The sequence below is a fragment of the Pleurodeles waltl genome, chromosome 1_1, assembly GCF_031143425.1.
Source record: "Pleurodeles waltl isolate 20211129_DDA chromosome 1_1, aPleWal1.hap1.20221129, whole genome shotgun sequence".
Classification (NCBI taxonomy): Eukaryota; Metazoa; Chordata; class Amphibia; order Caudata; family Salamandridae; genus Pleurodeles; species Pleurodeles waltl.
Genome location: NC_090436.1, coordinates 108,602,089 through 108,674,177, shown reverse-complemented (window position 1 = coordinate 108,674,177; position 72,089 = coordinate 108,602,089).

The following is a 72,089-nucleotide window of genomic DNA, read 5'->3' as shown; positions in this document are numbered from 1 at the left end:
TAGGGCCAGGTGTGAGGCTTCCCTCCCCCTGCCCTCCCTTCTGGGGTCCTGCACCACCCAACTAGGAGTGGCCCCCTCAGAAGACAACATGGTATGGGCACTGTTAGCAGTAGCCCCTTCCTCCAGGTCAGGGGGGACACCCTGAACCTGGTCTTCCAGTCCAGGGTCTATACCCTCAGACTGGACCACTGCCTGGCAACCCAGGACTTCCTGGGGGGCATACCTACCCCCCACCAGGTCAGAGTTTACCCTCTGTACCTGGTCATCCAACCCAGAGTCACCACCCTGCGGTTGAACCACTGCCTGGCACACCAGGACTTCCTTGGGAGCACACCTACCCCCCATTAGGTCAGAGTTTACCCCCTGAACCTGATCATTCAACCCAGAGTCACCACCCTGCAGTTGAACCACTGCCTGGCGCACCAGGACGTCCTTGGGAGCACACCTACCCCCCATCAGGTCAGAGTTTACCCCCTGAACCTGATCATTCAACCCAGAGTCACCATCCTGCAGTTGAACCATTGCCTGGCACACCAGGACTTCTAGGGGGGCACACTTACCCACCTTAAGGGACACACCGTCCCCAAGGGCCACACAAGAGTCTGACTGGCGCAGGTCTCCTGACCTCTGCCCATCTGACAGAGTCTGGATTCCCCCAACCCAAAAATGGTCTCACCAAGGTCATTCATGGGGGCTCTGCTCTCAGAGCTGACCCCTGACCCTCCAGGTTCTCCACTGGGGTCCGCAACCCCCTCTCAACCCTCTGTCTGGACTTCTGCACCCCCTCACTAGGAGTGGTACTGCCAGACACCTGAACTGGTGGGACGCTGGCTACAGCCGCCCCCCCAAGTTCTCCTGACACTGTGGGGTCTCCCTCAACAGATGGCCCTATGGTACAGGCTAGGCTCCCCTCCTGGTGTTCCCTCATGGAACCCTCCAGGACCTGGGACCGGATCTCGGGCACCTTGGGTCTCAACCCATCCCCATTCCCTCTCCTCTGAGACTGGACATGGGGTCCCTCACCCATCCCACTACACTAGGACCTACCTAGGACACTACAATCCTTCCCTACCTCACCTGGTTGGGAACTACCTAGACCACTCCTCTCAGGAGCACCCCCAAATGCCTCTTCAGACTCTCTGGTACTCACCCAAGAGTCTGCCTCCAGTGTAAGGTCCCTGGGGTCAGAGAACTCACACTCCACCTGGTGTTGGCATAGCTCTGGAAAATAAGGACTAGACATATGCTCTCCAGCAATTACATCCCTCAGCTCCTCACATGAATTAACCAAAGTACCCTTCACCCAATCATCCAGTGACTCTGCTTTGAAAAAGCACCCCACATCACCCTCCTGAGACTGGTGAGACAGTACCTGACTGTCCCTGACACTCAACCCACACTCTTCTGGGATGTCTTCACACTCCATAACCAGGACTTCTACCTGGGGGGAACCCCTCTCCCTGTCACTCTCACCTAGAGTCAGTAGAGTGTCCCTCCCACCAGTAGGAATATGACTCCCCATGCCAGTTCCCCAATCCACCTCAGGGACCCTGTGCATCACTGGAGCTACCTCATACCCCTGAACCTCCTGGTGTGTGTTAACTCCCTCCTTCAAGTAGGGCACCACATCTCTGGGCATGTGCACTTCTTCAGCAGCACTAGATATAAAATTGTTGCTGCCACCATTCCAGCTGGACTCAGCCCTTATGACTTCCAGCTCCTTCATTTTTAGCTCATAAGCCCAAATCCTCTTTTTGATCTCTAAGTCCCTCCTCCTTTCTTCCAACTCCTTCCCCCTTTGCATCCTCAACTCCTTGAACCTCAACCAGTGAGCCTTCTCTGCCTGTCTGTCCTGTAACTCTTCAGGAGTCAGACCCTTGGATGACACCCTGCTACCCCTCTTGGGGACCCTCCCCCCAGGCGTAACAGGTACCTCCACTACACCACTGTGTATCCTCTGCACTTCCCCACCCACATTCTCCTCCTCTGTGTGCCCTCCAGCCTCCTTGACTGTCTCCCAGGCCCTCTGTGCCTTTTGCAGCTCCCCCTCCCTGGTGGAGCTCTCAGTGGGACAGTCAAGATCTTTAAGGAACTGTTTCAATTGAGCAACTGAGTACTCCTTCAGTTTCTCTATTTTAAACACAGCTCCAGCTGTTGCATCTCCAGATTGAGACATGATGGTCACAAGTGCAAAGTTCCAAAGGCAGAAAATAAGCTCCCAATGAAGTAAAAAGAATCCGTCAAGGGATCAGCACAATCATGGAAGTAGAACAAAAAGAAGTCCTTAAGAGAAAAAGTAAAAGATCACCAAACAAGTAGTATGTGGTCACGTAGTGGTCTGAACTCAAACAGTAGAGTACACTTAATCACTGTATGTCAAGTACAAATACAAGTCCAAATCCCAACCGCTGATCACCAATGTTAGAAATGGGGTCTTTGGTTGACAGTCAGGTTACCCCCTGTTCAAGCAAGGACCCTCACTCTAGTCAGGGTAAAAGAGAATCACCCTCAGCTAACCCCTGCTTACCCCCTTGGTAGCTTGGCAGAGCAGTAGGCTTAACTTCAGAGCGCTAGGTGTAAAGTATTTGTACCAACACACACAGTAACTTAATGAAAACACTACAAAATGACACAACACCGGTTTAGAAAAATAGGAAATATTTATCTAAACAAAACAAGACCAAAACGACAAACATCCGACATACACAAGTCAAGTTATGAATTTTTAAAGATTAAACTCAAAAATAGAGCTTAGAAACAAAAATGCTTCGATGAGATGTTAACACGGCGTCGTGACGGAGTCGTTCCCAACAAGCCGACACCAGCGGCGCCAGACACAGAGTCGTGTAGACCCCCAAGTACAGTACCTTAGGTGAAGAGTGAAAACAAGCTGATGCGCGAAGTCGGGGATCGCGGCGTCTGTGCGAAACGTTGAATCCACGAGCTTCGAGCGGCGTCGGTCACGACGTGGTGCGACGACTTCCACGGAGTCGCGGACTTCAGCGGGGCTGCAGCGGCGTCCGGCCTGCGAAGAGCATCGCATTCCAGCGGAGGTCACGGCGTCGGGTGCAGGCGGCGTCACCGGATTCAGCAGCGGCGTCGGTCCGGAGTCGTCCGAAGTCGATTTCCTTGGATTTCCACCAGCTTTCCTTTCAAGGGCCCCGGGACTGGATAGGGCACCACTTGTCAGAGCAGGAGTCTCTCCAGAGACTCCAGGTGCTGGCAGAGAGAAGTCTTTGCTGTCCCTGAGACTTCAAACAACAGGAGGCAAGCTCTAAATCAAGCCCTTGGAGATTTCTTCACAAGTTGGAAGGCACACAAAGTCCAGTCTTTGCCCTCTTACTCTGGCAGAAGCAGCACTGCAGGAAAGCTCCACAAAGCACAGTCACAGGCAGGGCAGCACTACTTCCTCAGCTATCAGCTCTTCTCCAGGCAGAGGTTCCTCTTGGTTCCAGAAGTGTTTCTCAAGTCTGTAGATTTGGGTGCCCTTCTTATACCCATTTTAGTCTTTGAAGTCCCCTTTCTTCAAAGGGGACTCACACCTACTTGTGAAATCCTGCCTTGCCCAGGCAAGGCCTCAGACACACACCAGGGGGTTTAAGTCTGCATTGTCAGAGGCAGACACAGTCCTTTCAGATGAGAGTGACCACTCCACCCCTCCCTCCTAGCAGAGATGGCTAATCAGGAAATGCAGGATACACCCCAGCTCCCTTTGTGTCACTGTCTAGTGTGAGGTGAAAAGCAACCCAACTGTCAAACTGACCCAGACAGGGAATCCACAAACACGGTAGAGTCACAGAATGGTTTAAGCAAGAAAATGCTCACTTTCTAAAAGTGGCATTTTCAAACGCACAACCTCAAAATCAACTTTACTAAAAGATGTATTTTTAAATTGTGAGTTCAGGGACCCCAAACTCCACCTGTCCATCTACTCTCTAGGGGAATCTACACTTTAATCATTTCTAAAGGTAGCCCCCATATTATCCTATGAGAGAGACGGGCCTTGCAACAGTGAAAAACGAAGTTGGCAGTATTTCGCTGTCAGGACATATAAACCACATTACTAAATGTCCTACCTTATCCATACACTGCACCCTGCCCTTGGGGCTACCTAGGGCCTACCTTAGGGGTGCCTTACATGTAAGAAAAGGGAAGGTTTAGGCCTGGCAAGTGGGTACACTTGCCAAGTCGACTTTACAGTGTAAAAATACACACACAGACTCTGCAGTGGCAGGTCTGAGACATGATTACAGAGCTACTTATGTGGTTGGCACAACCAGTGCTGCAGGCCCACTAGTAGCATTTGATTTACAGGCCCTGGCACCTCTAGTGCACCTTACTAGGGACTTACTAGTAAATCAAATATGCCAATCACGGATAAACCAATTACATACAATTTACACGGAGAGCATATGCACTTTAGCACTGGTAAAGTGCTCAGAGTTGAAAAGCCAACAGCAACAGGTGAGAAAAAAATAGGAGGCAGGAGGCAAAAAGATTGAGGATGACCCTGCATAAGCAAAAAAGTCCAACAGAACGGTTCCAAATAAAAATAACGTTGAGTAACTGGACGATAACAAGATTTTGAACCCTTGCCAATATGGTTTTCACAAACATATTGGAACTCAGGAGCAGTGGCTAAACCTCAGACTATTTTTGGGTGACTACACAGTGGTGAAACTTGCCCCCATGTATTTAGCGTTCATGGATCTTAGCGTGGAATTTACGGTGTTAGTAAGTCAAGGCTATGGCAAATCTTTAGGAAAGGGGGGTGGGGGAGCCACTTCTACACCTCTTGGCATCCATACATATAAATGTGAGGGCTAGAGTGAGGTTTGGCCAAAGTAGTGATCTCACAAGGGAGATTTACACTGGGCGTGGGATTCAACAGGGATGCAAACTTGCATATTTTGCTGTTTATCCTGTACATAAATAAATTGGGCACTCATTTAATAATATGTATGCAAGATGTTCCCATGGTGCTTAGCAGCCCATGCCCAGTTTTGCCATATGCAGATGATGCAGTTTTGTTGGCACTCACGCCTGGAGCTTTGTGACTGTTAGTATATTTTTTTTTTTTTTATGAAATTCTTGGGCGCCCTTGATTTGGTGACAAATTTTTCTAAATCTTTGGTTATGGCTTGCAGCCCCAAGTGTACTCCATTAACAAGCAATTTGGTAGGAACAAACTGTATTGTTAACACTAACACATATTCCTACCTGGGGGTGGTCTTTAGTTCCACTGGGTAATGGATATCTAACAAAGTTGAGCAGAGAACCAAGCTATCCACAGCGGCTGGTACACTTTTCAGCATGCCATTACCACCCCTCGGGGTCAAGCGTTCACTTCTATGCTACAAATGTATTCCATGCAATGTGTTCCAGTCGCTACTCATGGGGCAGGAGTTTCGGGCATTCTGGATGCTCCAGCAATTCAAATAGAGGAAAAAAAAATTCTGTCAAAAGATCTTATCTGTCCCTCCCTCCACTTCACATTACATTTGTCATAATGAACTGGGGTTTGGCTATATAAGCGACAGCATTCAAATCCTCCCGTTGCTATGGCTTTTGATTTGGAAAAATGAGGAAGGGTCACTAACAAGGGATATTATGAAAGACAGTTTGACATGTGATAAAGGCCTTGTGATAAAGGCCTTAATATCTCATGGTTAGTACTTGTAAAATAATCTTTGGATGCCATTGGCCTAACTCAGGCGTTCAATAATTTTGAAACATGTGCCACAATGGACAGGAAGCAAGTTAAAACAACACTGCAAATTCACGCCCAGGGGAAAAGGTTAAGTGCTGAAACCTTAAGAATATCCATTTCGACTTATTTGTCAGTGAACAATGACAATTCTCTTAGGGACTATCCTTGTACTAGGAGAGGAAGATGGAAATGCTCCTTAATGTTTCAATTTCAGGTAGACACAATGAAATACTCATTTTGTTTCCCGTTAAAATTTCCGCATAATTTAAAATTGCTGGTATATCCATGCAATAAACTTTTTAAACAGTCGATGTTGCAGTTTTTTGTGTTTTTTATCAGAAATATTCTAAAATATTTTCAATGTTTTTAATTAAGTCTAGAAAACTGACACATTGTACCCAGTCATTGCTTTTTTTAAAACAACGTTGTGATAATGAAACATGTTTTTATTTAAGCTTGTTTTTACAGGCTGCTGTAGGTTCTAGATATTCAATGCACTTTGATTAAGCTGTTGTTTTTTAATTGTATGGTCCTAGCCCAGAATCATGTACTGTAGTTATGTCTTAGAAGCACATGACACTTTTAGTGATGGAATCTTGGACGATATATGTATTATGGATAGCTTTGTACTTGTATGGCTGCGTGGCAGCCAAATAAACCTTTTTGAACTTGAACTTGAAATGCCCCCAATAAGGGGAACAACCCATGCCAAAGAGGTTGCTCCATGATATGCAAATCAGATCCCCGGTGTCTAGTGGCTTTCTGCCCCCTTGGGGGCATATTGGCCTAAAAATATCGCTGATCTGCCCCAAAGGAGCAGAAATGGCCAAAATATTGGCTCCACAAAGGGAAGCGACCCTTGCTGAAGAGGTTGCTCCCTAAGAATGCCAAAATACACACGAAACTACAATCCCTGGTGTCTGGGGATTTCTGGCCCCCTTTGAGGCAGATGGGCAAAAAAAAGGTTGATCTGCCCCAAGGGGAGTGGAAATGGCCAAAATATTGTCTCCCCAAAGGGAAGCTACTCTTGCTGAAGAGGGTGCTCCCTAAAAAAGCCAAAAAACACAAGATACTACAATCCCTGATGTCTTGTGGTTTCTGCTCCCAAAAAAAGGCTCAGTGGGGCAGATACGGCCAAAATACTTGCTCCCCAAAGGGGAGCGACCCTTGCAAAGAAGCTGCTCCCTAAGAATGTCAAATTACACAAGGTATTACAATCCCTGGTATTTAGTAGTTTCTGCTCCCTTGGGGGCAGATTGGCCTAAACAAAATCAGAAATAGCCAAAATACTTGCTCCACAAAGAGGAGCCCCTTGCTGAAGGGGCCAATCCCCACAACAATAAGAAACAATCATGCCGAAAAATAAAATTCCTGGTGTCTAGTGGGCATATCTACTGCACGAGCACAGCCCCATGTGTAATCGTAAAGCAGGATTGCACATCAAAGAGGCAGTGGGGAAAGGAAAACCCTTTCCTTTACCCGATGCCTCTTTGGCTGGCCCAAAACCCTCCCCAGAGGAAAATACTTACCAGCGTGCTGATGTCATCAGATTGCCCTCGGGGGTGTTGGGGTGGCAGGGGAAGCGCTTTCGCTGCCATCCCTGGTGGGGGGGGCACACAAAGGCACCCAGGGCTTCCCAATGGGTGGGTTCCAGGATGGCCGGGAGCTGTCTGATGCACATACCCCCTGTGTAGTTGGAAGGCTCCCGGCTGTCTGACACAGCTGAAGTATTAGAGAATAGAAAGAATAGAAACATGACCACACCTCTGCCACCAATAGCCTGGCTGTGGAATTTTTATGCAAAAAACCTGCAAAATAACTCCTTTTGACAGTCTTAAACCCACCTTTTAAATATTAATAATATTAATAAATATTAATAGGTCACCTCTAAGAAGGCGGTAACTGTCCATAAGGCAGGGTGCATAATATTTAAGAGTAGGACATGTACAAATTTAATGTTAATCATCCTTACAGTAACAATGCTCTAAAAGCTACTTCACTGTAGCAGGGTTGGTTGTTCAGTAGGAAAGCACTGGAATACTTTATTAAAGCTAATAAAGCTAACAATGCCTAGGAACCAAGTAAAAATAGGCAAATCTAATTTATTGCTAAAATCAAATTTGTAACACATATTTTACAAGAAGTACCTTTAAAATGTATGCATGAAGCCCCTAGAAGCCCATTTGTCTGAGCGTCCAAATATCACCCAGGTTCTTATTTAGGTATGAATTAGATTCCAGAACTTAAACAAACAAAGACATTGGTATGAGGAGAAGCTGACGTTCACCTGACAGGATGGCCTTAGGGACGTGCCCAGCCCCTTGCATATCTTTAAACAAGGCCTACCCTGTCACTAGCAGATGTAGCTCACACCTGGGCTTGTCTCTCTTTTGTCTAGTTAGCCAGGACCCTATCCCAGTGGAAGAGTACCTGCCCAAAGAACTGTTGTTCAGTGACCACAAGGAAAGTTTTGCTCAGTTCCCTGGTGAGACCTCTAAGGTGGGGGCAGGAACTCTGGTTGTGCCATATTGAAATGAGACAGAGATGACCATTCTGGGTTTGCTTGCAGTAGGACACACCGTAACTTCTGTGAAAAGGGTAGAGTTACCCTGGGTGATGTTTTCCCTATCGGTCAGGGAGGGGTTAGGAGTCACCCCCACCCCAGTTAGTGCGCATTATAAATGTGACACCCCGGGTACATTATTCAGAACATTACTTGCCCTGTAGAAGATAGGCAAATTAGTGCACCTGACTTTGTGATCTGTGAGGAGAACCGTGAGGGCTTGACCTGTCCCCACTTGTACCCAAGAATAAGAAGTAGACTCCAAGGTCTGTTGGTTCACCTCCTGTTTTGGGGTGAGCACTGCCCCCCCAAGTCCTGTTCTTAAGGTCATGGAAACCTTGGCTCGTGCTGATGGCTAGATGGGGGTTGTTGGAAAGTGGTTTATTAGTAGAGGTTGGTAGGTACCCACCACTAGTAATAATGCTACACTCAGAATATAAGGTCCGGTCTCAAAGCATTATTTCATTGCTCAACCCTTAGTAGCTGGCAACGAGCGGGCAGGCTTAACTTAGGTGACAGGTGTGTGAAGCATTTAGAAACACCAATACACTGAATAAGTAAGACACAATAAAAATCCAATGCCAACTTATAAAAACAGGAAATATTTCTATGCTTACAATGACACCAAAAACAACAAACATCCATTGTAGGGAACCAGAGATATGATTTTTTTAAGATTAAAAGTAAAACTAGCGCTTAGAAGCAAATAGCGCTCAAAGGGTTAAAAAAGGTCACTCTGGACTTGGACAAAGTCAAGAGTTCTTGCCACCTGTGATGTAACACTTTAATACATACTTCCAGTAAAAGTCTTAATGGTTCCAACAAGACTGTTCCATCACACTGTGTGAGTGTATTTTATCTTTATTCCATTTTTATCATTATATGTATTGTTACATTTATTACATTGTTTATTTATTTGTATTTATTGCTGCTATGCGCTTTTATGGCTCTTGTAGCCGAAATAAAGTTCCTTTGACTTGACCTTTGACATACTTCTAGTAGTGTTTCTTGAAAGTGGCCCACAACACCAAACCAGGGTTCAGGAAACTCTGAGTTGCTCCTTGGGACTTTGGGATTACAGTTCCCACAATGCACATGGCCAAATCCTTAAAAATCCACTAAATGTCCAGCTGGGCTCTTCTGGTAGAAATTGATACAGGTGCCTCTTGGTAGCTCCTTTATATCTGTCCCTTACAGGGAGTTGAGTCCTGAATCCTTTAGAAGTCATGGAAAGTCCTCTTTTGTGAAGCCCAGAGGGTGCAGCAGGTACAATCCTTGTTAGCGCAGTCTTTCTTGGTGCAGACCAGAGGTTCAGCAGGGCAGTTCTTCTTCTTCTTCTTCTTGTTTCCAGGCAGGGATCTTTGGGCGTCCATAACACCAATCCAAAGGTCTAGAAGCTCTGAGATAATCTTTGGGATGTTGGGAGTATGTGTCCCAGAATGCACCTGGCCAATTCCTTCAAAGGACACTGGAGGCTGTCCAGCTGGGATCTTCCTGATGAAGATGGTGCAGTTGAAGCCCTGTTAATCTGTTGCTATCAGCGACGCCACTTCTTCACTTCTTTAAGCCAGGCAAAGTCCTTAGAGATGTAGTTCCTCAGTGTGCAGCAAGAGCAGCCATGCAGAGTGCAGTCCTTTGAGTTGTGGATCAGGGTTCCAGCAGGGCAATCCTTCTCCTTGTAGTTTCAGGCAGTGATCTGAGTTGCTGGGCAATCCTGCCAGATTTATCCAGTATCTTGGACAAAAAGCAGGGGCACACCACTGACTAATGGGGTGCAGGGTGACACCAAGAAGTATGGCAACTTCCTCCAAAGTGTGTCATCTTCTTGTCCCAGAAAGCACTATTTTTCTGAAATTGAAAATAGAGAATCTTTCTCCTAGAGGTTAAGATCTGGCTAAGCTGTCTCATTGGTGAGGCTAAGTCTCGTTAGTACTCCCCGTCCAGCCCCTCTGCTAATCTAATTACTGCCACTCCCATCTGGCTGGGGTGGTAGGAAGTAGAAGTGTGCCTGTGTCCTGTCCTAATTGTCATTCCCTCTTTGAAGACCTTTGGCTACCCAGCCCCCTTCCTGCCTTTTGCACTGAAGCTTGCAGATCTCCACCCACTAGATATCCCAATTTCTCAATGCAGGCCACTTCACACCTTTGTAAGGCAGCTTGGCTCAGCCTGGCAGAGACTGGCCAATCAGAGGAGAAACTGCTGGAAGGCTGGATTTTGATTAATCAGAAATGCAAATTCTAAGAGTGGCAAGTTGTTGCGTTTATCCTAATTATCATTTCAAGTCCACATATCTTGTTTTTTAGCTCTTTCTTAGCAATAGTTATACTTTAATAAAATATTCCAATGTTAGCATATGAAGCTATTGCACTACAATGGGGGAAACATAATTGGCAGTTTTTCCCTCACCAGGGCATATGAAACATGTTTTATAATGTCCCTACTTACAGTTAGTGGGCACCCTACCCCTGAGGTACCTAGGGGAGACCTTTGGGGTGACATATGTAAAAATAAGGTAGTTTAAGACTTTGGAAGTTCCTTTAAGTCCAAAGTTGAATGTGCATATAAATGTAATTTAAAAGCACCCTGCAAGGCAGGGCTGGCTTTTAAATTGACAGCAGGCCATCTAGCAGTGCATATTTAAATGCATTAAATCTGCTGGACCTCTAAACCTACATGCCCTGCCATATACTAGGGACTCACAAGTAGGTTGTCATGCCAATTATAATTATGCCTAATATACATATACCTTTTAATCAGAGCATAGGCCCTGGGTCTGGTTAGCAGGGCCAAGGGTGCCCTAAGAGTCAGAAAACCAGCATCTAGTGGTCACAAATGGGGACAAAAAGTGGGGTGACACTTCAAAAAGTCCTGGTTTCTCACAAGGATGGAGGGGGACCTGTCACCTACCACATAATAGGCATTGGACCAGTTCATACACAAAGGACTTCACACCAGCCTATTGTGCCCCTAGGCAGTCTGGGACTAGAGCAGTGAGGCAGTAAAGTCCAGATACTTCAGTAGGTGGAAAACTCTAGAAGCTTCTCCCACTTGAAAGGGGGCAGCAGGTATGAACATGTGACCCTCAGACCTACTCTTCAGTACACTCTTGAACCCGTGGACACTACAGAACAAGGAAGGCCTGCTGCTTGATAACTGTCCTGCATGCTAAGAAAGAAACTGTGGCCTGCAACCTTCATCCCAGGCTGAAGTAACTCCAAGGGTCAGCAGCTGACTGAGCTTCTGTTCTGAGGTAAAAGGGTGCAACAAGCTCTAGACACCTGTTTCTAACTGCCCAGCTGGCCTGTTGCAGCTAGACTTACCAGAATATGCAATTGACCTCTCTGGACCTGCAGCTGGGCCTGCCTGAACCCTGCTGGCCTCTGCTGGAGTGAGCTTCTGAGACCCAAGACATGCCTCCCAGGCCATGGACCCTTGGCGTGGCATCAGTTGAGCTCCTCCTTAAAGAAATGGAGAAATCCTGCAGTTTTGGGTTCTTCGTGACCATTAACGGGCCCGTTCATGTCAAAATCTTACCGCCCATGCTGACCACCAATGGGAACCTCTAGCAAAGACCATCTGCGATGCTTGATAGCATCTTCAGGCTATAGTAATGGTTGTCTGCGACGGCTGGCATGCTCTTCGTGATACAGCGTTGACCATTCATGATTCTTTCCCTGCTCCTTGCGACTTTCTCCACTGAGAAAGGGAACTCTTCCCGCTGGACTTTAGAAGTTAACTTTTTTCAGTGGGACAAACCTGGTCCCTATATCTGGTCTCCAATTCATCATGGTAGGCCTGAACTTTTGACTTTCACCCAGCCTCGCATGACCAGATAACCGTGAGTGATGCTTTGAGCTTTTAGGAGCTATACTTACTTTACATCTTTGAAATTGCATTTATGTGGTTCTACTGATTGGATTTTTTCCTTTTGGTGTTAAATAATATATTAAATTGCACTCTATTTTTGAAATTAGGTGTAGGACTTTTCTTAAGTATTTTTTTAATTACTGTTTAAGTGCTGCATAAATACTTTACACATTGCTTCTAAATTAAGTCTTACTGCTTTTGTGCCAATCTACCAAAGGGTTAAGAAGAGGTTAATCTGTTGAATTTTTGTGGTTCACCCTGACAAGGATTGTGGCTTGAAGAGGGTTTCACCCCCCCCAACCAACAACTAATTTCTCAAACCTCCTGTGCTAAACTACTTCTTATAGAGTTCCTCTTTTCCAACAAAATGCTGTTGTCAGTGCTTAGTTTGTAAAAGAATGAATGCTGGTGCCCATAAATAAGCTCAGAAGCCAGTGTCCAGCTCTTTTTAATGTGGGCCACTGAACGTCAAAACAGCATACCCTTAAATTCACCTGGTGTCTCTTTAATCCATTATCAGACAAGACAGTCCCTACCCATTTATCTGACTCTTGCATGTCCCTGCTTTACCAGTTTATGGTGGTTTTTTTTTCAGTTGTCTTCTTCCTCCTTTCTTCTTTGAATGTTTCCCTTTCTTGCTCTCCGGAAATGTCTGATACCAGAAAAACAAGTGCTGGTTCAGAAAAATGAATGCCAGTAGCCCCAACGGCGACCACCGGCTCTACTTAAGTACTGGCTGTAGGTGAAGAACTGTGAGGTTTGTTTTCTGGATAGATACATGACAAGAGGAATTTAGGGTTCATGGCATCGTTATAGGAAAAAAAGCACTCTCAACAGCCTGAACTCTTACTACACACACAAACTAGCCTTCCGATCTGCCTGTGGAACTAAGAGACAGGTCCCAACAAAGCACTGGAAAAAGTGTTTTCCGGAAGCTCTCATTATTCGAAATAAGGTTGAATAAAAGACAATTTACGTTTCTGTGGCAGAGGCAAGATAATACCTTTGCACTCTCCCTGCTTTTTTATTCTGAAAAACCTTTTATCTCTAGAATTGGGGACTGCCACGTCTGTAATAATTTGAGAAGGGTGACACTACCAACTTAAGAAAAACATTCTTGTTAGGTGATAACGCATTTCAATGAGAAACTCGGCTTATTCCCTGATATTTGTGGCACAGACAGCAGGCAAATGCATGTCACGTTCCATCAATAGAAACATACATTTTTATTTAAAGGACCTATTTTTGCATTGACTTCATTTCAGAACAAACTTCATAAAGATCTGCCTCACACAAAACACTTCATCACCTAACTGAGAAACAAACTCCACACTATGGGAGGACAGAAAATCACTAGAGGCAAAACCAACCCCCTGCTGTAAATTCTATACACAGAAAATAAAAGCTTCTCAACTTTCCATTCTCTTATCAATCTTGCAGAGCCTGGAACTCAATCTCAATGTACATTTCCTATCTTTTCTTTGAAACTTTAACTATCTAAACTCCAATTAAATTCCAAAGAATATAGTTCCTTATACCATGTTACTGTTTGTTGATGCATTTTAGGTTTTTATGAAGTGTGGGCTTTTGTAATTTGTAAAAAAAAAGAAAAAGTGAACCTAATAGAAAGCAACAAACGACAGTGGAAAATAGGCCCTCACTCTAGAATAATGCATTATGTTATTACATGTAAAGTACTTTCTTGTTCATGTGGCTAGGTCTAAGCTATATGGCTAACATATTAAATAAATTAAAACGAAATATTCAGTTTATGATAAGCACGGTCATATTGCCTAAATAGTGCCATAGGTGCAACAAATGAACAAAATAAATACTGCACCATTTTTCCTGATCCTGTAAAAAAAAAATCATGGCAAGAAACGCGTTTTTCTCTATTCATGGCCAATAATTTATAAATTATTTCGCCCCACTGCAAAATTTAGCAAATTCTTGTGTTTCTACCACGATGCTTTTGATGTTCTCCATTTTCAGCAGTCTATAAAACGAAAACACTTGAAAATATGAGTAGTATATAAAAGCAGGGCTCCATTAAACCCAGGCACGGTTTCGTTCCTAAAAATGAATTTACAATGAGCAAAAAAAAAGCGTTCATTTAGCTTTGCCTCATATCTTTTTTGCAGCTAGAGAAGGTTTTCTGAGCTCGCAGAATACTCAATCACGTATAATGTAATCGGTCATCGCTGGAAGACGCCCTTGCTCATCCATCACATTCATCATTCCATAAACTTTGTAAAATTAGCTTCAGCTCATTTGCTGAACATCAGTTACCATTTCCGACAGCTGTCTGTTTTAGCATCATAAAATCATCAGTGAAACAGAAATTGTATTGTGGCGTGATTTAGGGCGCCTCTTGCAATTAGGTTCAGACCTTCCATCTGTTTGTCTGCTACAGCCAGTGGCTCCCAATAGGGGCCGGCAGAATTTTGACGCAATGGCTCTTTGATAGAAGGGCGTGTAAAATATCCTTCCATGAAGTCATCAAAGTAGCAAAAACGTTCTCGAATCATCGGTTTGGAACATAATAAGGAGGACAAATATATTCTTAATTGCAATGCTTAGTTAATAAGCGCCGGAGCCCAACTTGGAACCCGCCTTTGGTACTGGCCAGGGTTTCCAAATATCAAGAGGGCCCTGATTCCACCTCATGTGTCTCCTCCGGCACCAAACACTTCCTGTTTCTTTATCTGATTCAGGGAGGTTCTTTTCAGTTCCAACGTTCTCCATTTGTCAGTGTTTTCCTATCTTTTTTCTTCACTCTTTTTTTCCCTTTTTGACTTCCTCTCTTTTCCCATGTGCCAAAGTTTGAAGAAGCAAAATAAGTTCAGTTCCCCAAATATGGGCGCTGGTGTCCAACATCTGTGACCATCTGCACAAATGAAACCCTGCCTTATTAGCTCTTAAAACCCTTCCTGTTTCTTTATCTGATTCAGGGAGGTTCTTTTCAGTTCCAATGTTCTCCATTTGTCAGTGTTTTCCTATCTTTTTTCTTCGCCCTTTTTTTCCTTTTTTGACTTCCTCTCTTTTTCCATGTGCCAAAGTTTGAAGAAGCAAAATAAGTTCAGTTCCCCAAATATGGGCGCTGGTGCTCAGCATCTGTGACCACCTGCACAAATGAAACACTGCCTTATTGGCACTTAAAACATGGATTTCTGCCACATAAGACATACAAAGGTTGGAGTTTGTTTAACTTAAAAACAAAAGACAACTGAAATTGGCCTTATAAGCTTACCAAAACCGTGATTATCGTGAACATTAACGTTTAACAGTTAGATTCTCTTTGTATTCTTTTATATCACACAATATTGTGTGTGAAAAAGTGACGGTAAAGACTAAAAAAAAAAAAGAAATAGTGATATAAAGTCTAGAGATTTCAATTAATTAACATGACAACAGAAAACCTTGCTATATGGCCTCACATTCCCATTAGTGTAGAGTATAGTATTGGTGCTCAATACATTCTGAACATGCCTGTTGTCAAACATGTATTCTGGGACAAGAGAACTTGTACCAACAACTTATAGCTCAAATTAGGAATGGAGCACACCTAAACAAGTGAAAGGGATTACAATTTCTAGTTCAATACATGGAATCCATAATACTGTTAAGAAATTTGATAAATAGTCGTACTGTGAATTAAGAGAAAAAAACAGACCTACGCTGTAAGACAATGGTGTATGATGTATCCGAGACTGTACTATTACAATACTTTTAATACCAAGCATATCTATAAAATGTGCATGTGTACAACAAAAGATTTGTGAAAGACCAACAAAAAATATATAATAAAGCCAAGTCAAAAATAAGCAAGAACACCACACATTTGTCCCAAGACCTATGACTTAGTCACAGCCTCGTATTTTGTGTTTTGGCAATGTCCAAGCCTCATGCTGCAATAAGTTCATCAGTAGCTGTATGAAGTCATAGGTCTTGGGACAAATGTGTGGTGTTCTTGCTTATTTTTGACTTGGCTTTATTATATATTTTTTGTTGGTCTTTCACAAATCTTTTGTTGTACACATGCACATTTTATAGATATGCTTGGTATTAAAAGTATTGTAATAGTACAGTCTCGGATACATCATACACCATTGTCTTACAGCGTAGGTCTGTTTTTTTCTCTTAATTCACAGTACGACTATTTATCAAATTTCTTAACAGTATTATGGATTCCATGTATTGAACTAGAAATTGTAATCCCTTTCACTTGTTTAGGTGTGCTCCATTCCTAATTTGAGCTATAAAGTCTAGAGATTGACTGGGTGAGGGTGAAGGGCGTATACAATTGCGAAATTAAACTCTGCATCACTTGGAGTTAATTGAAATGCCGCATAGAGCAAATATGTAAATGAAATTGGCACAAATGATTTACAACAGATGTTTATTACTACCCAACTCAATGATGCTCATTTTATCAACTTCAGAAAGATAAAAAACTGAGTAATCCTGCTAGAACTCAAACCTGTTTTTCTATGGCCAGAAACAGATCTCGGTATTGGGTGTATTTGTCCACTGAGCCACTAGACACAATCTGAGTGTCACATCTGACCTAATCCCCACCATCAGCAGAGATTCCAGTTCCAGCGGCCTCTTTTTTTGGGTATACTTTGCCCACATTTATTAGAAAATTGTGTGCTTAAACTATGCTGCCCGTGGAACACAGCCTGAGCCTTACATTTGCATGTAACATACATCAAAAATTAACTAAAATATATTCAACATTAGCCTGGTTGAAAAATAATCACCAGAAACGCGAACAATTTCCAATTCTGGGTGTATAGTCTTCTGACACTCTAGGGTCAGGTACAGGGCACCCTCAAGCCTGCAAGGTGGGTGTGTCTGGAGAGCTGATTGAAACAGGTGCAATCAATGGAGAGCAAATTATTTGCCATCAACTGACAGAGGCTCTGTATGGACATTCTGGGGTCACGACCTGTTCTCATGACGTAGAAGAATATTTTCAGATGAGCAGAGAAATGGTGACATTATTCCAAGTTGGGTATTTTTCCTGATCTAGGTATGTTGTCATTATGTTTCTGAGAAGTTGTAACCTGTATCCTCTTGGAGAAAAAGGATCTGCAATGACCTACTTGATCACCTACAACACGCGCTATGATGGTTCATTTCCAATGTATGTTTTCCATTAAGTGATCAGTTGCAAAAACAGAAAGTTGCCTCCTTCATCACCATTGTAAGAACTGCTCTAAGGGACAGATGAATCAAACATTTTTGCGATCGCAAAAATGCGTTTAGGTATGTATCAAATGCAATTTGCGATTTGGCAGCTTGTTACCGAATCGCAACTTGGATTGGCAACTACATACCGATTCGGTATTAGGAAGGAGCGTGTCAAGGGCGTCCCTTCCTAATACCAAATCGCAGAGGTATGTAAGATTGTTTAGTGACCATGAATTTGGTCGCAAAAAAATCGCAGTTACCACCTACTTCAAGTAGGGCGTAACCCATTCGCAAAGGGGAAGGGGTCCCCAAGGGACTCCTTCCCCTTTTTGAATGCATGCCAAAACGTTTTTTAAGAGCAGGCAGTGGTCTCACAGACCACTGCCTGCTCTTAAAAAATGAAAAGAAAACTTTTCATTTTTAATTTTTAAACGCATCTTGTTTTCCTTTAAGGAAAACGGGCTGCATTTAAAAAAAAAAAGATTGCTTTATTGAAAAGCAATCACAGACATGGTGGTCTACTGAGCCCAGCAGGCCACCATCCCTATGATTGTAGCTATTCGCAATGGTTCGCAAATTGCGACCTACTTCATGAATATTGATGAGGAGGTCCATTTGCGAGCCCTTGTGAATCGCAGCATGAAACTCCTGGAGTTTCATACATTGCAATAGCGATTACTTAATTGCAATTTGCTAAAAATTGCAATTAGGTAATCACTATTGTAAAAAATTATACATCTGGCCCTAAATCTCTTACATGGTTCTTTCCAAACCATAACAACAGGTAAACCAGGTACTGAGTTCCTGCTCACTACCTGCAATGCACTCTTTTTCACTATAGTTAAATCCGTTATCCTCTCTACAGTTTTTATCTAGTCCTTTACTCCGAGTTCCGGGGATCTCCATGGGAATGTCATCAATTGAAGGGCCATTTAGACCACTACTCCTGAGCAACTTGATAACTGACAGTATTGTGTTTACAACCACTCTCCTTGCCCACTTTCCTTTCTCCAGATGCTCCAACATTATTCTCAGTCTCCTCTTTGTCAAAACATTGCTTCCATGTGAGTGAAATTGCAATAATTATGAAAAACACAAGAGATGATCTCAGAATTATGATTTGTCTCTCAATGTGCCCTATTACTTATTAATATTTTTAATTGTGCTTATTATTTTATGTATGTCTATATTTATGTATATCTCCCCTCTTTCTGTTTTCTCCATACCCTTTAGTAGCCACTCAGGCTCCTATTGAATTGAAGCCCCAATAACAATTTCACAGTTGTAGTGGATTGAAACTCTTTCGACAGGAAGGGAGGACCCATACAAAAGTGATTAATTTGAAATATATGTGCCAAATTTAAGTAATGCAATTGTGATGCACACCTTATTATATTCACATAATAGTATAACGATTGCCTGAGCACTGAGTATGTTTTGACACCTCACAGAAACATTTTACCATGATTTTTGATTGTTAGGAATTCTAGTTTATTTTATTATTAAACCTATCTTTTACCATAAATCCTTTTTTACTGCAAGGTGTAACTGTGCTCATAGAGACCACTGTTATTCGTATTTCTCTGATACCCTAGGTTCCTCGTAATTTCAGGGTTTTCCCTTGTGCTCGGTTACAGACACAAGATCTCAGTCATCACATTGGTCAGGGCTGGCTATATGTTACATCCACACTCATACCCTTTTGAGTAACTTAACTACTTTTGGCCATTCACAAAATCTGAGGGTAAATTTCCTCAAAAGTGCAAGAGTACATTACACAAGTAAATCACTCAAAAGTGTAACTTACCATTGTGAATAGCCCCTACAGTTTTTGAATAGACCCCAGGCGCTACAATTTGGTGTAAGCATGTAAGTTACAATTTAAGATAAATTTACACTCTGATTCTAAATTACTAATAGGTGTATATCTTTGTGAATGAGGCTCTGCAGGTCTTGCTTTGCAAGTTTTTTATTACAACATATTGCATATTGTAAAAGGTGCATCTTTTTTACCTGTTAATACTTCCATGTTCATGTTGATCTTGCTAGCCCTGATTTGGTATTCTACATTGAATCTAATTCTAAATCATGTGTCATATTATCTTGATATACTGCCAATCACAAACAAGAAGAGACATATCTTTCACTGCCAACCTTCAATAATTTCTAATAATAACTTTACAGTAAGCCACCATATAGCTTGAACAGGCAATAAGGTAGCCAGTGACTGGTTAAAATAAGTGGTGTGTGTATGTGTGTGTGTGTGTGTGTGTGGGTGTGTGTGTGTGTGTGTGTGTGTGAGGAGTAACTTTCGATATCTTAGTGGGGTAGAAAAACAAAGTTGTACACTCACTTCACACTATCAGCCAATTTGTCATAGTAGGCATGTTTGCATGAATGGAATATCAATGAAATGAAGCATAAAGTTCTTTAAGAAGTAGTTTGGGGTGAGTTTACACATCTCACTACTCTCGCTATGCTCATTTAGACATAAAGTTAGGTGTTGTAGTTCATATCTGTTTGTTTTTGTACGCCTTTTCTAGGTTTTTGGTTGTCATGAATTGTTGCTGAAGTTGGGGACTGCTGACATGTTTAATTCATATATTAAATGCAGTATTTCTATGCAAATAAAAAGGATACATTCAGATATTATTTTACTTCTTGGTAAGCCCCACACTGATGCATGTATCTGTGGAACTATTGGTTTACAAATATTTTTCATACTTCACAGATTTACACAGATGTATAGTTTAAATGCATGTTGAGATGGAGTTGTAGGTATTGTCTACATGGAAATACCTATTCATTATGTGCAAGTGGTTTATTATATAAAATACAATTTACCAATGTCGGATTTTTCATGAATTTCACAATGAAATATAAAACTGTAGCTATATATTGGTTGCAAGCTGAATATGCAAGTAGATTTACACATGTAGGTGCACCTATAGTTGGTCAGATGCATGCTTATCACTCAAAAAAACAATAACCCACCTTTGAAAAACAGTCAGAGGTACATGACTTTTTTTGTGGCACTATACACTTCATTTGACCCACTTTTTATGATGTGTGTTGCATGGTGCGGTTGCAGTGACACACAACTAGTTTGGGCATCATTTTCCTGTGCACTGATTTTGAGAAATCTTTAATAAAGGATTATTCAACATTTTTAATGGTCCTTCTAAACAAATATTGTTTTGAAGATCGTGTCATGGATGTTTACCATGTGGAGACTGAAACATTAACAATTTACACACATCAGCCCACATAAAGTAGCAGTATTTCCATTACAATCCTTAGCATTCTTAATCTTAAGATTTTGGCTGTTAGGCTGAGTTGTATTGTTCATCAAATAGTAACTATTGTAAATTCAAATATTTCAGGCACTTGTAGGTCCAATGTTTTGGTTTTTTGTTTAAATGTGTCCTATGTTTGTACTTTGTCTTGCATGGAATGTATATATACATGTTTTTCAGTTTTTATCAAGAACTGTTGATTTACCATTTGGTAGCAGAGAATACTTACCTATCGGTGGGTTTGGATTCTGGCATAAGCATCTCAGAGATTATAGGAATGTTATGATTGGGATGTATTATGTGTAGACTGGCAGCTGAAACTATTCTCCCCTGCCTGGTTGGTCTTGTGTTCTGATCTTCCCTTTGAAGACAGTAAATGTCAAACCCATGTGCCTATGTCTGGATCTTTTTTGCACCTATATTTTTTCTATGCCCTCAAATGATTATTTTTAAATACATGATATTCATCAATTGAGTTGGCTAGATTGGATCCTGAATGACCAATCTATAAGTTATAACAAAAAATTATTTGAAATAGTTCCTTCAGGAGTTTCTTGCTATTCACATTTAAAAAAAATCTTTGTATGCTTTATTTATATTTTGTACATGAAAACAGGCTGATTTTACATACATCAATGCAATGTGAGAGCTCAGAGGTAGCACTTCTGGTAAAGGACAACTATGTGTAGCGCTTTAGCTGATCAATTACATAACACAAAGTGCAGTTTAAAAGTCCCCCCCCAGTTTAGTGCATTAGTTCTCGGATCAACTGCACACCTCTGGTTCAGGATGCCCATCTTGCCAAGGCAAATAGAGCACTAGGATATCTTTTGGCTGGGCAGCCGATTCATGTAGCATTGGGCGAAAGCGAAGATCTGACATAACAACAGGTACAACAGTATAACCTCAGAAACAATAACCATAACTGGAGTCCACTCCCAGCCCCCCCAGCCCCCGCCCTGCCATCCCGCAACCCCGCCTGTCCTGCCCACCTAGGTCTTATAGTGCACAGCTGCGAGGACCCCCTCTAATTTATTCCATTAAGATGCCCCCTTATTAGGGGAGGGCGTGAGTAGGGCAATCTCGTTAGCAGAGGCATTGTAACTGCTCACTACATGCAAGCATTCTAGATGGGTATCGTCAGCACGTCATCTTCCTCCCCTGCTCCCGTGCCAATCTCATGCCCAGGCTCGTACAGCTTGGATAGTAGCACATCTCAGCCAGAGGCCAAAGGGTACTTATGCAGGCCCAGGTTGTCCTCCCTCCAGCAGCGCCACCCCCTCTTCCTCCTCCCATACCATAAACAACCACTTCCACACTTCCGTCAAGGGGGGCTCCGTGGACTTCCATCTCCTGGTAATGAGATATATGGCTGTTTGGAGACCCAGGTCTAGGAATCTCATGGAAACTTTGTGCTTTGTAGCCCCAGGATACAGGCTTCCCATGTGAGCAGTATTGGACGTGACGTGCATTCCGACAGTTGCACCGGCACATCTAGCCAGTAGAGTCCCAGCAAAGGACAGGACCATAACATGTGGAGCAGATCCACATCCACCAATGCACAACGGAGGCAAGCAGCGTCCCCATGATGGAAATACCAGTTGATTTTAGCAGGGTTGAGGTAGGCCCTATGGAAGATATAGAACTGAATAAGATGAAACCGAGAGTTATGAAGAATGTAAGTGTGGCTTTTCAATACAGTGTCCCATTCACTGTCAGAACAGGGTCTCGCCAAGTCACCCTCCAAATTGGACCTCAGTGCGGTGCAGGCATACTCTCTGTGTGTTCGGAGGGCATTAGTTAGCCATCAAAGTAGTAGCTGACCTGCCCCATCACCTGCATATATTGTACCAATAGGTGTGTTGGCGGTTCCTCAGAGATGTCCCCTCAAATCTGGGATAGTGTTGTTATTAGGGAGTTATACAACAGGAACTGCACTATGTCTGTTGCCAGTTCATCAAATAGGATTAGTGCACCGTTGCTACATAGGTCTCCTAGTGTATGCAGTCCAGCTGTATGCCAGGACTCCAACTCTGTTCTGTTTGTGAGCTGCGCACCGTGTGGCATACCCAAAAGAGCCAGCGCCGGTGTGTAAGGAGTGATCGCTCATGTGAGGTGAAGACACCTGTGGTAGCAACGGTGGGCCAAACCCATCAGAAGTGGTTCTGGTACCCCTGTCCATGTGACAGGGTGAAATAACTGTAGCATCACAGGTAGGGCCCAGGGCTGCGCCACAGAGGCTGAGTCAGGCAACTGGAGACCCGAGAGACACCTAGTTGCCCACTGCAGCTGGTAAGCCAGGTAGTATTGTTCAATATTTGGTGCAGTAAAACCACCCAGCTGCAGAGGTGAGTACAGTTTTTCAAGCACCACACTACGTCGGCTCTTATTTCAAATAAACTCCCTAATTCTGAATTCCAAGTCCTCAAAGAATTTAACCAGGATGTAATAGGTTAGGTTGGAGAAATAATATAGCAGTTGTGGGAGGACCACCATCTTCAGGAGAGTGACTCTCCCCATCACTGAGAGCGATAATGTTCGCCAGAAGTTCATTTGGGCACGGATGGATGTTACCACTCGTTTAAGATTACCATCACGGAGGTCTCGCTCCGTATGAAATATGTGAATACCCAGGTATCTGAATGTCCTCGGCTGCCAGGGAATGAGAACATCAGAGAGGCAGCGACCGGATCGGATATCTCAGGACTGGAGGGGAACAAGCACGACTTCGCCCAGTTAACCCACAGCCTAGAGAGCCTGGCAAATGTATGTAGTATTCCTGCGAAAATCGTCGACCTTCTCTTGTACTTTTAAAGTACAAGAGAAGGTCATCAGCTTAGAGTGACACGAAATGTCGGCCGTCTCCCAGCAAGATACCCCAGTCCTCCCCCTCTGGCAGAACTCTGCTGCCAAAGGTTCCATTGCCAGGGAGATCAGAATCGGGGGAAAGGGGCAACCCTGTCAGGTACCTCTGCACTCCTCCATTGGTGGGGAGATAGCCAAGCCGGTCCTGACCCTGAGCTGGGTATATATAAGTTTCACCAGCTGTATGAAACTGGGGTCTAAACAAACACGTCTCAGTACCTCGAACGAATAGGGCCATTCCAGTGAGTCGAAGTACCAGACAGCCCACCCGGGGCCAGTCTTGTGTTGAGTACTTCATGACACTGAATAGATGCCTGATTTTCAAGGAGGTGCTACGCCCCGGCATGAAGCTGTTTTGTTTGGGGTGAATCAACTGAGGGACCAGAGGCACCAGTCATGTCACCAGAATCTTAGCCAGGATCTTATCATCCATGTTGAACCTCGTGAGAGGCCTATAGGAGCCCATCTCTGTCAGGTCCTTGCCCGGCTTGGGAATAGATATCAGTAACGCCTCTTGTTGTGACGCAGTCAGGGTGGCCGCTTCAAGTGCCTCCTCATATAGCCGCGGGAGTAGAGGCGCAATCACAGAGGAAAACATTTTATAGAAGTCCGATGGTAGGCCGTCGGGACCTGGGGTTTTGCCGGCTGCTCAAGCAAGTATACTGTCCTGTATCTCCAGGAGCGCTCAGGGTTCATCCGTCTCCACCTGTTGCTCCTTCGTCAGACAAGGCAGAGGAAGCAGGGAAAAGAGCTCTTCATAGTCCGCCATACCCGCCACAATCGTCGAATGGTATAGGGCAGCATAATAGCGGGTGAGCTCAGCATGGATATCGCCCTGGGTGTAGAGCATGTCTCCCGACGTCAAGCGTAGTTCCATTATAGGTGTGTGGGACTGGTCTTGGCCTATCAGCCAGGCTAGCAGCTTACCCGACTTGTTGGCCGTGGCATGTGTGCAAGCCGAGTGGGCTGAGTAGTTTAGACAGCACAGCCTCTCCACCAAATACGCATTTTTTGCTCGGTGGGTTGACAGTCTGCCAGCTCCAAGTGGGTGCTGGATAGTACTCTGCTCATGTCGTAACAGGGACCTCTCCATCCGGGTTAAATCACTCAATAGTTTCACCTATGTTTCATTGTGTGCCCAGATAGTGCCCTCTAATAAAGACCTCCCATTCAACCAGACCGGACGATGCCGTGCCACCATTGTGTTCCAAATACTCTGTGATTGCTGTGCCCAGTGACGCCTTGAAGGGGCACTCTTCCAACTACTCGGGATGTAGCCGCCATGACGACTGGAAGGGATGCCTCCTAACCCATTCGTAGGAGCTGGGGATTATGATCCAATCAGAGTGAGTGACGCCTAGGCAATCAATCAATCAATCAATTCAGCTTTATTTTGGTAAAAAATACCATAAAAGCACAACTTGCACAAGCACTGTTAATAAATACAAATACAAAAAATAAAAAATAAAAACAACAATAGGGTCCTCTACATAATAAAATGGATCATCCAAATTAGTAATATATATTGTAAATAAAATCTAAAATAGAAATAAAAATATATATATACAAGACCACAAAAATTCAATATTAAAACTAAATAGTAGGAGCAAACCCTCATAAGAGCAGCGAGTAGCTTACCATCAATGCTGTGCCTCACTTTCCAAAATCTATATACATAGGGCATTACTAATGGCTACATTCTTCCATTTAAAAAACAGCTCATTGGTCAGAGCACAGTTATGGACTTAGATGGTATAAATTATACATTGGCAATCAAGGTTTTAGCTCTAATGTGCCAAATTGCTTGCAAGAACTTTGCCAATGTGCATGCCACGGTCCTGTGAGGGCTCGGTTTGCAGATCCTAAGGGCCAAAAGCCAGTCCTTAAGGCCCAAGGATCTGCAGAGTGGAATAATCCAATGAGCCCCCTGCTTGAAATAGGCGGGACAGTGGAATAGGACATGGGTGATGCACCCATTGGTTTTGCATCCAATTGGGCAAGAGTCTATTTGGGCATCAGATTGGTCACATCTGGAAGTGAGAACATGTAACAGTAAAGATCCAATTCTAAAGCTAGTATAAAGTGCTCGTGCTAAGGGTGATACAATAAAATCCATATAGTGCTCAAATTCATAATGGCACTTAACTGATAGAAAACTATCCGTCATGCTAGAGGAAGGAACCAATGCTAGCTTTTCTACTTACAAATGTAGACAGTATGCAGCCTTACGGATGTGCGTAGCATTTTTTGGGAGATGAGATGGATCTGACCAGTAGAGGACAAGCCATAGTTTAATAAAAGTGTTTTTGACGTAACCGCACCACACCATTTTTTTAATGGAAGGGGTGACCAGCAAGGCTCTCAGCCATGTTCTATATGGGACCAGGGTATCCGTAGACCAGATCCTAATCCAGTACAGCAATGGCCTTAGAGCAGCTATGTCTGAGATGAAATGTAGATTCAGATCCATTTGAATGGGCAATGTGGGGGAGATTACAGGGATTTTTAACAAGGTTTTTATGAAGAAATTCTCTGCTCTCTCTAGATCTTTCAGATTGCCATGTCTCCATAGTCTGCACTATATAAAGCCCCTCCTCTGACTTGGCTTTTATATATTTCCATCGCAGGAGTGATGGGAATCTGGGGGATCTACCAGCAAATCTCAAGATACCCCCTGCCTTTTGTTTCAAACCCATAATGCACTTCAACAGTTGGGCTAGCCATTTGTGTGAGTTCTCCAATCTAACTCCTAAGTAGTCAAAGTCGGAAACTCTTTCTAGTGTTTTGCCATCCAACAGTATCTTTTTCCTCACTTTGTGTTTTACATCACCAAAAACCATATATTTGGTTTTAGTGGCATTTATTTGTAAACCGTACTCCCTACAGAATCTCATAAACTTCTCCAGTAGCCTAGCAAGACCAGAGGCAGTTTGCGTTAACAGTAAGATGTCATTAGCAAACAGTAAACATGGGGTCTTTGCCCCACCCCCTTTAGGAGCATCATTAACACAATCAAATAAATGAGGAATACAAGCATTTATAAACAGTAAAAAAGTGCGCAAGACAACGCACATCCCTGCCTCACCCCCTCCTGTATTGGAATCTCTTTTCCCCACCTTATTCTTCCATAGCTCTTGGGACTCCTTCCCTACCTAAAAACTCCCACAGTTTGTGTCGAGGAACTAAATTGAAAGCAGATTTGAGGTCCACCATCTTCCATTTAATCGTAAGGAAGCGAAAGACCTGGTCAACTGTGCTTGTCTTCTGTCTAAAACCCACCTGCAGATGGCTTAGGGCATCCTTTTCCTCTATCCAGTCCTTGAGCCTGCTCAAGACCTGATAGGAAAATACTTTTTGCAAGTTGTCTAACAGACTAATTGGTCTGTAATTACCCGGAACTCACCTGTCTCATTTTTTGTAAATGGGAATGATTATCATTCCTTTTCAAGAACAGGGAAGGTTGCCACCCACCAAAATGGCATTAGACACAGTGTTTACATAGGGGCCCCAGTAGTTAAGGTCAAATTTAAACAGATCAGAAGGTATTCCATTTAATCCAGGCGCCTTTCCCTAAGGGTAAATGGTGTAAACCCACCTACACAGGAAAGGGCACATGCTTTTGCACTGTTTTTACCAATGAAAAGAGCAGACTCCTGACTATACAATTCAGAAAAATGACTGAACCAGTTTTCAGCTGGAATGTGGCAGTCGGGTCTGGGATTCGCGTTCCACCCATTTTGGGCCACCAAAGACCAAAACCGATTTGAATTGCTGTCCTTTGCTGCTGATAATAATTCCTGCTATGTTGTCTCCTCCCAATGAATCTTGCTAGTCTTTGTTACAAATTAGTACTCATATCTTGCAGAGATTATCATGGATCTATCTTTTCGTTTTATTGCTTACAAGAGTCTGCGCTTGGATTCTATACATGCCTTGTTGAACCACCTGTAGTAATTGCATATTTTCTGCTGCTTGTTCCCCCTATTGATTCTAAAAATTAACTCTTTCAAAGAAGAAAAAAATTCTGCATGCGAGGCCATAATCTGGTTAAGTGTATGTGTACAGAGTCTGACAGATGGTTGGTGGGTCAAAACTAAGTCGTGCATTTTCGCCACTAATTCAGTTGAACTTATAAAGGGCTCCCATTTTATGGCACGCTTATTATTTGATAACACTAAGGGAAGTGTACCTTCATATTCTTGTTGTACGTCTCCTTTAGCAAAAAAACGCCCATCAAATGCTACCAAGATGGGAGAGTGGTCACTGTTGTATTGCTTGCCCACACTAAGATCTTTAATAACATGCCAGATCCTGACATCAATAAGCACAAAGTCAAGAAAACTACTGTAAGACCCTCTAAATAATGAAGGTTTTGCTGGAGTTTCTGAGGGAAAGCACCCATTTCCTGGTCGGAGACCGTGTGTTATCATAAAATCAAAGACCTGCAGGGCCCTGATACTAGATTTAGGCTGTTTTCTCGAGGTCGGGAAGGCTGGAATTCTCCTCATAGAGTCCTCTGCCTGCGTTATCTCAGAAAAAAGAAAGTTTGGCTCTAGGGTAACATTAAAGTCTATGGCTACGATAACAAAGTGTGAAGAAAGAAAATTTATCCCAAGAGCATTCAGCAGGCAGCTAGTTTTGAATATTTGACTCGAGGGGCCTGGTCTATTGTGTATATTGACACACAGGAGCAAGGGTCCCTGGTTTAGCTGTATTGAAACTGCCAATATATCTACCGAATCCACATAGATTTCCTTGATTTCACCCACCTCTGAGATTTTTAGCCATGTAATAAGACCCCTACCCGCTCTCCCAGCAGTGGACGGGCTTGCCTCTTTACAGAAGGAGCTATACCCCTTCCTATAGATGTTTGAAATGGCCCAAGTTTCCTGGAATAAACAGTTGCTAAAATTGTCAATAAGCAGCCCCCAATCAACATCATCAAACTTATTTCGTATTCCGGCTACGTTCCATGAAATAAATGCTGGATTAGAAGGCCAAAATCCCATGTGTTCTCTCTGGGGGAACTCCAGGGTGTGGGTTCTAATGGAGCTCCTAGTGGATTCTGCCATATTTAGGTTATTGGCTAGGTCTGGACTCCTAGGAATATTCAATTCTAAGTTTGCTTTGGTTTCTGAATGGAGATTACCCGCAGCAGAGGATAAATTATTGATCCGAGGGGCTGCTGATAAACACAGTCAGTCAATGTCTGAAAGAACATCTGCTTGCATTAACTCCTGTGGGATCTTCTTCTCAGTCTAATTTGCATGCTCCCTCCGAGTGTCCATAGGATGCACCCTTACAAATGCATATTCTGGCTACCTTACTCAAGATGGTGGGTGACCACTTAATCAGAGCAACACTCTCAGGCCAGAAACTTTTGTAGCTAATATTTGAGCCATTTCGTAGGGGATTACGTGCCTTCAGGGATATCAAGCCTTTTACCATCTTGGGGCTAGATAGCATTAGCTTAATAGTATCCCAACACCCTGCCTTCACTGCAAGACGTTTGGCAGATATTATGTATGAATGTACAGTAGAGCTGCATTGTCTAACATACCTTATCCAATGGATGACTTTATTTTTTAACAATAAACTGTCTTCTAGTATGTTGGGAGATAGTTGAGGTACTTTACACATATAAATTGGATAGCCACTGTTATGAGGCTTATCAGAAAGTTGCACGATGGTAGAATCCCAAGCCATTTTCGCACGAAGACAAGATGTTGGTAAGGAACAATTGTAATCCTTGGCCCTGGGGAAGATGATAGAACTGGCATGAAGTGCTCTCTCCCCACGGGAGGGCCTAACAGCAGAAGTGGAACAGCCCTCACTGTTCATATTCTTCTGTTCTGGAGGAGTACGAGTGATGGAGTTCATCCCTTCCTTTTGGGTTGGTGCAGTATCCTTCATCAAAGTAATAGGTCAAAGGATATTAAGTACCTCATCATTATTTGTTTCAACTCCCTCACCTCCTCTTTTATATCAGTAATAAGAGTAACCACTTCCTCCTGGGAGAGCTCTGCAATGGGCTGATGACTAGAAATTTGTGAAGTTGGAATAGGTCTTCTTGATTCAAAGGGTTGGTCAAGGGCCTCCAATGTCAGAAAACGGTTTGAGCAAGGAATATCATGGACAATTACACTGCATGTTGGGGTGCTCTCTAGAATTGGATGTGGGGAACTAATTTCCGTGGCCTTTGCATTCAAACCTTCCCCCTGAGTCGCCGATGCTATCGGGGCGTCTCCTTTACAGACAGAATCTTCCTTACTAGGCAGTCTACTCTTAAAAAAAGGGAGAAAGGGAGCCACTTTTGGGCCCCTTCAGGGGTCGCTTTTCTTTTTTCTTCAGCATAAATTCTACTTCTTCAATCAATGTGTCGATGTCATTAGTTACACAATTTGACAGGTCATGAGAGATTTGATGGCACTTGGAAATTTTCGATAAAACTGCACCCACTACCGGACATCCTTTTGCCTTATGCTTTCCCATCCTCCAGCTGTAAAGCTAACAACAGTTCATCAATACCGTAGCAGAGAGATATCCAGAGGTCAGTTCCTACCATTGGGATCCAAGGGGGTGGCCCAGCCCGACCTCAGTCGGTCTCTGATGGGCACAGACGGCTTTGCCCAGGCGCAGTCTGCGCACGTGCCGTGCAGCAGGAATGCTGGAGCGCTATGAAGCAAGTTAGGTGCGGCTTGCGGGATGCTAACGCCGCCTCCTGGGTTCCAGGGGCAGCAAGTCCATGCGGCAAGGGTCCCGCGCTGCGGGAATGTTAGAGTGCTATGAAGCGTGTTAGGTGTGGCTTCTGGGGTGCTAACACCACCCCCTAGGTTCTTGGGGCAGTGAGTCCACGTGGTAAGGGTCCCGCAGCAAGGGTCCCACGGCAAGGGTCCTGCGCTGCGGGAATGCCGGAGTACTATGAAGCACGTAAGGTGTGGCCTCTGGGCTGCTTTTGCTGCCCCCTGGGTTCCTGGGGCAGCAAGTCCATGCGGCAAGAGTCCCCTAGGCAATCAGTCTGTAGCACTGCGGAGCTCAGGTTAGATGTGCACAATATTGTTTCAAGCCTAACATACAGCTGATGTGGAGCTGAATAAAATGAATAGACTCTGGTCGCAACATTATGCTGGCATCATGGGTCCACAGGACCAACAGCTGCCAATGCTGGAGCCATTCTCTCAGTGATCGCACTGCCGCACCATGAGTGCAGTAGGTAATGATGGGAATGAAGGGTCTAGGTCAAGGTTCAGGACACTATTAAAGTCCCCCCCTGTGAGCCATGGGAAGCCATTCCACTGGCAAAGGGAGCCAGATAGCCTACGAAGAAAAGAAGCCTGATCCACATTCTGCACATAGATGGACCCCCAGGAACAATCCACGACCATCTAGGCGTCCACGCACCAACACATAGCGACCCTCAGCATCAACTTCCCACTCCTCTGCCACAAAAGGAGTGTTCATTTGTATCTAAATAAGGACCCCTGGTGAAGGAGGAGAAATTGGCTGCAAACAACTGCCCTTGCTAGTGCCGCTACAGTTTGGTAATCCCTTCTGCGCAAGGTGTGTCTCCTGCAGCATTGCTATGCAGATCAAGATATGAGTAAATGGAATATCTGTGCTCTGGCATGCGAATGCCCCACACATTCCGTGTAAGGATGTTAGTACAGTTCATACGTGGTCATCAGGGTAATTGTCTATTAATGTAGCACTCTTGGGGACATTGGGTTCACCTGGCTGATGAACAGTGCTCAGAGAGAAAGGGGAGCAACAGGGACCTGGACTCCTGTTGAAAAGTCAAAATCAAACAAATGCAGTTTAAAACCAATAGCTGCTGCTAAATTAATACAGTAGAATACCATCAGAGCGGAGGGACAACCGGTATCTTTCCAAACCATCTAACTTGCCTATTAGGCGTAACTGGTGTGGGAAAAAGTTACCCACAAACAAAGAAGTACGTGGGGCACATTCTACCAAGTCAGCTCTCGGGTGGTTGCCCCTAGTGCAGCTTATGCGCAGACGTCGGTTAGTTCGGGCTAATTGCGAAAGTGCGGTGCAGACGCACAGTGCAACAAAGGCTCATAGTCAACCCTTACAACAGTGCCATGGGACAGGGACAACTTGAGAGTTGAACAATCAGTAGTTGTATGGGCTCAGATCATGCCGTCCACTGTCTGTGGTTTCACTGCAGGGAGGACTGCAGACCCAGTGTCTGGTAGCATTTCATCTGAAGAGCCAATTTCACCATCAGAGTCATTTAGTTCTTCTTCAGCGTCTGAGGTGGCCACCGTAATCTACAGTGTGCAGCGCTGCTCCTGTATTATCTGCTCCAGGTCAGGCTCATGTCCCGCTCTCGCTGGGGGTGTGTTGCGTTGCCTCCGGTTCTGTGTTGTCAAGGTTTTGAGTCCAATGGCTCTCTCCACTCCACTGATACCTCCCGCTGGCTGACCAGCTCCGTCAACTCCAACCACTCCCACGCATCCTCCGGGGTGTCGAAGAATCAAGCCTTCACCTTAGCCACGACCCACAGGGAAAAGCAGAGAGTATGTCAGGCTAAGTGTGCGCAGCTTGCGCTTCACAGGTAGAAAAGACCCCTTCTGTTATTGCACAGCAGTAGTGTAGTCCGGGAGCATCGTAACTCGGCATTGTCTACCTGTAGTGCCAGGTGTAATTGCACCTCTCGCAGAATGTTTTCACTGTCCACAAAATGAAGTAGTCGGAGCAAGAAGGGGCGTGGGCCGATTCCCAGTGGGCTGGCCCTCATCGGGACCCGGTGAGCACTTTCTACTGAGAAGAAAGGTGTGAGTGACCCTGCTGGGATCAGATCTCTGAGCCATTTCTCTGCATAGGCAACTGCATCCTCACCCTCCGCCCCCTCCGGAAGGCCCACAAAACAAATCTAATTTCTCCTGTTGCTGCCCTCTGCATCTTCAGTTCGGATTTCCAGCACCTCGACTCTGTCCAGCACTGCCTGCATTGAGGTTTCAAATTGGCCCGCCTTGGGAGCAAGATCATTCAGTTTGCCCTCCAGTGAGCTAGTCTTATCTGCCAGCTTGCGTTGATCCTTTTGGAGTAGAGTGAGGTCACCTGTCACCTTGTCAATCTTGTTCTCCAACGAGGTTCACGCCTGGTCCAGGGAGGTGCCAATGTATTCCACCGCCACCAGCACGGCATCCAGTTTAAGGCTGTCAGAGCCCAGGGCCCGCGCTCTCGTCATTGGCTGCCTGTTCCCTACCCCAGAGTGGAGATGCCCCATTTTTTGGTTGTGGGATCTTGAGGGCCCAGGCTCATTGGAATAAGCACTGAGGGCTGCTGCGTTGTGTGCGCCAGGGCACAATATTCCAATGCTCAAGAGCCTGGGGGGGCTGCTTGCCTGTGCTGCGTAGGGCCAGCAGAGTGTGGCAGCATGAGCAGCCCTGTCTTTGGTGTCAACAGCCTCCAGCCAGCGCGATGGGCCCCACGCTGTTCTCCTGCACTGATAAGGCTTCACTCCATCCCAGGGGCCCCCTCCATGCACACACGCAGCTTCATCCTTTACTGAGCAGCTGCTGGTCTCCTCTCAGGGGTGGGTCCCAAGGCGGATAAAGGATGGATTGACGGGGCTTCGCCGCAAAGCCTCACTAGTCCAGTCTGCCATCTTGGCCACTCAAGCCACGCCCAAGTTTCTTGCTGTTCACATTATTCACCTATCTCCTGAAGGAAGATTGTGTTACCCCAATGTTTTCCTAACTCACACATAAGCAAAAATACATGCAATGGTGGCCATCACTGAAGGAATTCAAAGCCTGTTTGAAGATGTGTTTTGCGTGAAGTACATGCGAAGGGTGCAGTACATTGAAAGTGATGGCAGGGGCTGTGTAGCAGTGCTTGGGATGCTATGTTTTAATACTGAAATAAAGAGGACTACTTTCTGTGTGGGTAATACCATTGCACTTTGGTCAACTATGCTTGCCCAATGCTGCATTCATGTGACCAGAGAAGAAACTGCTCCAATCAAGAAGCTGACTGTAAGATGCAACAAACTCAAGAGGGAACATGCTGAGAATTATAAAATGAGTTGACATGCTTTGTGTGCTTTTTTTTACAAAGTCATATTTTGGTCATGTTGCTTGTACTTGGACCATAGAGTTGATGATGACTGTAGACACTGGAGCCCTGTCAGAAAGACAAGTTTGCTTGTCTAGATCTTCTTATGAGTGTATCTACTTCTACATTTAGGTGTAAGTCTCTTGCTATTCTCCATTTGTGAGTGGAGATTTACACCTAGATGCATGCTTAAAAGTTTCCACCACATCTAAAGACAGGGTAGAGACTGCTACAAGGAAATTTATATATAAAGGCATCTCCCTATTGTAAAATATAGACATATTTGTAAGTTTATTATTTTTTTCACAAAATTAATTTAATGTAAAATAGTCATTGAAGACATTAAAAGAATAATACTAACCCACAGCTACTTAAAGAAAAATGAACAGCACACTACCTCCAAAAATTAATTTTGTATTTAGTTGTAGATCAATTTAAATAAATTAATTATTTAAAATCATCCAACCGCACTAAGATTTAGAATTAATTTAAATTGTTTCCTATGGTGTGATAATATTATAGCATGTCTTTATTGGTTTCCATGGGAGTGTTTTGCACTGCTAGAAGATTGCTATGTGTGCTACTCTACTTACTCCAAGGCTGTCATGATGTATATTTAAGCCTGTTTCGTCACTATTTCATGTAATTCAAAATTCCTTTTGTCATCAGACAATGGCAATTTAGAGTAGATAAGATGAAGGTTTAGGCTTCTTAATATTCAAACTGAATAATATTTTGGCATCCATTCGAAGCACTAGTCTTGAAAGAGAAAACAAATAGTGAGTGTAAGAAACTGGATTATTATTTGAGATGGGTGGATGCCCTACCCAGACAACAACCACAATCTTGCAAGAGAGAACCTCAAAAGTCACCAAATGAACCTGTGCTTAATGCTCTGGTGGCAAGGCACAAAAGCAGTCAGGCTTAACTTAAAGGCAATGTTTAAATGATTTATGCACCACAGAACAGTAATAAAGAGAAAACAGAGCAGAAGAATATTTCTAAACCAATTTAGAAAAATAGAGTACATTTTACTAAATAAAATGATACCATAACAACAAAAATATAATCAGCACAACCAGAAATATGCAGTTTTAAAGTTTTAGGTAAAAATGATGTCTTAAAGAATGAAGTGTCATTCGAAGTCACGCTAGACCAGGTGGAAAATCACAAGTTCAGGCTGACCATGATGGAGTTCAAGACAGATACACAGAGCAGGTTAGTCCTGCTGAAAAAGTTACCTTCTCAAAGTCTGGCGCAAATAGTTCTGTTCACGGTGAAAAGGGTCACGAAGAGCCAGTAGGATGTTGTGGATGGTGGAGCACAAAGAGCAGGACAGGTGGTACATTATCACTCTAGTGGCAAGAACCGGAAGGGCATCATAGATGTTTAATGCTGGAGCTTCATGATGGCGGTCATCATGGGCAGTCACTGTTTAGCAGATCTTGCATTCCAGTTTGTCACTGGTAGTCACTGTAGCACAAAGAGCAGGTCTCACTGGAGCTTCATGTTGGAGGTCATCACTGGCGAAAGAATCCTGCAGTGAACAGGCCCGTTCCCAGCCACAAAGTGCCCAAAACTTTAAAATGTCACCTTTCTTTTCGGAAGGAACTCAACTAATGCCATCCAAGAGTCCAGGGTCTGGTGAGGCACCTCTTGAGGATCAGGAACTCACTCCAGCAGAGGGAAGCAGGTCTCAGGCAGGTCGAGTTGTAGGTCCATGCCCGTCAATGGCAGCAGGTCAGCTGTGTATTTATGTCTCTGTAGCTCAGATAGAAGGTCAGCCAACTGAGTCACTCAGGTTAGCCTGCAATTAAAGAGGCAAGTGTAGTCTTCCTTCTCAGAAAGCAAGGCAGTCCCCAAGCATAAGGGCAGTCCTCTGGTAGCAGGGCAGTCCTCCGATGAAAGGCAATTGTCCTCCTGTAATGTACACAAATCCACAACAAGGCCAGACACCCCAACCATCTCGGCTGCATCCTTCTCAACACCCGCTCCGTCCACAAGCACGCCATCGAGCTCCGGGACCTACTCACAACAGCCTCCTGTGACATCGCCTTCCTCACTGAAACATGGATGAGCCCCTCATCTGAACCAGACATCGCCATAGCCATCCCGGAGGGCTACAAGATCACCCAAAGAGACCGTATCAACAAACCAGGAGGAGGAATCGCCATAGTCCACAGAAGTTCCATCAGGATCTCCACCAACACCAACGATAGCCTGGATGCCGCAGAGCACCTACACTTTCAGACACACATCAACACCACCACCGTGAGAGGAACCCTCATCTACAGACCACCAGGCCCGCCCCCAATTTTGGGACGCCATCGCCGACACAATCAGCTCCCATGCCCTCGCCACCCCGGACTACTTGCTCCTCTGCAACCTAAATTTCCACCTGGAGAGCACCAGTGACTGCAACTCCACTGCCCTACTGGACAACCTTGCAAACCTCAGCATCAAGCAACTGGTCACCTCACCCACCCACTCAGCCGGACACACGCTTGACGCCATCTTCTCCTCCAGCAGCCACAACACCTTCACTCACACTACCGAACTCCATTGGACCGACCACCACTGCGTTCATTTTTCCTTCCTGAAGCCCACCACCCACCACCAACAGCATCCGATCCCTCACCACAAGTGGAACAAGATCTCCAAGGAACAGCTGATCTCCAACCTCACCCAATCCCTACCACCCAAAACCAACGACCCCAACACCGCTGCCCTCAACCTCAAACAATGGCTTGACGACTGCACCAACACCCTCGCTCCACTCAAGAAAACCAACAACACCCGCATCAACAAGAAAGCTCCCTGGTTCACTGCAGACCTTCAGGCCTCCAAACGAGAATGCCAGAAAAATGAGAAAAACTTCTTGCCAAGAACAATCAGAGAGCAACTTCACCGCCCTCAAATCAGCCTAAGAGTGGCATTTTCACAATTGTGACTTAAAATCTTACTTTACCATTAAAGAGGATTATTTTAAATTACAATTCATTTGAGTGTAAACACCACACTTCTATCTGCTCTCAATCTAATGTTTTCACGTATTACATGCAATAAGGTAAACCTGTATTAGTCAATGAGAAAGATAGGCCTTACAGCAGTGAAATACTGCTTTAGGAGTTTTTCACTACCAGGGCACGTAAAACTTAAACCCACATGTCCTATGTTTTTAAATAATATGCACCCTGCTCTATGTCCCTTTAGGACATACCTGAAGGGTGCCTTATAAAATTACAAACGCAGATTTAAGTTTATTTTCCCATGTTGATATGGCACTTTACAACTGCTCACAAGCCTGCAATGGCAGGCCTGAGAAATGTTTTAAAGTGCTACTGTAGTGGGTAGCCCAGTGAGTGCTGCATGGCTTCTAGAAGCATTTTATTCACAGCCCTTGGGTACCTGAAGCACCATATACTAGATTCTTACAAGTAGATTAAATATGCCAATAAGGTGTAGGCTAGAGTTATCATGTTTTATAAGACAGCACAAGCATGTTAGCACTAAGTCAATCCATCAATTAATCAATCATGATTTATAGAGCATGGCTAATCACCCACAAGGGTATCCAGGCTCTGTAACATAGCGGATACGGGGTTCAGTTCTTGATTCCTTTCCTGAATTCCAAAAAAGAGGATGAGGTCCATAGGTGAAGGGGAGGTCTTTCAAGGATTTTGCTGCAATGTAGGAGAAGAAGCGTCCTCCACTGTTACTTGGTTGGATGCGTGAGGTGAGTGCGAGGGAGAGAGAGGTAGAGCGCAGGTGTCCAAATGGGTTGATGGAAGTTCAGGCAGTGGTTGGTGTATGCTGGTACTTAATTGTAAAGGACCACGTAGGTGTGAATCTGCATCTTAAATTGACATCTCTTCTGCATGGGGAGCCAATGGAGCTTCTTGAGCTGAAGGGTGGTGTGGGTCTATTTGGGGAGGTCGAGGATAAGCCCGGCCGCTGAATTCTGTGTGGTCGTCAGTCTCTTTGGGAGGTGCGTGGCGATTCCTATATAAAGTGTATTGCTATAGTCTAGATAGCTGGTGACTTAGGCTTGAGTGACAGTTTGTCTGGTGTTAACGGGGAGCTCACTGGAGATCTTAGCAGTGGTAAAGTGCACAGTCCTAAAGCCAACAAAAACCAAATTTAGCAAAACAGGGGAGTGAGGATTGGGGGGGTTGAAAGCAAAATGTTTGGGGGAACACCATGCCAAAGATGCCATGTCTAACAAGGGGGTCTTAAAGTAGTGCTATAATACATACTATTCCAATAAGACTGTTTTAGCTTCCGAAAAAAAAACAGATTGAAGAGGCATGTGAACAGGACACTCGCTTCACTTGTCTGAATGACGGAATTGGAGCCCTAAATGCATCTGCTACAGTTGATGATGATAACCAGAGTTTGATACAAGGCTCAGGTTGAAGGTGACTTTCTGATCCTGTGAATTTGCCTCTTAGGTTTAGGGCCTTTGGCAACTGCTACGAATGTGTATGACATCCTCCCCAATTATATCAAAGTTGGTCAGGCCATAGACAAACGGTTGTGAGGATATTTTTATTTTTACTGTTTTTTACGTGAATCATCTATCAATAGGTATTATACCTTACATTTCCAACACTACTCTGAATAGTTTACTATGGAACAAACAATATGCAAAATTCGTCTCTCTAATACATCCATTACTGTGGTTACTATATTCCACTCGGAAGACATCTTCTGTTGCACAGATAGCAGACATCACCATAACTAAGTGCTTCAGGTTAAAAGAACTGGATCTGAGTCAGCACTGTCTTAAATGAATCGTAACGAGGACTGAGGTGGAGAAGAGATGAAGGCATTTATTCACAAAAAAACATAATGGGCGCCCACTACCCATCAAAATGCATTCAGTTCATTTGCATGGCGGAAGTCAATGATTTATTCAAAATCACGCGACCCTTAAAAAAATCGCTGAGCACCTTATTATATCCGGTTTAAGTGAATGTGCACTTTCACTTACAGCTGTGTCTGTCAAAGCGACCATTTTTCAGCTGCAGAGCTCCAGTGATGCTGTCACTTTCTCACTCACATTGGCTCAAAATGGAAGCTATTTTTCTTTTCATTATGAGCTGTCACTTTTTCATCCTGGCACTGTGACGATGGGCTGTCATCCATTTTACACGTTGCTCTCCTTGAAGACTCTGACACCAACTCATACAGTGCACAATGGAGAATATTTCTTATCAGATGTTGACAGTAATGAGTTAGTATATGGAATGTTTTTGCACGTATACACTTATAGGATCCGTGCCCAAAAGTTAACATGGTCCTTCTATTTGGCTAGGACGAGCCTGCGCTTAAGGGATGAATATTTATTGAAACGACACGATTCTTTGTTTTTCCTAGAGGGGGCATGAAGAGCAAATCTGGACGCCTCTCATTTGAAAAAGTGACTTTTTAATTTAATTTGATTTGTTTGTTTGATTTATTGTCAAAATGAAATTTCAGACAACATATTTTGAACTTTAAAAAAAAATGAGTGGTGATTTCCATATATAATTTTATTTATGTATGCATTTTTATGTCTGCAGTTTTATACATCTGGGACTAGAAGGAGAGTGTTAAAGCACATTACGCTATTAATGTAAAAGGGTATATCTGATAGTGAAAAAAGAATACATAGAAATGTGTTAACATTGGCTAGTTTGGATGTGTGAAGAACGCTAATTAAGAAGGTGATTTTGGATTAGTGGCCCATTTAGATTCTTCTAGAATAATGCAGATGAAGCATTTGTGTGTAACCCGGGAGGGATCAAATTTAGATTCTGGGAGCACTTCCAGAGAAGTATCGAGATGGTCCTTTGTTTCTTGAATCTGAAAGGTTTAAGAAGCATCGATGGGGAGCTTTGCTGTGTCTGGCTACACTCAGACAGAGTGAGCTTGATTGCAAGTTCATAGGTGCCACAGTGTTTGAATGTTATAGGTCATACAGGCCACCTTGAAACAGCTTTTAGCTTCAGTCAGAAGCCAGTTGAGAAGCGCTCGTGTGATGTGTTTAGAGTGTCTAACTCCTGTGATCAGTCTCACAACAACATTTAGCGTCGATTTTAAAGGAGCCACATGGACCTAGGGATTCCATTAGGCATGGCATTGCCATAGTGGGATCCTGACATGACAATGGCTTGAACTACCATTTAAAATTTACTTCTGGGATGAATGGTTTGATGTTACTCATAAGTCTAAGGTGCTGCTGAGCACATTTTATTGCAACACTTATGTGTGCCTGAAGGTTCAGGTTTTTGTTAAGAGGAATTCCAAGAGAGTTTGTGGATTCAATACTTGTGGGCTTACAGTTTAGAATGTTAAGTGAATCAAGCCATTCCTAGACCTTCATCAGCTATTGGGAGGTGAGATGAGAAGGAATTCTTTCTTCCATGGGTTTAGTTTCAGATGATTAATGGATAACCTGGATTGCATGCACATTCAGATTTCGTAAAAAAAAGAATGTCTTCTTTTGATGTTACTTAAAGCTAGAGCTAGAGTATAGAGATGGTATGGGGGTTGGAGGATTTCCACATTGTGCTCAAAGGTGCCAAGTGTTAGTTGAAAAGAGTAGGGGAAATAAGCGAGTCTTGAAGAATTTCTTGGGCTACTGGAGCTGGACCTAATAAAATAGTTGTAAGAAATCTGGTTATTGATTGAGATGAGTGAAAACCCTTCTCAAACCACAACAGCAATCGCTGTAAGGGTAAACCACAAAAGTCACTAGAATAAACCTGTGTTCAACCCTCTGGTAGACTGAGACAAAAGCAGTCAGGCTTAACTTAGAGGCATTGTGTAAAGTATTTATGCTGCTCACAAACAGCAGTAACGTGGCAACACAACACAAGAAAAATCTCAAACCGATTTATAGAAATATAGAATATGTTATTAAATAAAATGACACCAAAAACACAAAATTCAGTCATTAGTACCATAGATATGGAAATTTAAGCGCATGAGTAAATATAGCGCCAAGAAGCAGAAAGTGCTAGATGTGGGTATCTGGTCATGTTGACCGAGGACAAAGTCACAAGTTCATGCCGACTGTTGTGGAGCGCAGGCTGGGCAGAGAATCAACTTTGGCCAACTGACAGTTGTACCATATGTCCTTGGGGATTACTGACACAATATCTCGATAAACGATGTTTTGGGCAAAAAATACAATTGACCTCAATATTGTGATCTTATACTTATAATGGTAAGTTGAAAAATATCAGGAAAACAATATCGTTGACACTGATATCGTCCAAAAATAGATACAATATCGCTTTTTTAATATAAATAGACTTTAAGGTAGTAAATGTTAAATATGTTGATATGTAATTTTCATATATTTATTAATAAAACATATTCCACTAATATTTAATACTATATATATATATATATATATATATATATATATATATATATATATATATATGTACGCTAATATAAACAATATTCATATTTACATATATAGTGTAACATAATTAATATAAATATGTATTTTACTTTTTATGAATCTTTTTATATTTTAAATGTATTTCTATGAAGATATATATATTTATTACAAAAAATTATTTTATAATATATTATGTTTATATTTTATTTTAAATAAGAATAAATGTTCATGCCAATACATTTAAACTATTATTAAACATATTATAATTTAGAAATGAATAATTGTATCAATTAAGTTACAATATAAATAAACACATATATATGCACACACAAAAATACTATAAATATTAAGATATTGTTAGAAATAGGGTTTTTGGTTGGCAGTCAGGTTACCCCCTGTCCAAGCAAGAACCCTGCCTCTAGTCAGGGTAAATCACACACAATCCAAAATTAACCTGTGCCCACCCTCTAGTAGCTTGGCACGAGCAGTCAGGCTTAACTTTGAAGGCAATGTGTAAAGTATTTGTGCAATAAATCATACAATAACACAATATAGCACCACAAAAATACACCACACAGTGTTTAGAAAAATATATAATATTTATCTGGATAATTGCAGGTCAAAACGAATAAAGATGCAATGTGAAACTGTAGAGATATCACTGAAAAGTGATATAAAGGGGGTCATTCTGACCCTGGCGGTCGGTGATAAAGCGGCGGCCAACCCGCAAACAGGCCGGCGGTCAAAAAAATGGAATTCTAACCCTGGCGGGAACCGCCAACACAGGCCGCCACTTTAACAGTCCGACCGCCACGGCGGGACCGACAAACAGCGCGGCGGTCACCGCCAACAGGCAGGCGGCAGACAATGTACCGCCCACCCTATCACAACTCACTAATCCGCCACCTTTTCCGGGGCGGGAGCCCCGCCGATAAAAACACTGCGGAAACAGACTACGAACGGGAAAAAGCTCACCTATACACACTCCACGAGGAAGGAGGACAGCATGGAGCCCGAATTACACATCTGGCGCAGACGACAACGGTGAGTACTGCACCTATGACACAGGCGAGGGGGGAGGAGGAAAGCTTACGGGCACACACATGTGCCATACACCCACCCCCCCACCACAAATACCTACACCCCAATGCCGAGCAACAAGTCAGAGTGACACCACACAAACCCCCCGGAATAATGCAAAGACACAATTTAAATGATCTATAAAATATATGTATAAATAGCTCCATTGAAGGAATGGCAAATATGCCATATAAAAGATACAAAAATAAGGAATTAACATAGTCAACAATATATTCATAGGCAAAAAGTCCTGCACATTCCATCAAAGTTCCATAGTCCGTGGGCCAATGTGCACAAACACATGGGCAAAGCCCACACAGGAGACCAGATACCATTGGAGAGAACACTGCAGGGGCATCAGATGATAAAACTACAGGCACCTCAGGGGGAAGGGAAGGGGGGGCACCTCAGCCACATGAGTCCACGACGCCAGATCCACGAGGGGCCTCCATGCCCACTGTCCCATCCTGGGGAGTGCAAAGCCACAGTCTCACAAGTCCCTACAGTGGGAGGCTTGCCCACTGTACCATCCTGGGGAGTGCAAAGCCACAGTCTCTCAAGTCTCTACAGTGGGTGGCTTGCCCACTGGACCATCCTGGGAAGTGCCAAGCCACAGTCCATCAGATGGATTACCGACTCCACTGTTATTGGAGGAGCCATGGTGCCCAGAGTGCTTCCTGAAGCCCTGCTCGACACAGAACCGGCACTGTCAATGGGCCAGCGGTGCTTGAGATGAAGGGCCCAGCGGAGCGGTGCTTGAGATGAAGGGCCCAGCGGTGCGGTGCTTGACAGGAAGGGCCCAGCAGGGCGGTGCTTGAGACGGCGGGGCCCAGTGGAGCGGTGCTTGAGATGAAGGGCCCAGCGGAGCGGTGCTTGAGATGAAGGGCCCAGCGGAGCAGTGCTTGACAGGAAGGGCCCAGCGGAGCGGTGCTTGACATGAAGGGTCCAGCGGTGCGGTGCTTGAGATGAAGGGCCCAGCGGAGCGGTGCTTGAGATGAAGGGGCCAGCGGAGCGGTGTTGACAGGAAGGGCCCAGCGGTGCGGTGCTTGAGATGAAGGGCCCAGCGGTGCGGTGATTGACAGGAAGGGCCCAGCGGAGCGGTGCTTGAGACGGCGGGGCCCAGCGGAGCGGTGCTTGAGATGAAGGGCCCAGCGGAGCGGTGCTTGAGATGAAGGGCCCAGCGGTGCAGTGCTTGACAGGAAGGGCCCAGCGGAGCAGTGCTTGAGACGGCGGGGCCCAGCGGAGCGGTGCTTGAGATGAAGTGCCCAGCGGAGCGGTGCTTGAGACGGCGGGGCCCAGCGGAGCGGTGCTTGAGATGAAGGGCCCAGCGGTGCAGTGCTTGACAGGAAGGGCCCAGCGGTGCAGTGCTTGACAGGAAGGGCCCAGCGGAGCGGTGCTTGAGACGGCGGCGCCCAGCGGAGCGGTGCTTGAGATGAAGGGCCAAGCGGTGCGGTGCTTGAGATGAAGGGCCCAGCGGTGCAGTGCTTGACAGAAAGGGCCCAGCGGAGAGGTGCTTGAGACGGCGGGGCCCAGCGGAGCGGTGCTTGACAGGAAGGGCCCAGCGGTGCGGTGCTTGAGACGGCGGGGCCCAGCGGAGCGGTGCTTGAGATGAAGGGCCCAGCGGTGTGGTGCTTGACAGGAAGGGCCCAGCGGAGCGGTGCTTGACAGGAAGGGCCCAGCGGAGCGGTTCTTGTCCCGGCGGGGCCCTGTTCAGCGGTGCTCCTCCCGGCGGGGCCCGTTCAGCGGTTCTTGTCCCGCCGGGCCCCTGTTCAGCGGTTCTTGTCCCGGCGGGGCCCTGTTCAGCGGTGCTCCTCCCGGCGGGGCCCGTTCAGCGGTTCTTGTCCCGCCGGGGCCCTGTTCAGCGGTTCTTGTCCCGGCGGGGCCCAGTTCAGCGGTGCTCCTCCCGGCGGGGCCCTGTTCAGCGGTGCTCCTCCCGGCGGGGCCCATTCAGCGGTTCTTGTCCCGGCGGGGCCCTGTTCAGCGGTGCTCCTCCCGGCGGGGCCCGTTCAGCGGTTCTTGTCCCGGCGGGGCCCTGTTCAGCGGTTCTTGTCCCGGCTGGGCCCTGTTCAGCGGTGCTCCTCCCGGCGGGCCCTGTTCAGCGGTTCTTGTCCCGGCGGGGCCCTGTTCAGCGGTGCTCCTCCTGGCGGGGCCCGTTCAGCGGTTCTTGTCCTGGCGGGGCCCTGTTCAGCGGTTCTTGTCCCGGCGGGGCCCAGTTCAGCGGTGCTCCTCCCGGCGGGGCCCTGTTCAGTGGTGCTCCTCCCGGCGGGGCCCATTCAGCGGTTCTTGTCCCGGCGGGGCCCTGTTCAGCGGTGCTCCTCCTGGCGGGGCCCGTTCAGCGGTTCTTGTCCTGGCGGGGCCCTGTTCAGCGGTTCTTGTCCCGGCGGGTCCCTGTTCAGCGGTGCTCCTCCCGGCGGGGCCCATTCAGCGGTTCTTGTCCCGCCGGGGCCCTGTTCAGCGGTTCTTGTCCCGGCGGGGCCCTGTTCAGCGGTGCTCCTCCCGGCCGGGCCCTGTTCAGCGGTGCTCTTTCCCCAGTCGCAGCAGCCATTGTATCTCCCAGACCGAGGTCACAGCAGCACTTGCAGTATAGGTCCTCTCCTGTGGATGATCAGGTCTCGAGTGATTAATCAGATAGAAAATGGCGGCCACGCCCGTGGCGTTGCGTACTGCGGCATGCGTACCGCGACCGCCGGCGCACATCGTCATTGGCTCCTGAGACCCATGGGGTTCAATGTTAACCAATGCTGCTTTGTGCCGCGGTCTTCGACCGCCTACCGCCACGGTGTGCCACGCCAGCGCAGTGACCTCACATCCCACTGTCACACTTCACAGGTCAGGCAGCCGCCATTTCAAGGGCCCACATGGCATGATTTCTACTGATTCGTGTACTGTGCAAGCTGTGTGAACGAACCTGTGGGTTGCTTGACTCTGTGCTCCATGTTGTCCTTCCTAGGCACCGTCCGCTGGGACTTGCGAGGAGAAGGATGAATCCTCCCGTGTACCGACCGCTGGTGGACCTGTCGACACTGGAAGAACGACATATCATACTTACATACCGGCTTGACAGAGCAACTATACATGAACTATGTGCCCAGCTGGAGCCAGACCTGATGTCCCCCATCCGCCAACCCACAGGGATTCCCCCTCTGGTGCAGGGTCTGTCAGTACTCCATTTTTTGGCAAGTGGGTCTTTTCAGACAACAGTGGCCATATCACCTGGGATGTCTCAGCCTATGTTTTCTAAGGTTTTGTCCAGAGTGTTGTCTGCCCTGATGAAATACATGCGGAGCTACATTATTTTCCCTGAGGTGGGCGAATTGGCTACAGTGAAGGGTGATTTCTATGCCCTTGGACATATCCCCAACATCATTGGTGCCATTGATGGGACCCATGTGGCTTTGGTTCCCCCCAAAGAAAGTGAGCAGGTGTTCAGAAACAGAAAAAGTTATCATTCGATGAATGTCCAGGTGGTCTGTTTGGCTGACCAGTACATCTCCCATGTAAATGCCAAGTTCCCTGGGTCAGTGCATGACGCGTATGTCATGAGAAATAGCAGCATCCCTTATGTGATGGAACAGCTACAGAGACACTGTGTGTGGCTAATTGGTGACTCTGGTTACCCCAACCTGTCGTGGCTACTGACCCCAGTGAGGAATCCCCGGACCAGGGCAGAGGAACGGTACAATGAGGCCCATGGGCGATCTAGGAGGATCATAGAAAGGACCTTCGGGGTCCTGAAGGCCAGGTTTAGGTGCCTGCATATGACAGGGGGATCCCTCATGTACTCACCAAAGAAGGTGTGCCAGATCATCGTGGCCTGCTGTATGCTTCACAATCTTGCATTGCGACGCCAGGTGCCTTTTCTGCAGGAGGATGGTCCAGATGGTGGTGTTGTTGCAGCTGTGGAGCCTGTGGAGAGTGAAGAGGAGGAAGACGACGGGGACGACACGGACAACAGGGATGCAGTCATACAACAATACTTTCAGTAGCACACAGGTAAGAAACAGCCACCCCAATTTACATTTACTTGAGGCCTCATGCGTCTCCACTGTCTGTGTTTCCCCCCAGTTCCTGTTAACTGATTTGTGACTTTCCCTTCCCTTTTCAGAGCTGTATGACCCACTGCCTGACTTCAGCTTTGTTTGCCCATGGACTAAAGCTTATTGAAATTGGTATGTTGTCATCACAAAGTAACTGGACATTATTGCACCGTTATGTGTAATACATTTGTTAAGAATACAAGCAGACTCCTGTTTTTTTAAGTGGAATAAGTGATTTATTTTAAGTGCTACATATAGGTAAATGATTGGGAAGCGGGGATGGGTGGGGGTAGAGTAATGTCCATGGCAGAGTCCAGTTCTCAGTCGCACAGGTGCATTGTCCATATGCCTGTGGAAGGATGGAGCAGGGGCAGTTCAAGGTTGGACAGGGTGACAATGTGGGACAGTGGGATGACATCAGGGGGTATCTTAGGCTGGCGGGGGTCTTGCAATCCTACTCTGTCTTCTTGTGAGATCTCAGGTTCCGCTTGCGGGGTGGTTCTTCTTCTGCAGGAGGTGGGGTTCTGGTGGCCTGTCGTTGTGTGGGGGCCTCCTGTCCACTAGCGCCGGCGGAGGTGGTAGGCTGTTCCTGGCCTGGGCTAGTGACAGGGGCCCTTTGGGGTGCCTCATGGTCCCGCAATGTGGTGACGATCTGGGTAAGGGCCACGACGATGGTCCCCATTGCGGAACCGATGTTCCTCAGTTCCTCCCTGAACCCCATGTACCGTTCCTCCTGCAGTTCCTGGATCTCCTGGAACCGGGCCAGTACCGTCGCCATCGTCTCCTGGGAGCGGTGGTATGCTCCCATGATGGACGAGAGGGCCTCTTGGAGAGTCGGTTCCCCGGGCCTGTCCCCCCCTGTCGCACAGCAGCCCTCCCAGTTCCCCTGTGTTCCTGGGCCTCTGTCCCCTGGACGGTGTGCCCACTACCACTGCCCCCAGGTCCCTGTTGTTGTTGGGGTGGTGGGTCAACCTGGGTGCCCTGTAGTGGTGGACACACCGCTGATTTACGTGTCCTGGAGACAGAGGCATGGGCCCGCTGGGTGGGAGCTGTGCTGGTGTTCCCAGAGGGGGTTGGGTCTGGTGTAGCCTGTGGCTGTCTGTGGGGAACCGACTGCCCAGAGGTCCCCGATGGGCCAGGCTGGTCGTCTGGCTCCAGGGAGACAGAGCTGCTGTCATCGCTGGGGGCCTCTTCTGGGGGTGGGATGGACATCTCTGGACCCTCCGTGGCGGTGTGGTGGCGTTCGGGTCCTGCAGGTGTATAAAGGTATGGTTGTTGCTTCTGTGTGTGGCATTTTGTGTGATGGGTGGGTGTCCGTGTACCCATGTGCGGGCATTTCCTTGTGGGGGCTTTTGTGAGGGTGGCTTGTGGGGGTGATGTGTGTGTGCAGTGGGCATGCTTTGGTGATGGGTGTCCATGCTTTGTGGTCGCATGCAGGGCTTGGTGTTGGGATGGGTGGGTTGTGATGGTGAGCCTTTTGCTAGGGGTTGGTGTGATGGGGGAGGGGGTGAGGGTGGGGGTATGATTTGGCATGCAGGGGGGGGTGGGGGTGGGAAGCAGTAGTGAAGATTTGCCTTACCAGAGTCCATTCTTCCGCCTACTCCTGCGAGGCCCTCAGGATGCAGGATGTGCAAGACTTCCTCCTCCCACGCGGTAAATTCTGGGGGAGTAGGTGGGGGTCCGCCGCCAGTCTTCTGCACCGCAATGTTGTGCCTTGATACCATGGAACGCACCTTCCCCCGTAGGTCATTCCTTCTCTTCCTGATGTCCTCTCGATTACGTGGATGCTGTCCCACCGCGTTAACCCTGTCCACTATCCTTTGCCATAGCTCCATCTTCCTGGCAATTGTGGTGTGCTGCACCTGTGCCCCGAAGAGCTGGGGCTCTACAGGGACTATTTCCTCCACCATGACCCTGAGTTCGGCGTCACTGAACCTGGGGTGACTTTGGGGTGCCATGGGGTGGTGTGGTTGAGGTGTGGGGTGGCGTTTGTGGTGATGAGTGTGGTGCGTGTGGTGGTGTGTGGTGTTTGGTGCGTGGATTCTGTGTGGGTGATGATGTTGTGTGCCTCTGTGTTGTGGGATTGTCTATTCTGTGCTCTCTCTCTAGCCTTCGTCAATGATTTTGGGTGGTAGGGGCTTGTGGGTGATGTGGGTGTGTGTTTTATATTGTGTTGGGTGTGTGGGACTGGTGTTAGTATGTGTATCAGGTGTGTGTATTTCAAACTGACCAATGTGGCTGAGTTTTCTATGTGTGTGTGTATTTTGACCGCGGCAGTGTGTACCGCCAATGGAATACCGCGTTTGAAAGACCGCCGCATGGATTTGTGGGTCGGAATGGTATGGGCGTATTTCTGTTGGCGTGACGGTGGAGGTTTGGTCATCGCCATTTTTTCGCTGACCTTTGGTGTGGCGGATTTTTGTGGATGTCGGGTTTTTGGCGGATTGCCAGTTGCGGGTCAGAATGACCGTGGCGGTTTACCGCGCCGGTGTTATGGCGGCCTTCTGACCGGCGGTAAGTGACTTTTACCCCCAAGGTCAGAATGACCCCCAAAGTGTCTTAAGTCTTTAAAAAGCAAACAAAGTCTCTTTCCAGCACAAAGTACCTGGTTTAAAGTGGAAAATCTCCGCAAAGGGCCACACAAGAAGACATACGTGGAAATATGGTGTGTGCGTCGATTTCTCCCCTGCACACACGGACTTGCGTCGTTATTTTTCACTCTGGGAAGTTGGGCGTCGTTTTCCGGTGTGCCGACAGTTTCTTTCTGTGGTTCGCGGGATTACCAGATGTCCCGGGGTCTGTGCGTGGAATCCTAGGCTTGTTTTCCGGCTGTGCGTCGTTCCGGTGGGCTGTGCGTGGAATCTTCTCCCTCATGGCAGGCGTTGCGTCGATTTCCTTTCTGGAGTCAGGGGGCGTTTGTCCAGGCGAGGCCGTGCGTCGAAGTTCCGGTCGCACCGCAGGCGTCGCGTCGAGCGGCGTCTTTCCGGATCGGCGTGCGGTGAATTTTTCCCCATGGAGCAAGCTGTGCGTCAAATTTTTCAGCGCACAAGGCGTTCAAATCAAAAAGAGAAGTCTTTTTGGTCCTGAGACTTCAGGGAACAGGAGGCAAGCTCTATCCAAGCCCTTGGAGAGCACTTCAGCAGCAAGGCAAGAGTTCAGCAAGGCAGCAGGGCAACAGCAAGGCAGCAGTCCTTTGTAGAAAGCAGTCAGGTGAGTCCTTTAGGCAGCCAGGCAGTTCTTCTGGGCAGGATGCAGGTTCTGGTTCAGGTTTCTTCTCCAGCAAGTGTCTGATGAGGTAGGGCAGAGCCCCTGTTTTATACCCAAATGTGCCTTTGAAGTGGGGGAGACTTCAAAGAGTGGCTAAGAAGTGCACCAGGTCCCCTTTCAGTTCAATCCTGTCTGTCAGGGTCCCAGTACGGGGTGTGGTAGTCCTTTGTGTGAGAGCAGGCCCTCCACACTCCCAGCCCAGGAAGACCCATTCAAAATGCAGATGTATGCAAGTGAGGCTGAGTACCCTGTGTTTGGGGTGTGTCTGAGTGAATGCACAAGGAGCTGTCAATTAAACCCAGCCAGACGTGCATGACATTTCTAGAATAGTAATATTATATCCAACTTCACCAGTCAGCAGGATTTGGTATTACCATTCAGGCCATACTAAATATGACCTTCCTACTCCTTTCAGATCAGCAGCTACCACTTCAATACTCTATGAGGGCAGTCCCAATGTTAGCCTATGAAGGGAGCAGGCCTCACAGTAGTGCAAAAACGAATTTAGGAGTTTTACACTACCAGGACATGTAAACTACACAGGTACATGTCCTGCCTTTCACCCACACAGCACCCTGCTCTAGGGGTTACCTAGGACACACATTAGAGGTGACTTATATGTGGAGAAAGGGGAGGTTTAGGCTTGGCAAGTACTTTTAAATGCCAAGTCGAGATGACAGTGAAACTGCATACATAGGCCTTGCAATGGCAGGCCTGAGGCAAGGTAAAGGGGCTACTTAAGTGAGTGGCACAACCAGTGCTGCAGGCCCACTAGTAGCATTTAATCTACAGGCCCTAGGCACATATAGTGCACATTACTAGGGACTTATAAGTAAATTAAATAGTCCAATTAAGTATGATCCAAGGTTACCATGTTTAAAGGGAGAGAGCATATGCACTTTAGCACTGGTTAGCAGTAATAAAGTGCGCAGAGTCTAAAAGCCAGCAAAAACAGTGTCCAAAAAGTGGAGGGAGGCAGGCAAAAAGTTAGGGGTGACCACCCTAAGCTGTTAGGTCTAACAGATATATTTTTTAAAATAAAAACAAATAATGTAAAACATATAAATATGAAAAAATTTACTTTAACCAAAATTATGAAAATTATTGGAGTCTAAGAATATTAAATATACTATTCTCACTCTAGTTTATGTACCAGTAGGGAAAGTGTTGGACTTCGGAGGGATAAAATGTACTATTCCCACTCCTTTCTGTGCAACAATAAAGAAAGATTTGAACTTTGAAGGTATAACATTTACTATTCCCACTTCAACGAGCACAACTGTAAGGGAATTCTTGTACTTAGGATGGGTAACATTTACGATTTCCGCTATAATCTATGCAACAGGAAAGTGTTTGACTTTGGAGGGGTGAAATATACTTCTACCACCCCAGATAACACAATAGTAGGAACATTTTGAACTTCAAAGGGGTTACATTTACTCTTCTCACTCCAAACAGGGCACAGTAGGGAAAGCATTGGATTATCAAGGGGTGAAATTCACTATTACCACTCCAATCAGCACAGCAGTAGGGAAAGGTTTGAACTTTGGAGGGGTACAATTTACTATTCCCACTTCATTCTCTACAACAGTAGGGAAAGTGTTGGACTTTGGATTGGTAACATTTACTATCCCATTCTAGTCTGTGCAACAGTAGGGAAAATGTTGAATTTTGGAGGGGAAATTTATTATTTCCACTTCAGTCAGGACAACCGTAGGGAAAGTGTTGAACTTTGGAGGGGTAAAGTTTAGTATTTCCAGTCCAGTCTCCATAACAGTAGGGGAAGTGTTGGATTTCAAATGGGTTACATTTACTGTTCCCACTACAAACAGGGCTTCAGGGGGATTACATTTACTATTTTCACTTCAAACAGTGCACAGTAGAGAAAACATTGGATTTTTGAGGGGTAGAATGTTCTATTTCCACTTTAGTTTATGCAACAGTCAGGAAAGCATTGCATTTCAGAGGGGTGAAATGTACTATTCCCACTCCAAAAAGTACAAACGTATGGAAAGTGTTGAATTGGAAAGAGATAGATTTTATTAATTCTACTGAAGTCTAAACAAGAAAGGGGAAAGCACGTCACTTCTCACAAATGGCATATATAAGTTACACCATAAATGAGGAAAAAATATAAAAATTTTAATATATAAATTATTGATTAACATATATGTGTAGTAAAGATAATAGAAACATAATCAATGTATGTAGTTACTATTCAATAAAATAATTTAATAATTAGTAATAAATATTCAGTAATTAACTAATTAACATCTCACCACATACCCCTAAAAAATTAGCAATCCGCAACTAAAATATAACTGTAGCATAATTTTACATATATAAAATCTTCTAAATAATTAACAATTGGAAATTAATTGTTAATGAATTATTATGTAATCAGCTTCCCTGCTTAGTCTCCTACAAACCTAACAAACTACAACTAAAATATAAATAAGATAAATAAGTATTCCAAATTGTAAGTATTTAAAATTCAATTAAATACCTAATTCACAAATAATAATTGATAATTGCTTAAATATTCATTTACTAAATCATACGCTACTCCCCCACAATCCTAGCAGCCCACAACTAAAATATCAGTAAAATAAATTAGTATTCCATAGTTTGCATAATTTAAAAATAATTAAATAATTCATTAACAATTATTAAATTATTAATTAATTATTATTGTATTTATTTAACTAACTCCAACCCCTAGGCCTCTACAAACCCAGCAGCTTGCAGCTAAAATATAAGTAAAATAAATATGTATTCCATACATTAAATAATTAAAATCAACTTATTCATTAATTAACAATTAATACGTAATTTCCCACCTTATCCCCTTACAAACCTAATAGACTGCAAATAACAAAAACAAATTAATCAATATTACATAATTTGCATATCAAATACCGATCATTTAATGAAATAAAATGTATTAAATAATTCATAAATATTATTAATTAATTAACTTCACACCCTTTACCCATATTAACCATAAACCCGCAACAACACTAGAAATTACTGTATAAAAGTAAATAAAACATTTTAAATCACTTAAAATTACAATCAATATTTTTTTTTTTTAAATCTTTACATAAATGATAATAATACATAGCGCTTTTATAACAAAACACATTAAAGAAATAAAAAAACAATATTTTTTACCACTATTTTACTGAAAACGGTATTCACATCATCATTATTTAAAACGGTGTTACTTAACTCAAAGAATGATATTTTTGTCTATATTTGTGCATCGCAATTTGTGAGGATCACAATATTTATTTTCTGATATTTCTATGTTTTGACATTTTTAAATTTATATTTTGTCCAAACACAGTCCTTGGTGCCAGGCCTGTGCAGTGTTGCTTTGTGAGGCTTCACATTATCTAGTGTTGTATCAAATGAAGCTTTCGGCCATGTGGCAAGGCTTTGTGTGGGTTTGCAAAACTCACCGACAGTTCTGATCAAGCTTGTAGCTGTGCGGCAAGGCTTTGCGTTGCTCAGCATTTGTTCTGATGAAGCTTTCAGCTGGGTTGCAAGTCTTTTGGGGGCTTCGCATCACTCGGTGTTGGTTCTAATGAAGTTTTCAGCTGTGTGGCAAGGTTTTGTGGGCCATCGCATCACACCAGATTTAGTGAAACATTTAGTTAGGCCAGAATGAGTTCTCTCTGATGGCAGTCAAGGATCCATGACCTCAAGGCATCTCTTGGGGATCTAGATCTCACTCCAGCAGAGGCTGGCAGTGCTCAGACAGGTCCAGTTGTAGAACCAGGCAGGGCCAGTGCAGCGGGCCAGCTAAGCAGTTGCAAGGAGTCCTCGCTGACCCTGTAGCTCAGAACAGGTGGTCCGCCAGCTGATCCTTGGAGTCAGTCATGTCTTCTTGGGAGCAAGGAGATGGACCAGTTCTCATTCAGCAAGGCAGGCCTCAAGCAGCAGGACAGTGTTCTGGGGGTCCAGCCAGGCCTCTAGAAAAAGGACAGTCCTCAGAGGGCCTGGAGTCTTCCACAGGTCTAAGAGTTTACTGAAGAATGGTTCAGGAGGTCCACTTTTTACAGCTGTTGCCATCTGTTGACGGTGGGGGGATTTTCTAGGCTACCCCCATATCTGGTTCTGGAGAGGTCTTTCCTCCCCCTGCCAAGGGTTCAAGAAGTGTGGAGTGACAGAAGATTAATGTTAGGTTGCTTTGTGTGTGCTGAAAGCATGCGCTTTGAAATGCAAGTGGGGAAAGGAGCAGCTCTGTCCATAATCATTCTGACAGGATAGCCCATCCTGCCCACATCTAGTCCTATATTGTTCACCATCTGGGCAAAAACTTTCTGTAGGAAGTTGAGTCACTGGTTGAATTGGGTGAAACCCTACTCAAACAAAAAAACACAATTCTTGTTAAGGTGAAAAACGAGCAAACCCCAAATTAACCTGTGCTCAACCGACTGGTATTTTGGCACAAAGCAGTCAGGCTTAACCTGGAGGCAATGTGTAAAGTATTGATGCAGCACTTCACATAGTACAAAGTGAAAACACAACACAAAGAAAATTCCACACAAATTTAGAAAAATAGGGTACAATTTAATTAATTATTTGGGAACTAACCAACAAAGTTCCAATCAATAGAACTGGAGATATGCAGTTTTAAAAATGTAGGTAAAAATAGTGCGTAAAAACACAAAATGCTAACTGTGGTTACGTGGTTGCACCAGACTGGGACAATGTAACAAAGTCAAGGCTGACAGAGATATAGCACAGGCCGGGCACAAGACCAAGGGGACGATTGTGGGTTCGGAAGTTGAACTTCCCGAACTCCAATACAGCAGTGGTGATATGGCCGTCAAGCCAGCAGCCTCACCACTGTCATATGATGTTGTTTCCACTTGGCTGACCGGTGGAAATGTTGTATTATGGTGTTCTCACCGGTCAGCCTGTCGAAAACAGTGCAGTGGCATTGGCCTCAGCTCCATCAGGCAGCCAAGGCCAATACCATTGTACACAGCACCCTCGGAATGAGCACTGTCTGCCATAGCAGACTGTGCGCATCCTGAAGGTGCTCACAGGGCAGCCCCTGCACTGCCCACGACATGGTTGTGGGCAGTGCTGGGGCCCCTTGATCCCCTTGCCTGCATTTCTGCCAGCCTTTTCATGGCGGGGACCCAGCCATGAACATTCTGGTGCAAAGGAAAGTCATGATCAGCATGGCAGTGCCAAATTCGACACCACAGTGGTTGGCCACAACTGTCACTGCCGCTAGCCTATTGGAATCCCAGATCTCAGCAGAGGCAGGGGATCTCCTGGCTGTCCGACTGCCAGAATATTAATCGGGTAGTCGGATCCCCATGATTGTGGCACTCTGGTCGCCACGGCTAGTTTGGCGGTGCCATGACCACCAAACTCATAATGAGGACCACTGAGGGTTGTAACTTAAGTGCTTGGTCTGCACTGCATTGTTTTGCAAGGCTTTGCATCACCCCCCATTGGTTTTGATGAAGCGGTGCAGCAAGGCTTTATGGGACTTTGTGTTGCTCTGTGTCAATTCTGGTGAGTGGTGCGGCAAAGCTTGACAGGGATTTGCATCGCTCTGTGTTGGTTCCAATGAGGCTGGCAGATGTGCATTGGTTCTATTGGGGACCACAGATGGTCTGGCAGAGCACCTTTAACCCCACTTTAAAGAATCCTGAATTGGGGAGGCGATAGGACTCGAAGCTGGCAGAGTCCAGGTTAGGGTTCAAGATGATTGGAGCCTTTTTTGTCCCTGAGGCTCTGAACAGAAGGCCAACAAGCTAGTCTTGGGAGTCATTCTGGTGGTCTTGGATTGAAGATGCAGTTCCAGTCCTTTTTACTCATGCAGCACTGGCAGCATAATAGCAGGGCAGCAGAGTAGAAGTCCTTTTTCCAGGCAAGTAGCACAGCACTCCTTCTGACTCTTTCACAGGTCCAGAGGTGTACTGAAGAGTTTAGCCTGAGACTCCAGTTTTATTCCTGGTGTCCACTTGTACCCACTTTGAAGTGGGAGAAACTTCCAGAGTCTTCCGTCTATAGAGGGGCCTGGGCTTTCCTGCCTCCCTACCTTGGCCTCAGCTTGCCTGCGGGCACAAATACTAGAGTGAAACCCATTGTGGGTGTGCTGCGGCTTAGTCTTTGTGATTTGCTAGTCTGCTAGGTGACAGCTCCACCTCCTATCAAGTCAGAGATTTCCCATCCTGCCAACACCCATTCCCCCTTTGTCTCACTGTTTGAAAGCAATACACAAAGACACAAAGACTTGGGGCCTCCGCTAGACCACCATAATGTCGGCTGCCAAAATACCACCAAGTTGGTAGCCATACAGACTACCGTATTCTGAGTTACAGTCAGGATGGCCAAAACCCAGCCCAAATAAACAACACCGCCAGTACGTTGGAGGGCAGGAAATAGGCAGCCCAACCACCAGCACCGAAAGCCCGTCAACCAACCACTGAACCTATTACAAGTTCAAAATAGCAGTGGTGGTCATGCTGTGGCAGTCCTCTAATGGCAGTTCGTGGCCACCACAGTAATACACAACACCACATTGGATGAATTTAAAAACAACACAGCTGACACATTCACACCCCTGACACACCTAAAAACCACACTATAAAACATACCCCTTCACACACCACAATCCTTTGCAACTTCCATGCAAAATGCACCATCCAGAGTGTCCAAAAAAGTTTCCAATTTAATTGGCATCCTTCCATCTCTCACTGAACAAGTATATCACACCTTCAACACATCAACATCACACACATTCACACCCCTCCACTGCATTTACTACCCATCACAATTCTCAGCACCTATATTTATTATTGATTATTTAATTTCACCATCATGACACCCCATTAAAAATTCCTGTTTCACCAAAGATGAGTTATGTGTCATGGTGGCTGAAATCATAAGAGTACAGCTATTTGGAACTAAAGCTCAGTACACTACTCAACCATTAAACTCTACTCACCTGAGAGGATGGCATCTGTATAAGACCTGCCTTAGGTCTAGAGCTCGCCCCCCACGTCCGCAGCACCAACCTGCTGTCTCCTGCCTCTGACCCCCGCCCACGCTGCTGCTAGTGTGTTCGAGGCCCTCCTCCACCCGCAGGCATCCTCCTGCGCCTCATCCCTGGTGTCTAGTGGGCTCTAGTAAGCTTCACTTGACCCGTGTGCCGCTTTCCGCCGTCCTGTAAGTGTTTTTCTATATTTTCAGCGCCTTGCCTCCTTGCGCTTCTGCCCCCGTCGTGCCCCTTCTGATTGTGCCACTTTTCACCGTCCTGTAAGTGCTTTTCTATTGTTTTTTCAAGCGCCTTGCCTCCTGCGCATCTGCCCCCGTTGTGCCCCTCTGATTGCTGTCCCCCGATTGTATTTTGTGCCATTAGTGTATTTTTGTGACTGTTTTTCAAATTGTGCCCGACTTTTTTGTGCCTTGTTTTTCTTGTTTTCGCCCCTTGGGCGCTCCCCCTTGCAGTTCTCTCCCTGCCGCTGCCTCCCTGCGGCCCCGCCCCCCTTGTGCCCCCATTCGCCGCTCCCTCCCACCTCCCACCTCCCAGCTGCTCCTCCCTCCCCCCTCCCTTCTTAATGGCTGGTGCTGCGCGTCGCGAGTGAGCGACCTCTGACCTGCCTTAGGTCTAGAGCTCGCCCCTCACGTCCACAGCACCAACCGGCTGTCTCCTGCCTCTGACCCCCGCCCACGCTGCTGCTAGGGTGTTCGAGGCCCTCCTCCACCCGCAGGCATCCTCCTGCGCCTCATCCCTGGTGTCTAGTGGGCTCTAGTAAGCTTCACTTGACCCGTGTGCCGCTTTCCGCCGTCCTGTTAGTGTTTTTCTATATTGTCAGCGCCTTGCCTCCTTGCGCTTCTGCCCCCGTCGTGCCCCTTCTGATTGTGCCACTTTTCGCCGTCCTGTAAGTGCTTTTCTATTGTTTTTTCAAGCGCCTTGCCTCCTGCGCATCTGCCCCTGTTGTGCCCCTCTGATTGCTGTACCCCGATTGTATTTTGTGCCATTAGTGTATTTTTGTGACTGTTTTTCAAATTGTTCCCGACTTTTTTGTGCCTTGTTTTTCTAGTTTTCGCCCCTTGGGCGCTCCCCCTTGCAGTTCTCTCCCTGCCGCTGCCTCCCTGCAGCCCCGCCCCCCTCGCGCCCCCATTCGCCGCTCCCTCCCGCCTCCCAGCTGCTCCTCCCTCCCCCCTCCCTTCTTAATGGCTGGCGCTGCGCGTCGCGAGTGAGCGACCTCTGACCTGCCTTAGGTCTAGAGCTCGCCCCTCATGTCCACAGCACCAACCTGCTGTCTCCTGCCTCTGACCCCCGCCCACGCTGCTGCTAGCGTGTTCGAGGCCCTCCTCCACCCGCAGGCATCCTCCTGCGCCTCATCCCTGGTGTCTAGTGGGCTCTAGTAAGCTTCACTTGACCCGTGTGCCGCTTTCCGCCGTCCTGTAAGTGTTTTTCTATATTTTCAGCGCCTTGCCTCCTTGCGCTTCTGCCCCCGTCGTGCCCCTTCTGATTGTGCCACTTTTCGCCGTCCTGTAAGTGCTTTTCTATTGTTTTTTCAAGCGCCTTGCCTCCTGCGCATCTGCCCCCGTTGTGCCCCTCTGATTGCTGTACCCCGATTGTATTTTGTGCCATTAGTGTATTTTTGTGACTGTTTTTCAAATTGTGCCCGACTTTTTTGAGCCTTGTTTTTCTTGTTTTCGCCCCTTGGGCGCTCCCCCTTGCAGTTCTCTCCCTGCCGCTGCCTCCCTGCGGCCCTGCCCCCCTCGCGCCCACATTCGCCACTCCCTCCCGCCTCCCGCCTCCCGCCTCCCAGCTGCTCCTCCCTCCCCCCTCCCCCTCCCTTCTTAATGGCTGGCGCTGCGCATCCGCGCGCAGCGGGTGCGCCGCGGCGCGCCAGAGGCAAGCCCGTCTGCGCCCGTCCGCGCCTGGACCGCACCCAGCACCACCCCCCCTGGTCCTCGCGCCCCATGCCTTCGTTACTCGGCCAGCGAACTCCTCGCCTTCAACCCTGGCCCCTCCACAGAGTGCTTCCAGGCCAGCCTGAAGCACACCAAAGGACCTTTTTCCTGCCGCACCTGCAACTTCACCTGCAACGGAACAACAAAGCCAGCAACAACCAACACAAACCACCTGCACTGCATCCTCCTCAACACACGCTCCGCACGAAAGCACGCCATCGAACTCTGGGACCTGCTCGACAGCACCGCCCCAGACGTAGCCTTCCTGACCGAAACCTGGTGGAACGACTCCTCGGCCCCTGACATCGCCATCGCCATCCCTGACGGCTACAAGATCACCAGAAGAGATCGCACGAACGGAATCGGCAGAGGAATAGCCATCGCCCACAAAGCTACCCTCAAGATCCATACCCACACGGACGACACCCTCAAAACAGCCGAACACCTCCACTTCCAGATTCACACGGATCCCAACACTACCCTCAGAGGAACCCTCATATACCGTCCTCCAGGACCAAGAGCCCTCTTCAGCGACACCGTCTCCGACCTCGCAAGCACCCACGCCCTCGCCTCTTCAGACTACATCCTCCTGGGAGACTTAAACTGGAGAACTACAATGACGTCAACACCGCATCACTGACCACCAACCTCTCCAACCTCGGACTCCGTCAACTGGTCAACACTCCCACCCACATCGCCGGCCACACCCTTGACCCACTCTTCACTTCAAGCAACCACATCTCTTTCAGCCACACCTCCGAACTCCACTGGACCGACCATCACTGCGTCCATTTCTCCTTCAAGAAAAACACCGAACACCACCGCACCCCTCTGCCGCCTCACCGCCACTGGGGAAAAGTCACCGAAGACCAACTCACCAACACCCTCGCCAAAAACCCACCACCCGACCCCACCGACCCGGACTCCGCCGCCATCAACCTCCAACAATGGATCCTCAACTGCGCCAACATCCTAGCCCCACTCAAGAGACCCACCGCCAACCAAGAAAAGAAAAAAACAGCCTGGTTCAGAGACGAACTAACCACCTCCAAATGCACCTGCCAGAAACTCAAGAAAAAATGGATCCTCGAGCGCACACCCGAGAACCTTGCTACCCTCAAGGAAGCCAACCGTAAACACCACCAACTGATCCGACTCGCCAAGCGCTCCCACTTCACAGAACGCCTTAACAACAACGCTCACGATTGCAAGGAACTCTTCAGCATCGTGAAGGAACTCTCCAACCCCAACGCCAACGTCAACGACATCCCTCCATCCCAGAACCTCTGCGACGATCTCTCCACCTTCTTCTACCAGAAAATCGCAGCCATCCACGACAGCTTCAACACCTCACCTCCGCCTGACCCCACCCCCAACAACTCCTCCCACGCCGACCACATCACCACCTGGACCCAAGTAGACGACGCCAAAACCCTAAAAACCATGAACTCCATCCACTCAGGATCTCCCTCTGACCCCTGCCCACATCACGTTTTCAACAAAGCCGACGTCACCATTGCCCCCATACTCCGCAAGATCATCAACCTTTCCTTCAACACCGCTACCTTCCCGGACAGCTGGAAGCACGCAGAAATCCAACCTCTCCTCAAGAAACCTAAGGCTGACCTCAACGATCTCAAAAACTTCCGACCAATCTCCCTCCTCGCTTTCCCAGCGAAAGTCATCGAGAAGATCGTCAACACACAGCTCGCCCACTACCTTGAAGACAACTCCATCCTAGACCCCTCCCAATCCGGGTTCAGACGAAACCACAGCACAGAGACTGCACTCCTCGCCGCCACAGATGACATCAGACAACAAATGGACAACGGCGAAACCTCAGCCCTGATCCTCTTAGACCTATCAGCCGCCTTCGATACAGTCTGCCACCGCACCCTACTAACCCGTCTACATGAAGCCGGCATCCAAGACAAAGCCCTCAACTGGATCTCCTCCTTTCTCTCCGGCAGAACCCAGAGGGTCTGACTCTCACTTTTCCACTCCAAAGCCACCAACCTCATCTGCGGCGTCCCCCAAGGCTCCTCACTAAGCCCAACGCTATTCAACGTCTACATGGCCCCCCTCGCACAACTGGCCCTGCAGTACAACCTCAGCATCCTCTCCTACGCCGACAACACCCAGCTCGTCCTCTCCCTGACCAAAGATCCTCACACCGCCAAAGCCAACCTTCACGAGGGACTGAAATCCATCGCCGAATGGATGAGCAACAGCCGCCTAAAACTTAACTCCGACAAGACGGAAGTCCTCATCCTCGGGCGCACCCCCTCGGCCTGGAACGACTCGTGGTGGCCCACCGCCCTGGGCCCAGCCAACCACGCACGAAATCTCGGCTTCATCCTCGACTCCGCCCTCACCATGTCCAAACAGGTCAACGCAGTCTCATCCTCCTGTTTTAACACCCTCCGTATGCTCTGCAGGATCTTCAAGTGGATTCCAACAGGAACCAGAAAGACGGTAACCCAAGCCCTCGTCAGTAGCAGACTCGACTACGGCAACGCACTCTACACAGGCATCCCAACAAAAGACATCAAACGACTCCAACGCATCCAGAACGCATCCGCCCGCCTGATCCTCAACATCCCCTGCCGATGTCACATCTCCCCTCACCTGAGGGACCTCCACTGGCTCCCCGTGGACAAGAGGATCACCTTTAAACTCCTCACCCACGCACACAAGGCTCTACACGACACCGGACCCACCTACCTGAACACCAGACTCAACTTCTACATTCCCTCACGTCAACTACGCTCTGCCAACCTTGCCCTCGCCATCGTCCCCCGAATCCAGCGCAAGACCTCTGGCGGCAGATCCTTCTCCTACCTCGCCACCAAGACCTGGAACGCACTCCCAACCTCACTACGCCAGACCCAGGACCTCCTCACCTTCAGGAGACTCCTCAAGACATGGCTCTTCGAACGATAGCAGCAACCCCCCCCCCCCAGCGCCTCGAAACCCTAACGGGTACATAGCGCGCTTTATAAATTATTAATTGATTGATTGATTATAGTATAGGCACTGACAGCAATACTAACGCCAGGAGTCCCTGCTACTCTCACTCTAATCAGCCACAACACTTTCTTCTGCACTATGACCCTTCTCCCTCAACTCAACCATTAAACTGTACTCACCTGAGAGGATGGCATCTGTATAGTATGTGTGTAGGGCAGGCACTGACAGCAATGCTAATACCAGGAGGCACTGTATACCCAATGACAAACATCAGCCCACTGTGCATCTGTTCAAGTATCCCTGTAAGTGAACTTGTAAAGGAACTGTACTAACCTGAGAGGATGACCCATGTATATTGTGTGCATATCTTGAAGTAACATGGCTGTATATCCAAGGAGGGTCTGTCCCTGTAACTCCAAGAACCAGGCCAGTATCCATATTACAATGTGTGCCTGCCTGTGAACTCACAGATGAAGTTTACCTACCTGGGAGGGACTGAGATACAGATCATGGTACACTCTGTGATGTGGCTAACCCCCTTGATCCATCTTGAGATCTTGAGCAGCTATGCCAAGATGCCGAAAATGTGGACAGGAGGGACAGCTCAAACTGTGTGCCAAAAAACATTAACGAAAGATCAATGGCACCAAAATGCATCATCTGAATAGTATTGACAGCAGACATATTCCCAAAGTACTGACCACATGATGAAAACTATCACATATACAACAACGTTCTGGATCTGCCTGCATGACAGTCAATTAGGTCTTAAGCTGACCTAAACCACATCCTGCGCAGCCACTGTTTTCACTGCACTGCTGGCAAGATATAAGTATATGACCATCAATCCAAGTGCTAATATCCTTAGACATCCTGAAGCTAGCTGACTGAAATGTAATTGGTATGTTACCCAAATGTTAGGTCGACAAAGTTGATAGCATGTGTGCCTGTCATATAAGGCAAATCCAATGTGTACATGGCCTTTGTCAAATGTCACTATTAACTATTGGAGGTAGATGTCACAATACAACCTGTAGCTTTCTGTCTCTCACATCAACATGTCTACCTGCCACTTGGAACACAGAGACCACTCATCCGGGCAACCTGGTGAAGCAACACCTGTCAGCCTCACCTTGGCCACATCGACTCCTCCCAGCCTGGTCGCGTCAATATCTCAGGCAAACAGTCACCCCCAAACCTGTGTCCCAAGGACAGTGACAACAATTTGGAGCCCCCCAGTCCAGGATCCTGATTCACAGCAAGACAACTCCGACAATGATGGTCCTGGATCTAGTAGTAGGGGGCAAGCTGTACCACTGATGCATGCACATGGGGGATAGGGTGCATGGGAGGGATGGTGTGGACCAGCGGCTTGTGGCTGCTGTAGATGGTTCTGCCCAGGACACCATCATACAAGTGAACAGTGGGAGGACCACAATACCAACATGTCTTCCCTAATGCTCCCTAAGAGGGGTACAGAGAGACATCAACACAACCCTGAGTAGGGATCTTTACAACAACACCAGAACTCTTCCATTGGCCACAATGACTAGTCATACCAAACATTTTATTGCATTGTACACTACATAGGTTGCCAAATGGCTGTACTGGGCAGAACTATGTTGAGCCAGGCTAGATGTTTCAAGGTACCATACCCAAGACCACAGAAGAAAGGGCTATGGCAGACTTTGTCCAGTAGAATAGGCTTATTACAGATTAGTGGATGTTGTCACTAGCTTGAGCCTTATCACATACCAAATCCAGGTCCACCAACTTGACATAGACATATGCTATGACACGGACAGAGGGCAGTACAACAGTCCCTATTCATAGGTGCATCCTATTACAATGCACAGGCATCTGGTGGTATGATACAAACCTATGTCAGTGTTGTGGCACAAACACTCTGGCCTGCAATGACAAAACACTTCAACAGCTATATACAGGTCACACTGAACCATTGTCCACATAATGCGAAGGTAGAATAGATAGATTGCACTGAATGACAACATGTATCAAGGCCATGTGATCAGACACATGAGACAATTGGCTTAACACGCCACTTCAAACAATCGTATTGTGCACTTCAGAATTCCACCCTCCCACTGTCCGAGCTGCTTTTGGCAAAGGACTTTTACACCCCAAATCTGTGATCAACATTACCTGGATCAATCCATGTCCACTTCATATGTCAGGACAGAAACAAGTACATGCCAGTGTCACAACTCTGAAATGCCCACATAAGGATGGCATGGTGAAGCGACCTGAATGAAACAGAATGCAAGGAGTTTAGGCAGGAAAAATACATATTCTTATATTAGACTTCAATAGATCCATCCACATTTCCAAGAGACTGACTCAAAGAAGATAATGATGGGCTTAGCTTATTTTCAGTCGAAATTTGCAATCACACCTTGACACTGCATTGCATGAGAGCCCCGTGTCCATGAAAAACATGTCCTTCTCAACACATCCAGTAAACTACAGTTTGCCATACAAACCCCAGAATCAGATATTACCACACACTTACACTTAAGTAAAGTATTAATAGATGAGATCTGCCTGCAAGTCTTCACATTCCTCCTCATCACTGTCATCCTCACTTGGCATTTCAGGATTCTCACCTGGTGGCACTGCTAGCTCTCCCTCATTTGGTATATATGGGAAGTTCCTCCTCAGGGCAATGTTGTGGAGCATGCAGCAGGCCACAATGATCATAAATATCTTTTTGGGTGAGTAGAGGAGGGTTCCACCAGTCTTGTCTATGCTCCTAAATCTGGCTTTCAGGACCCACAATTCTGCTCCAAGACATGCTATGTTCTTCAATGGGCATCGTTGAAACAGACTTCCCCTGGCATAGTTGGGTTCCACACCGGTGTCAACAACCATGGATGGTTTGGGTATGCAGAGTTCACTGTAATAGAATGGGAAACATGTGCAATGATTTGTCCCTCTCATTGTTTCTTCTTCAGCACACATTTGATACAAACACACAAGACATATGTGACTTACCAACCAGCCAGGCCCTCTCTGGGTACAGTTGTGGCATCAGCTGTGGAATTGCGCTGTTCCACATGATGAATGCTTTATGGACTGTAGCTAGATAATGGGCACAAACCTGTATAATGTAGAGGTCCGCCAAACAAACAACTTCGACATTGATGGAATGGAATTGGTTCCTGTTCTGATAGACTTGCTCATTGGCATGCAGTGGTGCCAAGTGTACCATCAATGGCTCCCACCACATGTGGGATTTGTGCCAAACCACAGAAGTCACCCATCACATGTGCAAATTCTCATGTTGAGAAAACCGGCTTTAGCTGTCCAGGTGTTTCAACATTGCTGAGAGTACATCCTTCAATACAAGTCTGAACATAGGCTGGGACAACCCAGAAGTTAGGGCCACTGTATTTTGGAAGCACCCTATGACCAGGAAGTTCAACACTGCCATAACTTGTACAATGGGTGGTATGCTATTTGGATGAGAAATGGCAGGCAGTAGATCTGGCTCCAACTGACAACAGAGATCCACAATTATACACACAGTACATCTGATGATATGTCTGTCTTCCATGGCCTGAAGGTCTGGCAGTGGATGGTAGACAGGAGGATGTCTCATCCTTACCCTCCCTGGTACCTATGGAGGACAAGAAATGAGTATAGCCATCGTCCATTTTTTTCATGCAACATGCATAATGCATGTTATTGATATACTATGACAAGGTATGACATGGTGCTCAGTACACGTCACCACAGAAATAGCATGTTTCCCTGTTGCTTTACCATAAATGTCTATAAATCATCTCTCTGGACAGCAACAAATGTTTCCATCAAACATGCTACTCTGAGTGTGACATAATTTCCTGAATTTAAAATGCCGGGAGGGGGGTATGTGGCCAAAATAAATTTACCATATATGGCTAGCATGTGTGAAGATGCTGTCAAAGTAGAAGGACATACATGACTTGGCAAGATCAGCACCTATCAGTTGTTTAGATCATTATTCAGATTTGTGACACATTTATTATTAGCCAAATACCACATAAAATGCTTTAAAAATGGCGAGTGCCTGACCTACTCCACTGGACACTAGGAACCACACACGTTCACTGACAGAAGTCGTCATGGCCATAGGTGGTTAAAACCACAGCGGACACAGCCATAAACTAACGCTATTGCCAGTGGCTGTCTTGGACCAATGGCTGTGCCAGGCGGTGATGGCTGCATATGTTGCGGACACGACTTCCATGTTCTGAATAATTCCTCACTTGAATCCTGACACTGCTGCCACCAAGATCTCCATGACCTGGGCTGCTGTGTACAGCCCCTAGGAGCACTCATACCATGTCCAACCGGTGATAGTGACCCTACCTTCTCCCCGGAGGAGCTGGAGAACCTCATGGAAGAGGTCCTACTCCTGTTTGAAAAGCTCTATGGTGCACCAGAGGAGCAGGTAGGTATCTCATGTCCACTTTTGCCCTGTACTTCAACATATGTTCCCTCCTCACAAGCTAGAATGGGCCCATGTGTGCTAAAATTTGTAGTAAAGGCCATAGAGCTGCAGTCTCTGTGGCTTAGGAAGACACAGAGTTGTGTTACATCCATACTGAAAACTCTGTCAGAATGCCGGGGCATATCCCACAAGGTGTCTGTTGACCAACCTAGTTAGTGGAGGGCCTGAGCAGGGTGGTGGTTTGGTCTTCAGATTGAGAAATGTTTGTAGTCTTCTCCACGTACTCAGTGACAGGTATGTGCCCCACTTGGGAACTTTGGGCTACACAAATTGTTCATTGCAATGTTTACTGACATGTATGTGACTCTGCCATTTTTGTATGTGATCTGCGGACATAATTTCCTGTCTTATGCTTGTGCATCAAAAGAAAGGGATTTAGAGAGCCATTGCCAAGAAGGTGCGTACCATGGAGGTCCACAGCCGGCTGAGTTTCCACTGCAGAAAGAGGTGGGAGGACCTGAGATTCTGGGCCTGGAAGATTGTGGACGTCCAGCTGGGGCTGCCCTCTCAACATGTGTGGGATGGCAGTTGGCCCATGACCCACCCTAATGGCCCACATTCTGGCCCTACCTGGAGAGGGATGGGCATTTGAGGGCAGCACAGCAGCCACAAGGGGGTGAGTACACACAGAATTCCTGCTTGTCCCATTACTAGGTGATTGTGTGGAGTATTGACTGCTCCCCCTGTCAATTAAGGCTGAGCCATGTGTCACATAGTATTTGGGAGATTGTCTGTATTGACATGTAATGTGTATCTAACTGGTGTACCTTGCCTTCTGAACCTGTGACCTAGTACAAACCTTGGGGGAATTTAAAAATCACTTATCCTGCAGGATCCAAAAATGGCTGTGTCCACACCTCAGTCAAGTACTCTTTATTGTTGTGGTGGGTGTTATTTGTGAGCAAATAATCACTTCCTCTGAATATCACAGACAAAACGTAATTGAATGATGGATCACTGTCCTCTGTATCTGGGCATATTTGTACATAGACACCTGGATAATTATTTGTAGATGCAGCAAACCACATTCCCTTTGTGAGTGGGGAACGTCCATTGACATGACTCATGTCCGATGACTATTGCCAACATTCATTGTGCCTACATGACAGCATGTGTCCTTTTCCTTTTAGGGAACACTTATTATCTGAAATTTGAGGCATGTCCTACCCATGTTGATGGTATGATATCTGTATCCCCTCAACATATGTGCTAGGAAAACTGTTAGTGGAATGGTACATTTACAATGGCTTACATTCAATGTTGTGTCACAGACAGGAGTGTTGGCATTGTGCATTGTCTGGCAGGTAACTTCATGCGTCATAGTATGTCATTTGGCATTTTGAGCTGCTGTAGCAGTGAGGGATATAATAGGTGGCCCCAGGTTGTGGGAGCAGTCTGTGTTTACCTATTCCCTTGATGTGACATCATATTGAAGAGTTTACTGCACATGTGTATTGATTGAGGATTGTTCACTGACTGTTGTCATGCATCATGGAGTGTCTTGCATTGATGTTGACATCATGTTTGACATGTCTAAGATGTGGGTAGTGATGTTGCTTCTCATTGGACAACAGGTTGGAGTCCTTCTATTTGTGGTTGTGAGCTCAACATATGGGTACTACTGACACACTCAGATGTTGTCAATGTCATAGGTGTCAGACATTAGTGGTGACTATCCTGGGGCTTACTGATTCTTTGATGTGTGTATCCTTGATACATTACTCCCTGACATGTTGAACCTGACATCAATGGTGTTCCTTTCATGGACACATGTAAGATCTCTCTGGGTGACATTGATAGTACCTCCTTGATAGGTGTCACTTGTAGATCTGTACATTGTTGACATATGTCCATCATGACATGGGTATTTCCATTTAAAATACTCTAGGATATTGCACTTTTTGTATCTGAGTCAGCTGGGTATCATTGGCTTCATACCAAATTGTTGGTACATCATGAAAGTGCAAAATGGAAGTGTGCTTAGACTTGTATTTGGCTACAAGTTAACTGGAGTCTGCTGCATGTGGCACAGCACTGGGGATGGACAAGTCACCTAATTGTAGTATGGTTGTGGGGTTTGCCGGATTTAAACCATGCAATTGTAGTAGTTTGACATCCTGATTTTCTTGTGGGTAACCTTGGGAATTCCAGATGGCATGCAGACATATGTTATGGCACATATATGTGCCACTTAGGTATAATATTTTGCTGAGGCCTACTTGATTTGATGGTATTCTGTGTCACTCAGAGTTGTGGTTGAAGTGATATCTGGTAGATGTAGTGACCCTGTTTCCCTTTCTTTTTGCAGCATTAGCACAGACACAGCAAAGGAGATGGAACCCAGCCAAGTGGGGAAGCATCTGGCCACAGGACATCGGGTCAAGGTACCACTGACACAGAAGGACCCAGGGGCCTGGAGTGCAAGCAGTGTGCCACAGGGGAGACTGAACAATCTTCATCATCATCAGATTCCTCCTCCAGGTGGCTACTTCCTAGTGGTTGTAGACCCATTGGGGACCTCTAAGTACCATTCTTGTCTGCCACCCCTGTTCTATCACCGCTCTTCCTGTTGCTCCCCACCCAGTTGGCTGTACCTGCTCACCCAAGAGGGTATCTACCTGAGCATCCCGGGCTGAGTCTGGCTGCTTCCCAAAGTCACCCTGCAGACAGCAGATAACATAATATGACCGTGATAATGGATTGCAGATCAACAAACAGTAAATACGCTGGTATGCCGAATAGACTAAACTCAACACAAGTCAAACGCTTTGGGGTACAAATATATACTGGGCACACTTGGGCGAGGGCAGAATGAAGAAGTTGGCCACATAGATAGAGCGCATCCCAGGTGAACATTTTAACTGAATTGCTGAAGTCTTTTCACGTCTGATCATTGGGGGCTTTCACCACTAGCAGCTGTTGGTCCCTTCCAAAAACAGACAGTAGTTGAGCAAGTTTGATTCACGTTTGATGCTCACTAGTTTTGGCGGGTGTCTGATGGGTACATTGCTCTTATGGTATTATGTATTTTGCGTTAGTTTATTAAATGTTGTTGGCCTGGTCAAATGCACACTCAGCAACACCACAGGCAAACATTACGCCTTCCGTAGAGATGTCAACAGGTACCAGTTTAGGGTATGTAGTGCACTGGGGGGAGCCCCCCAAACCCTCACTGGTTCTGACATGGCAACACTAAAAACACTGACATGAAACGTCTGAGGAATCCACACCCCTAAGTGCAGATATGCCACCTGGCCATACCTCCGGCGCCACCTTGTGGGTATAGCCTTTTTCAGGAATCACACCTAGTACAACAAGAAGCCACTAGATTACAGAAGCATTAGAGAGAGACCGGTTTACACTACTGAGTAAACCTCATATGCCTGCAGGGCACTTATTTGGAATAAAGCAGGGACCCTATTCCCCTCTGAGGAAGTAGTCGTGGATCCACGGGGATGGTATGTGCTTGTCAAGGGTATATTAGACGGCCAACACATATTACTTGGCAGTTTATATGCTTGTAATGTGGAACAAGCACCGTTTTTATGGTCGCTTTCCCAAACCCTCTCATGCTGGAGCGACACTCCATGGCTCATTGGAGGTGATTTTAACAGTGTGATAGATACCACATTAGACCATTTATTTACCCCACTGCCCGCACTGCTGCATTTGCTCATTCCTGTTCGTCACAGGAGTGGCTCCACAACCGAAACTTGGTGGATGTCTGGCACCACCGCAACAACACAGCTAGAATCTAATCCTACTATTCTGCGCCACACTCAAGGAATGTAAGAATTGATAGGCTCGTGTGTACACACAACATACTTCTGAACATTACTGATGTAGATTACCTTGGGCACACTCACTCTGAAAATAACCCTCAATATCTGCAATTGGACTGGAGACTGGGCCCCCCTCCAGTTCCGACTTGGCACTCACAGCCTGTGGCATTGGAGGACCGGCCATTTTGACATTCAGTCACTGTGGTGATTATTGAATACTTTGACAGTAACATGGATACCACCAGGAGTGGGATGCTTTCAAGGTCACACTACGGGGCCACTGCATGGGCCTTTGCTGGAGAATATGACAGAAGTTAGACACAGAGGTCACGGACACAGAGCAGAGACTGATGTGGCTGGAAAATGAGACTACAACAGACTTGAAATAGACTAGTTGAGGCACACAATGAAGCCTGTCCCTACTAGTAAGGCTGAGGTGCAACAACTATGCAGCACACTCAGCTAAAGTGCACTCAACAGCGAGCAGGTCTGGCAACATCCTGGTGAGGCTGATCAGGTGCGAAGACGTGGGTGCACTCATAGCGGCACTTCGATCCTGTGAGGGGCAAATGCTATAAATGCAGCACGAGATCCATAGCAAACTGACTAACAGATATAGCACAGTCAACCGTTCAGACCTGGTGGCTACATCAGACAATATTGGATCATAATTTTCGGGTGTACCCCTCCTCCCTCACGGGGGAACAAAGAGAGGAACTGGATGGCACGATCACAATCTGTGAAGTACGCAAAGCAATAAGATCATTGGCAACAAGTAAGACACTGGGCACTGACGGACTCCCAGCTTAGTTTTACAAGGCATAAGCTCTGCTTCTGCTGAATCAATTACATGAACTGTATGTGGATGCATGGGAAGCTACTAAACTCTAAACAAAGCACTTCTCGTATCACTGACAAAAGCAAGAAAGGATCTCACGTTCTTGAACTCTTACCGACCACTGGCGCTCCTACACAAAGATTATAAAATCCTAGCTAAAGTACTGGGGGAACGCTTGTCTCCATTGGTCCTGAACCTGGTACACCCAGACCAAAATGGATTTGTACCAGCCAGAAATACATTGTTAAATTTGAGGAGCTTTTTCTGGGTAATGGCATATGCCCCAAGTCAGTGGGCAACAGTGGGCTGTCTGGTCCTGGATTTGGAGCAGGCGTTCGATTCTCTGAAATGGGAATACTTATTTGAGGTGCTCCGCCGCTACGGGATTGGGATGCATTTCCAAAAACGTGTACATCTGCTATACATGTCTCCCACGGCCAGAGTGAGGGCAGGCCAACTGATCTCAGAACCCATAAACGTGGTTAGGGACACCTGATGGGGATGCCCACTGTCACCACTACTGTTCTCACTGATGGTAGACCCATTAGTGGCCCAACTACGCCTTTCGGGGGCCAAATGGGGTATATCCCAAGGTGATGGAGTACATGCTGCATTGCTTTATGGGGATGTTCTCCAGGTATACTTAAGAGGCACCTCTGAGCTCCAAATAGCATAACACACAGACTACAGTGATTCGCTGAGCTCATGTGACTTCAGGTGCAATGTCCCTGTTATCGCCACAACTGATCTGGCAGCCGCACACGTTTAGATATTAGGGCTTGCAAATCTATCAGGAGGGAAATCTGATGCATGCTGTAGCCTCCTTGTGCACCTTTTGGCAGACATTGTCGTTATTGGTAGTAAGCAGGATGGCACTATTTAAACTCAGACTGTTTCACCATCGAGGTCGACCTTCTCTGCCACCACTATTACTGGTGGCCCACAAATGTTTTCGGCACTGCCTGTGCATCACTAGTGCTACAGTGCCATATGCGCCAGCCCTGGCATTGCAGGGCATGCTGCGAGAATGACAATTTACTATGGTGGCAGAGAGGGCCTTGTGGAGAGTGGTGGGGTGACGATGGCGGGAGACCTGTAGGAACGCAGGACGCTGCTGTGAAGGCAACAGCTTTAGACCCTGAGTAATTTTTGCTACATGCCTCAGTTGTTGGTGTGCTACGCCGGTCGTGGGGTGAGATTACCAGCGAACTGCCTATGCACCTCACCATACAATATCTCCATGTTATGGGGGCAGGTCGACAGTGGTTTGCTGACTTGTTGCATATGCACACAGCACCATTACTTGAGTCCCTATGTGTAAAATGGGAGCAGAACTTCACCACTCCAGCAGAGATAGAGTGGTCTAATATTTTGCAGAGCCCCACAGCCATCACACGTAATATCAAATTTACGATAATACAATTGAATACAATTGCATATTGTGCATAGGACACACCTGACTCCCCTTAACATTAACAGATACTTTGGCACCAAGAATGCTGTGTGCCCACGTTGTGAACAGATCAATGCTGACATAGTACACATGCTATGGGAATGCGCGGTCATATTGGGAAGGGATACTGCTGAGCCTAGTGCATTGCACAGACAGACAAATCTTGGGTACAAGGGAGGCATGTATCCTAGGCCTATATCAAAGCAGTAAGA